Source organism: Betta splendens, chromosome 16, assembly GCF_900634795.4.
Source record: "Betta splendens chromosome 16, fBetSpl5.4, whole genome shotgun sequence".
Classification (NCBI taxonomy): domain Eukaryota; kingdom Metazoa; phylum Chordata; class Actinopteri; order Anabantiformes; family Osphronemidae; genus Betta; species Betta splendens.
The window spans coordinates 18837948-18909710 of NC_040896.2; the positions used below are offsets into that span (position 1 = coordinate 18837948).

At 49.4% G+C, this 71763-nt stretch overlaps 2 protein-coding genes across 3 annotated transcripts; one reads left to right on the forward strand and one right to left on the reverse strand.

Annotated features, from left to right (window-relative positions):
• Positions 1 to 8485: 8485 nt before the first annotated feature.
• Positions 8486 to 12597, reverse strand: LOC114843129 (prostaglandin reductase 3-like). The gene is made up of 2 exons (XM_029129380.2): positions 11835 to 12597; positions 8486 to 9638 (listed from the first exon to the last, which is right to left on the reverse strand). Exons 1-2 carry the CDS (start codon positions 12101 to 12103, stop codon positions 8708 to 8710), a joined length of 1200 nt encoding a protein of 399 aa, XP_028985213.1. The 5' UTR covers positions 12104 to 12597; the 3' UTR covers positions 8486 to 8707.
• LOC114843128 (teashirt homolog 1-like) lies at positions 11480 to 45280 on the forward strand. Of its 2 annotated transcripts, none has more exons than XM_029129379.3 (3): positions 11480 to 11680; positions 13738 to 14337; positions 40421 to 45280. In XM_029129379.3, exons 2-3 carry the CDS (start codon positions 14298 to 14300, stop codon positions 43936 to 43938), a joined length of 3558 nt encoding a protein of 1185 aa, XP_028985212.1. In that variant the 5' UTR covers positions 11480 to 11680; positions 13738 to 14297; the 3' UTR covers positions 43939 to 45280. The 2 variants fall into 2 exon arrangements, with proteins under 2 accessions (XP_028985212.1, XP_028985210.1); XM_029129377.3 differs by lacking the exon at positions 11480 to 11680 and adding an exon at positions 12653 to 13524.
• The last annotated feature ends 26483 nt before the right edge of the window (positions 45281 to 71763 follow it).

The window sequence follows — 71763 nt, forward strand, 5'->3', positions numbered from 1 at the left end:
TGTGTGTGTGGTGATGAGACCCTGTCTCTGACACGATGCTGCTCTGTTAAGGTCAAGCCCTACAGAATGTCAGGGATGATGACACGCACTGAAAGGTTTCATCTAATCCCTCCATTTCACCCCCCCCCCCCATTCCGCCTCTGACACCGCCCCCACCTCCATCTCTGGCCCCTCGCGTTCACCACGCGAGACAGAGACGGGCCGGCCTTCACCTGCGGCGGCTCCTGATGGGGGCGTTTGTCTGCGTGTGCTGCGTGAAGTCGTGCCGGGCGGCGAGCGGAGCCGGGCCAGCGTCTGCAGGGTCGGTCCGGTGTCCAGACGCCGCTGTCACCGCCGAACTACTGTCAGTGGACGGAAGCTTTGACACAATAAAGTCCTGGACCTAGAACTTGCAAACAGCTCTGCCGTGTGTGAGGCTACACAATAAGAGCCTGAAAGAAGCCACTGCTGATGTTGTGTAATTGAATTCACCCCCATATCTGATCCCTTAGTATCTGTTTGTATTATGATTGTTACATTTGCCTTCATGGGAAACGCCTCTCGTCAGTCCTCGGTTGCATGTGAAAGCAAATCTAATGCTGTTATTCCTAAATAGCGTCAAATGAATTCAATTAGGTTGCCATGAAAAAGAAGGTTATTTACACCTTATGAGATTACCTGGACTTAATTTCCTGCGGTTTTAAATAATTGACAAACAGCATGTGCGTACTTAACTAAGCCCCATATTATGCGCACAGTTGAACATGTCATCAGTTAGTCTTAATGCTTTTTACTCCTACCTTTTCCCTCATTTTTCCCTCTTTCCCTCGCTCGGCTGCTCCGTAGTTAACACTTATTAAATTAGCAGTCATCCAGTGATCAAACAACAGCCCCTTTTCCGCGGAGCCGCCTGAATGACGGCGGAGGTCTCCTCGGCATCTGGCGACATGCCTTGTTTGGTGCAGATAAGCGCCGAAGCCTCGGTAATTAGGATATTACAATTCCCGGCAAAACATTTTTCCCGAAAGCTGCAGTTTGGATTCCGGATTTGAGGCCCGGGAAGAAGAGAAACAACGGCGGGATCAAGACGCTGGGCTCCCCCTGCACCTTCTCCCACTGTCATTTATCCTCTCACCTCTGTGGATTGGGTCTCGATCGGCGGCGGGTTGACGGATACGCGGAGGGCTGAGGGAAAGGGGGGAATGAAGGATTATATAAAGAAGAAGCAGCACTTGATGGTAACTGGTTGAGATTAGCGCCTTAGGGGTACAGCAGTGGCTGTGATTTTGATACTGCGCCCCCAGCTAAACGCTGAAGGCCGCCTCGCCTAGAGGAGTCTGCCTTCACCCACAGGCAGTCAAAGATTGTTTTTTTTTACCGGCATCTCCTCCTCCTCCTCCTCCTCCTCCACCCCACAGACACCTGTCATCTCCAATGTCAAAACTCCGCACAGAAAGGAAGAGACAACACAAAGAATAAACAAAAGAAACATGCTTTTTTAAAGGCACACTCTGCATACAGATATTTGAGGGCGAGGGCCAGGCTTCACCTGCAGCAGCGTGAGCCAAACAGGCTGCGAGTCCCGACAAACGGGGCCTCTGCTCGCTGCTTATTTATTTCCCATAACCCTTGTTCGCTCGTAGGTGGGGTTCATTTTTCACAAAGGTAGATCGTGTGACGTCAGACGTTCGCTTCGAGATTTTATGAATGAGATAAATCACAGGCATCAAATAATAAATGTCAACCTGTCTGAAAGTCTTTATATATGTATTATTATTGGCAACAAAACATCTAAATGTGCTCATATCAACAGAACATTTGAGGCTAAATTGAAGTAATGAGCAGCAGCTGATGATGTATCATTATTTGGTCTGTGTGATAAATTAAGAAAAAGGTCACCAGACATCATCACTTTAACAAGACCACTGGGGATGCTCCAATTAGCATCCGACTGAATTATCGGAACAAATGACAGAGAGATGAGCCGGTGGTCAGAACAAGACTCACAATGAACTAGTTTCTGTGTGGATTTCACTTTTCTCTTTGTTAAGATGAATAGAATTGCGAACGTGAACTTACCTGGAAACAATGAGAACCAGGCGTCGGTCCCGCGTCGACGACGTGACGCCGGCAGCTCTGCCGGACGCCGCTGTCGCAGCCAATGGGGGGCAGAGGACACAGCAATGGCCGCCGCCGCCGCTTACGCCGGCAAAGACGCGGCCGGTTCTCGTCTGCCTCCATTTGAATTCCCTCTGTTTGTTTGTTTGTCGACCTTGCCGTCCGTGTCACCTGACCTTCCTCCGTCCAGGACGCTGAGGAGAGAGGAGCAAACACAAACAAGCAAACAATGACATTTCTGTACAGAGAAGTCACAACCCCCCCCCCCACTGCCCCCTCCCACACACACACACACACACACACACACACACACACACACACACACACACAACAAACCTAAGACAAATTTTTTCAGGAACACGAGACCGTCCGAGACTGTTCCCCCTCACGGCTGTTGCCAAGGAAGTGTCGCCGTGACAACTTCAGCGACTGCGGCGCGATGGGTGACCCTTGGGGTGGTGGGGACGAGGAGGTGGAGGGGGACGGGGGAGAGGCGGCGCTGAGTCCCCCACCCACCCCGGATCCTGACAGATGTCACATACCTCCTCCATGGGCACCTTCTGTTTCCTGTTCACCTTTCTCCATCCTGCAGCGTTAGGGCTCCTGTCGCAGCCTCATCAGAGCGGGCACACACACACACACACACACACGCACGCACGCACGCACGCACAAACACACAAACACACGCACGCACGCACGCACACACGCACGCACACACACACGCACGCACGCACACACGCACACACACGTTCAACTTTTACTTTAAAGACATCTTTAACAGCCCGAGTGTGTTACATCACACCAAATCTCGCCGCTTTTATTAAAAGCCCAACATTAGTTTCCCGCATCATCTCGCTCTCCGTCATCTGTTTGCGCTGACTTTATTTATTTGGTTGCCTAAATAATTTCGGCTCCAGACAAATGTACATTCTGTGCTCTCCCTGGCATCCACTTCGCCTTCTCCGAGGATGTTGCCTGTTATTTACCAAAGGCTTCTCTGCGAGAACAGTTGGTGTTTTAGTCTAAGCACACCCCACTCAAAACCTGTTTGCACAGATTTTCCCCATCATCCTTCAGACTATGGTTTGACAGAAACACTTCAACAAAATGAGATTCTGCCTCGTTACATTGTCTTATACTGTTATATCAAAAGTGTCACCAGCCCACTCCGTGCATAACAAGTCCAACAAACCAAAAGGCCTGATGATATTAGATTTCCATAAACCTTCTGCCGGCTGCCTCCACAGACGCGCCGTGCGGCGTCCGCCCAGAACGCTCTCCTGGATGGAAATGCGCGGGCTAAATCTGATCATGGCGCTAGATAACGTTCACTTCTCACTCCCGGAAACACAGACTGGGGTTGGACACGGAGGGGATCCTGTGACTAACCCATCAATCACGCTGACGCCGTGCCCCAGTGATGGATATTCTAATTTCCCTTTTATATACAGGTGCGCAGGACGGATGGGTGACGATTAATGGACGGGCAAAACAAAGCGGGACGCGGCCCGGCCCGCGGCGCTCGGCTGCAGCGCTCCGTGTTGTCGACGCGATGCTTTCACGTTCGGGGACTCGGTTTCCACATAAACACGTGAGGGCGACGCGACGCGGTGAGGGGGAACAAAGGTGTTGCTAACACAACAATTGTCTTCCCTCCTGGGGGACTCACAACAGGCACCGCAGTCACTTCTGTGACAACCCTGGTCCCTCGACACCCTCACCTCGCCTCGTCTTCACGCCGGCGGTTTCTCACTTTGTCACCGCTCTCACCACAATAATTATACCTTAACTCTCACCCCACCTCTGTCTGCCGGGGCTGTAATTTATTTAAAAACATCACCCTCCTCGGGCCAATGCCGACGTGGCGCGCTTATCTGTCAAACTCTTCAAAGTCGGAGTCGTGCCAAAACATCCTTTTGATGGAATCTTCTGACGTATCGGCGCTGCGGGCTCGTAGCTCTCAAGTTGCCTCCTCAACAGTCTCTCATCCTCTTCTCTCGGAGTACAACTTCATTTCTCTTCTCATCTCGGCCTCTTGAGCAAACACCTCTTTCATATTCCGTCTTCTGTTTAGCCATGTTCGTGCACCAACACACCATCCCCAATGTCAAATCACTGAACAGCACTAACGACCACAATGTAGGTTCCCAACAGTATAGCAAGAAGGACACGAGTCCTTTCTTTTCAGCAGACACACTGAGACTGCGTTTTCACTGAATAATAAATACATTGCATTCATTTCGGGCTGTCATCTGATTTACCGAGGCTATTTAAGCTCGCTACAGTCGTTCTGCTGGACATCAGTTCTAGGCTATTTCCCCGGTGGTTACCGGGTTCCTCACTCCACGCCTGACATTGAACGTGGGCTTTTCATAAACCATCCAGCACCGGAGACCGTTCCTGCAACTCAACCATCCAGCCTCAGATCTCTCTCTTCCGCCCCTCCGTCCTTTAGCTCACTTTATCTCTCGCTCTGCGTCCCTCCCTCCCCCGTCTGAAGCTGTCCTCCCAGCCATCTGTCATGCGATGTTTATGGGCCCTTTTGCTTTTGTGTCCTGATGACCACTGTCACAGAGAGCCAGCCATTACCGATGCGCGCTGATGAACGATGGTGCCCAGACGCATTGCTGACACCCCTGTGTCCTTGGCCACAGAGACGCTGCCTTGCTGCCCGGCTCAGGCCAGTAAAGAATGAGGACGGGGGGGGACCTGGGGGAGCTGGACTGAGGACCTGTCCGTCATCCCACCGACAGGATGCTCATATTTCCGTCCCCTCCCTCCCCTTTCCTCCCTCTTCTCTTTATCCAGCCAATGGAAATATGGTGCTGGTCAGCATGGCCGTAGCGATGATATTGTCATTAATCCTTCAGCGAACAGTGCCCTTGCCTTTTCACCTGAATATATGTCTACATCAGAAAAGACACAGTGACGAACGCGCTCTCCTCTCCAGAGGCCACAGACACAACAGGGTTCACGCAGGCGAAAGGAGACCATGAATGTCGTTGGGCATGATTTGAAAAGATGATTTTAACCGTGCGTAATAAAACACACACGCTAATTTACCAAGAGGTTTTTCACTGCTAATGGTTTTTGACTGACTTGAGGAGAAAAAGAAACAGGCATTATTTCCAGAAAAAAAAGCTACGAGACGAACAACAATCCTTTCACAATAAAGCAACATAATGTGAACAATCTGGCGGACAAAATAAAAATCTCATTTAATCAGCGAGGCCTCCCCTCCTCTTGTGTCCCCCCTCCCTCCCCTCTTCTCTGTCTCCACGAACGTCTTTACTGGCCGGTGAAGCCGCTGATGAATTCTTAAGCAGATCACACTGATAATTGTATTTCATAACTGTCAGTTGTGCGAAGGCTGCCAGTGTGCCCAGGAGCTATTTGTGTCTCAGTATGTCCTCCACCCCCCCTCCTCCACTCTGTCCAACCTCCCAATCACCAGGGATGTGCTTACTGTCTCTGGCCCTGAATTACTCAATCAGGAGGACGCATTTACGGATGACACCTTTATTACAATTAATCAGGGAAACTTGATTAAGAAAGTTATTCCTCCCATTCATTGAGACTTACACAAGTGGCGCTGCTGCATATTGTAATTTATGTCCCACTGAGCTCTGGCGCTGCTGATCGACAGAAACGCCGACAGATTGCCCGCCGTACTGAGGCGCGCGCGGACGTTCGGGCGCGGCGTGCGCGTGAAACCCCAGCGCACTGCCACAACACACGCACGCACACACACAAACAAATGCATCCTCCTATCATTCTGTCATGCACCACTCAGGTTTCGCAAAGAGTTTAATAAATGACTTTAATTGGCTGTAGAGATGCGCTCGCTAAAGGAGACTGTTGTATCCCCCTTTCTTCCTGTCACACACACACACACACACACACACACACACACACACACACACACACACACACACACACACACACACACACACACACACACACTAGGTTTCCTGAATGAAGCCATCTCTCTACCTTTACTCACAGTTCCTGGGTCTGCTGTGGCTAATTAGTTGAGTGGGGTTTTAGGTTTGGTAATTAGGCAGAGGTAGCAGTGACGGAGGCTCGGGGAGCTGGGGAGTTGAGGGGGTCTGACTGACTTGCAGAGAAAGAGACCGGACTGTCTGGATCCTGGCAGCAGCGAGCAGCCAGCCAGTGTACCTCAGGCGCCTGGAGGTAGACTAGCATCCACACGATGAGGGTGATGTCTTTGTTACGTGCCACATGTTCCACAGAGGAGAGCCTGTGGAAACGGGGGTTTAGTGGGACGTGCCGTCGTCTGAAATCTGACACGTGCTATAAAGGAATCCAATTTCCAGCGCGCATCCCGTGCAATCAGCGGTGCTCGTTATAATCTGCGCTCTGTATTTACTGTAAGTCGTCCTCATTTAAACTTAGTTTACCCTCCATTACTTCTATGTACATAAGTGCTTAAATGTAGCTGGTGTTAATGGCCCTTTCTGGGAAGCGGCGCTACTGCAGCTCTTGACTAAACTTAGAGAGACACTTGACACAATTCTGTAAATGAACAAATGTTTTCACAGTATCGCCATAAGTCTGCGGATGCTTCTTTAGAGGAGCGCCTCTGCCTTTAATGTCTTGTTTACGCTCCGCGGCTCCAGGTTGCTTCAATACGTTGCCAGTTAGCAGCCGCCGACTGCAACACAATCCAATTAAATAAGAGTGTTGTCTCTCCAGGTTCCTGTGTTCTCTAATTGGGGCTGTGACTGCTCACTAATCAGCGGAGGTACAGGTAGGCCCTGGAGGACGCGCAGACGAGGCCTCTCCTGTTAATTGAAGAGATGCTAAAGCCCGGCCTCCTCCGCGCACCCGCTGGATTCACCCAAACAGCCGCGTGCGTCTGCACCTTTCGCACCTTTTCGCCCGGACGGCGTGTCGGAGCTTGCTTCGGTCCCAGCGCCCGAGCGTTGCGGAGCTGATTGCAACGATTTAACGATCCCCCGTTTGTTCCGCTGGTCAGATAAACTCCCAGCGTTTCTCATGGGTCGCACCCACTTTAATTATAGTCTTAAGGCAAAGTCTCTCATTCAGAACCCTCTCGTACTGAGAGAAATAAAGCCTCGTGGATCAAAAACGGCATCGGGCACGAGACACGTTGGATCATGTGCCTGTAAGATAATAAACCTGACTAAAACTAATAGGTGTGATCGCAAATGTGCAAACAGTAAGTAAAAGTGTGTTTGACCTGTTGTGATGAGCAGTAAAGGAAGAGGAACTGAAATACATCAGCAACTGGGAACAAACGACCCAGAGATTTAACATAGTTAATATTCATATTTTGTAGCCAACAGTGACAACTTCTACATTTATAATTTAAATAAACACGTGGTTTTATATAAATGACCTGAAAAACAGATCTATCACCTAAATTGAAAAACCGTCCATGTGGACGCGTGAGCTGCAGACTTGGGCGCTGTGCATCTGAAAGCGCCTTGGCCTGGTGTGTTTTTGATTTCCTGCACCGTCTGGTGGAGGTAGCAGCTTTGCATGCTGGGGTCACACCTGTAATGTATTTCACACTGGGTTATATTTTGAGTGGCCACCTGGATGAGGAAATAACATGTTCACAGTGCATGAACGCTCCAGCTCTCCCTGCCAGGTAGGAACAGGTGTTTGTTTTAGATGACAGGCAGCACATGAATCCAACGTGGACGCCGCTCGCGTTCATTTCTTGCTTTTAGCGAAGTAGGTTAATTCGGTCTGAGCGAACTGCGAGATCTGACAAAAGTTTTGAGGTAGCGAAGCTTTGGAAGTTGCACTAAAAACACATCTTCCACCCCCTGCTCAATGATAATCTTTCATGTCTTACGTTCCGATTACTTGCTGTGCGGCTAAACTTCCTAAAGTATGTTGCACCGCTTTGTTTCTGGCTTCCAAAACCAAATTAAATACAAAAAAATGGAAATGAAAAAATATGTCAGAGGGCATTCCACAACGCATTCACTAGGAGGAGTTTTTTTTCCACTCGTGGTGGGGAAAAGTAATGGCATTTTCTAGTCCAACTCCTGGTTAGCTGGACTAATTTTTTTTTTTTATTATGTGCAGCTTCGGGGCATGTGAATGAAAAGATTGATTGTGCGAATGCTGTTTCTGTCAGCCACAAACAGGCAATGAAATACCAAGCACACCTGGAGCAGTGCTCACTTTTGACAGGCACATACCAGTGTAAGCCTCTATTAGAAAAACAATGAAGTCTATCATAAAACATTTATGGTAGATAAAGTGCCCGAGAGCGCTAAAAGCAAGCACAACATGGCAGCGGGTCCAGCGGTACTTCAGAAGTGGACCAGGAGCTGCACATCAGAAAATACTGTCAAATACTTTGTAGGTGGAAAGAAATAGAACAGGCTCAAGTCTCTGTTTTAATATCAACATTTGTGCAACATCACCGTTAACCAAGAGTGTTTTTGTTATTTAATTTAAATCATTGCATTTGTCTTTAGTTTCCAAAGGCACCAAATGGTTATTGGCTTTATTATGGTTACAAAACTAAAGAATCACAGCTCATCACAGTTATGAATGATTAAAGTGCTCCTCTGATTTTCCTGTGACACATCGACAGTCAGTCCCATCACAGTTTGCTGTTGCTAACAGATGGCGGTGCCACCTCCACCACCACCTTGCCCAGGTTCTTTCCAGCATACATGTAGTCCACAGCCCGGAAGATTGACTCCAAGCCTACAAACCTTCCCTCCTGGGCCAGATCCCCACAATCCACCTCACACACCAGCTTCCCCTCAGCGAACATTTGCATCATGCTGCCCACGGCCTCCTTGTAGTCGCTGAGAAAATGGGGCAGGAAGAAACCCCGGATGCTGGCTGACCTCTGGAGCAGCTTGACCGGCAGGGTTGCAGCTCTGAGGGGTGGGATCCCTGAAGCGGTCTGGTACCCGGAGATGAAGCCAATCACGATCAGGCGGCCCTTATCGGCCAAGCTGTTGAGCGCCAGCTCGAAGACACCGCCCCCCACCGACTCGTACACCACGTCTAAGCCTCGCGGGTACTCCCTCCTCAGCGTCTTGGCCAGGTCCTCCGCGCGGTAGTTAATGGGCCTGTCGCAGCCGAGGGACTTGAGGAACCCGGCCTTCTCGTCGGACGAGCAGGTCCCGACCACGTGGCAGCCGGCCCGCTTGGCGAGCTGCACGGCGAACTGGCCGGTTCCGCCCGCGGCGGCCGTCACCAGGACCGTCTCGCCCTCGGCCAGGTCGCCCAGCCGCTTCAGGGCGATGTGGGCGGTGGCGCCGCTGAGCAGCAGGGCGAGGAACTCGGGCCGGGCAGCGGGGACGGGCACGCTCTCCTTGGCCGGCACCACGGTGTACTCGGCAAACGCCCCGCTCCCGAAGTAGGCCACGGCGTCCCCCACGGTGTACCGGGAGCTGGCGCTGAGGCCGAGGCCGACCACCTCTCCGACACCCTCGAAACCCGCGTCAAAGGGGGGCTTCACCGAAGGGTCGTACCGGCCTGCTGAGTAATTAATATCAGAGGCGTTGATTCCCACAAAACTGAAACACACACAAAAAAGGACAGAACCTGCAGATCAAAGGCGAGAAAATAAAAAGGATTAAATGCATAAATAAGAATCACTAATGACTCCAACGCGGTTCCTTAGTGTAAAGGCTCATTTCCTGAATTCCTGCCTGAAGGTCAAGACTTGGGCTTCCTCCCGTAGACACGTCTGTACGGGGCGCAGGCACGGTTTGTTTTGGCAATAATTCCCATTCTGCCGCCGAGGAGAGCGGTCCTGCACTGACAGGAAAGGCTTGTATCGCGGAAAACACGGCGTGATGTCATGATTCATTGTCTTCAGAGACACCCACAACAAACTGCGCTTTTTCTAAAAACACACGGATCGTCGCCTCTTGCCTCAACACGAGCAGACGACGGGGCTGTTTTCATCTCGCTTTGGTAACATATTGGAAACAAATACGTGAGAGAGGAACGCATAAATAAATCATTTACTGTCGTTGAGAGTGGCGTGCGTGCTGCGCCTCATTACTGGGCACGTCACATGTGTACTTTGAGCCTGTGGATAATGCCTGCGTAGCTTTGAGCGGGGTCACGTTAACGACAAATACACAGTCTGACTCTTTAACATCTAAGTCTCCTCAAACACATATTAAGTTGTCATCAAAAGGTAAAAATATTTTAACAGTTTGAAATGTAGAGAAAGTGGCATCAGATAGATTTTAATGATTTGCTTCTGGGTGTTTTTTTATTAAATTAAGAGACTATAGATTTTGGACGGAGAAGTGCTCACACAGTTTGACGCCACCTCAGATCACACACACACACACACACACACACACACACACACACACACACACACACACACACACACACACACACACACACACACACACACACACTATGGGACTGTTTATTTTGTGTTCAAAGTGGATTGAACGCGATGCCGAAGCGCTCTCAGGGATCTTGGCTTTTAAGGATTAAGCTGTGTGTGAGAAAAGCTCTGCTTCAATGATGTCATCAATAAATTATCTATAAGAAGGAAAAAAAAAGCCTTCCCATTTCACTCCTTTTGCTGCAGCCAGCGATTTTTTCAATTACAAATTTCTCACTCTGAGATTTCTCATTTAACACATTGACGTTTTAAAATTTCATTAAGCTCACACTAAAGCTGTGCAAAATGGGATAAGTGCCTCTCAGTTTGCTCACACAATCCCCCACAAACAGAAATATTTATTTTGCCCGCTAGTTTTAACATGTTCCCACCAGTTCCCATGACTGTGACGCCTCAGCCAAAGGTCTTAGTTCACCAGCAGCTGATCCCTGCCTTGCCTCAATAAGGTCCTAATATAATGTTTTACACCGGGCTGGTTGATGGAAAACTGCATTTTACTGGCAGTAAATACCACAATAAAGCCCGAGGTGCATTTGCGTAAGGCTAATTTAACATTTAAGATCAGATCAGGCCCATAAAGAGCCAGTAATGTAGTATTAAATCAAAATTAGGCTAAGTTATTACCTCCAGCTGGAATCACAAACAGAACCACAAATCATATTTTCACACTGTTCATTTCTATAAACGAACCAGATTAATTCATTATCGTCGTCACTCAGACACCATCAGGTGCAGCTCTGGCTTCAGGTGTCTTTACTCCAACCGTAAACACACACACACACACACACACACACACACACACACACACACACACACACACACACACACACACACACACACACACACACTCCTCGCTTGTGTTGTTGTGAATGAAAGAAACGACGCCGCACTCCCCGCGTCCTGTAACACCGCATCTGCTTCTCCATCTCCATCATCCGCGCCTCTTGATGCCACTCGGAGCCCCCCCACCCTGACTTTGTTTGCAGGTTGGTGACGTAGAGAGAGACGGGAGGACAGAGAGAGGGAGAGTGGAAAAGGAGGGGAGGGGGGGGTGGATGCTGAGATGGATTGATAGACAAATGCAGAGAGGGCGGAACTTGGAATTACAGTACTGCGTTTATTCCTCGCGTATTTTGCCATCTTGTAATGATGATGATCGCAGGTGCTGGACATGAGTAAACCGAGGTAAGCGGAGACCTTTTTACAACTTCTCAACAATATAGTGGCGGATCGACAGCCCACTACGATGCATACACACATTTTCGAGCTCCACTGACATATTAGCGGCGCTTGGAGTAAACAGTATGTTTATGTTCACGTTTCAAAAGCAACAACTTACCGGTTTCTCACGAGCAAGTCCGCGTCTCCAGGTGTCGGAACCGCAACGGTCTGCACCGACACCGCCTCTCTGAAATTCGGACTAAGCTTATTTACCACGAGCTTTTTCATGCTGCTCGCTATGGAGGACCCTTTAAAATCCATGAAGTGCGCCGAGTAGGACATGTCTACGATGAAGCGTCGCGCGACGCCGCCACGAACTCCACAAAGTGCGCCGCCGACGCTCGAAATCGTCCTCGCGCCGCTTCTCGCCGACAGGAGGCTGGACATGGCTCCGAAATGTGGCAAAGTTCGCGGGCTGCTAAACGTGGGATAGTGGCGGCAATGAGCTCGACTGCCATTAGCCTGCGCTAGAGGCTTTCCCTCCGCGCGCGCGCGCACGCCGCGGTGCAGGCCGGAGCGGGAAGAGCCGGGTCAAACGCGCGTTTGAGCCGCAATAAATGCCGCGATGCTTTTGAGCACGACTCTAAAAAAAACACCAACAACATAAAAACCACGCACCGGGTTTTTTTTTATAATTAAAACACTGCAGCGGCGCAGTTGTAAGTAGCACAGCGGCGCCTCAGACTTGTCGTCGGGAGTCCCTCCCCTTCCCGGACACAGCACTCACTTCCTAGTAAGGTGGAACAAATCAATCCCCATCCCCTAACGTGTCCTCAGCCCTTTTCCCTCCGCTCGAACAATACACACTCCGACGGAGCTCCTCAAACGCGCAGAAATCCCAAATCCGACCTCAGATCGCTATGCGTAAACGCGCTGGCAGTCAATTCACCCCCCCCCCCCCCCCCCCTCTCTTTTTTTATTCGGAGAGCTCTGTTGCAGAAACGTGTTTGTGCCCGCACGAAGGCTACACCTGTAACCGAAGCGTGTGTCGGCGACGTGTGAAAGTGTCTTGTTTGCATTCCATTGTGATTGCATGTTTCCTTTAGCATAGGCATCATCCGCCGTCGCCCCCTATTCAACAATGTCACACTATTACTACGCGCCGGACCGCCGAGCCCTCGTCCCAACCCCCGGTGGGAGCCGAACCCTCGCTCGTGTCATGTCAGTGCCCCCTTTCACGAGCTAAAGATAACGTCTAACATGGAACGACCCCCGCGCTCCATTGATACTTGTTGTGGTTCGTGGAGCACCGTGCTCGCATAAGTTCGCTTTCGGTTCGTCCCTCGATAAGTTCGAGAAGGATCCGTTCCTTTGTGGACGGTTCGGGGTTTTTGTTTGTGAAGCAAAAGGGAGACGGCGAGAGAGAGAGAGAGAGAGAGAGAGAGGGGAAAACAAGACAATTAAAAAGATTGACAGGTAGGCTCCTCTGTCAGGGGTGACGCTTGTGGAGAGGGGAGGAGTAAAAATGTAGCAGGAAAAGCCACTCGATGCGTCTGTCTATCAGTTGAGACTGTCTGAAACAGCTTCTGGATCCACCGCGTTTCCATTTTTTTTCTCTTTTGGAAGAGCTCGGATCGGTCCCTGGAGTTTCCCCCCCTCTTTTCCGCCTTTTAAAAAGAGACAAATATTATAGTCCGCGCCGATCTGATCTGTTGTTGGCGGAGCTTGGATGCGCCTGCGTCTTGTTTGTTTCCCCTCTCTCTCAAGTGATATCCTCTCCACCGCATCAACCACCCCTCCAAAAAACCCGACTCTGCCCAAGATGCTGTGAGAGGAGCGGTGGAAATCATTTCCGCGAGTCTGAAAACGTAAGTAGGGGGAGAGAGAGAGAGAGAGAGCCCGCTCGTCCCGTTTATTTTTTCAATGGGAGAAAAATCGGGGAAGCAGGGGAGGGAGGGAAAAGTCTTCGCCGGACTAGTGAGGCTGGATCCGGGCTGAGGTGGCGTGGTGGTGACGGGACTGACATTAACCCATCTAATGCCTGTCTGTGTTTTCCTTTCTCTTCCCCGTCTCTTTTTCAGGTTTCTGGCGAAAGAAGAACAGGGAACACGAGGATACGCTACTTATCAGAGCTGAGCGCTGCGCTCACACGGGACTTATTTGTTTGGTCACCGCCCGACTTTATTTATTTTTTTTTTTAGTTTTGATGCGCGTAAAAGGCGCAGCGAACTGTCGTCCCCCTCCGAGCAGCGCTGGAGATTAGGGGGATTTTCTTTTTTTTTTCTTCCAGTGGGAGTGAACTGCAAAGTTGGGTTTCAAGGTGCCCGCTTCGGCGTCTTTTTCGCCCGGCCGCGCGAGAGATGAAGGAAGATGATCTCTGACGGACGCGGAGGTGTCTGGAGCTGCTCGAACGTCTTCGTAAAATCTGAGCTCGTTCTCGCCGAAGCCGACCCCGCTATTAAGCCCGTTTGAAAAGAAACCTGACATTTTTTTTTCTTGTGTAGCTCCGATATCGAACAAACAAACAAACAAAAAAACAACAACTCTGCCCCCCAAAAAACGGGATGGTTTTTCAAAACTGACAGACATTTATTTCTTTGTAATTCCTGCATGAGAAGCACCGTGGAGCGTGACGGTCACTATGCCGAGGAGAAAGCAGCAAGAGCCGCGGCGATCAGCAGGTATAACCCGCCCCTCCATTACAACCATTTCTCACCCTTGTAACAAACACATTTTTATTTACAAATGCCAAGTGAAAATGTCGCCGTTCACATCACAGTGAGTAGTTGTGCTGCCTCGTTTTAGAACTCTATTTACATGAAAATGACTTTGTTATTAACTCAGCGCGGAACTCACCTCCTGACCCACAGTTGTCTTAAAATGTGTCCAGTTGCGCAAATGACGCACACAACTGCGCAATGGCACTTTGTTTTTTGTTTTTTTTTTCTAAAAATTATCCTTATTTGCCAGGAAAGTTCTCCTAAGTGTGGTGAGATAAACTAAATGGCATGTTATGGGGGATAAAAGAGAGCGTTTGAGGTTCAAGAGTGAGTAATGATGAATAATTGACTGGGATAGAAGGGGGAGAAAACTGGTGAGAGGCGCTTTTTTCCCTTTCTTTCAGTTTTATTAGAGGATTGCCATTCTTGATTTGATGCGTGATTGATCGCCTGTCAGGTGGCAGTCTTTGATCTGTTCATCCCTGATAAACATCAATAAACGCCTCCATGAAGACAGACACGCCTCTGGAAGGGCCAGCCGCTGAGACGCACAACCGTCCTGTTGTCTCAACCTGCAATGAAAAAGTGCAAGAGCAAAGTTGCGATTTGTGTTGGAGGGGGGTGAAAAAATCAACTCGTTTTTATTTTAAGTGACTGCACTAAAAGCAGATGAAAGGGCGGCGTGGATGTTGAAATAGCTCACGGCCAAAATCAGTGCAAAACAGTTTTTCAATTCAGATGTTTGAGTGTCTGTGCTGAGGAATTGCACTTTCCCACCCAGGCTCGCCCCACGTCCCCTGTACGAATCAGTCCAACTGTGACATCAATTTCCACCGCTGGAGGTGGGGGGTAGAATATTTACTATGTGACCAACTGATATAACCAAGTGCTGGCGGAGCACCGACAAGGTTGACTTCTAGTGGTTCGGATTTGGACTCCCCCTTTTCTCCCTCTCGTCTCCCTGCAGCCTTTAAACAAATGTAAATGAGTGACAGGGGTTTCTACCTCTGTGCTAATGAGGCCGAGCCTTTGAAGTTAGGCATTAACAACTGGAGTGAACAAAAGACAGTTACAGAATTTTAAAGAGATTTTGAAATATGAGGTGCAAAGCGGGTCGAACAGGAGGGCCAGCCGTCGAAGACTTTGAACTCAGCGGGTTTTATCATTTAAGGCAGGGAGCTGGTGATGGTGGTGGTGGTGGTGGTGGTGAGGAGGAGGGGGATGAGACCGAGTGTAGGATGGAGAACGTTCAACCGGTGCTCGCCGGCGTCTTCATCCTCTTCGCTCTTTCCCTAGCGAAGCCCCGCTCGCGCTGCTCGCTGCCCACGCTGAGGAGCCGGGGGTCCGACTCGGACGCGGGGCCTCGCTCCGCGTAGCTCCCGAAGCCCCTTCCCCAAAAGGGTCCTTGGGGAAGGGGCCCGTCACAGCGGGCGCAGGGCAGCTTCCCTCACGCTCCTGCCTGCGGACGGAGGCATGCAAACATGACATCACCGTGACCCAGTCCCTCCCCTCTCTCACCGCACACACACACACACACACACACACACACACACACACACACACACACACACACACACACACACACACACACACACACATTGATCCATTGACTGCCATGCTCTTCATGGCTTGTAATGGTCAATCACCGCTTGGCAGAGCCCGTGTTTTCCATTCTTCCATCAGCGCGATGGCCGGTCAGACACCGTGTGCCCTCCACTCCAAACTCCCAGTAACGACGAGCAGCTAACACACAGGCCCGAACGCATTCGCGCGCTAGGCGAGCCTGACGCGCCGCTGGGAGCTGGTACTGACCTGTGGCTTCTCCTCTGTGCTGCTGCTGCTGCTGCTGCTGCTCAGAGGAGGAATCCTCACGTTGGGCCCGAGCATGAAAATCAGCAGTCAGACCATTAGAACAACAGTAGCAGACGTGTTCCCACAAGTTTCTATTTCATTCGGTGCTTCTTTCTTTCTTTTGAGGCTATTATTTGTTTTGTTAAGCTGCATTCAAACCTCCAGAGCCCAAATCCTTCATAGAACATCCACCGTTCTAATTGCAGATTTAAACAATCATTCGTAAACATGTTACAGATGTGTGGTAACTTCATAGGCAACAGCTAAAATGTTGCGGTCCTTATATTTTTAAAAATGCACATTGTCTTAAACTTTAAATATTTAATTTTTGCAGTTAAAATTGCAGTTTCATAGCCACAAATTATTTTAAGACATTTCTTTCACACTAAATAATGCATGGTGCAGTGTAAATAAATATTTAAGCGCGTGTGTTTGAGCAAAGGGGATTTACTCCACTTCAAACTTATTTAGATCATTCACACACAGGAATTTACATGCGATGGGCAGAAACTTTAAAAAAGCAGCCCGATGAAGTGTGTGTGTGTGTGTGTGTGTGTGTGTGTGTGTGTGTGTGTGTGTGCGTGTGTGTGTGTGCGTGTGTGGTTGTGTTTCCTCCGGCCTGTGTCGTTTCACTCGTAGCCTCACCTTCCCATGAAAGGGCCCGGTGTGAAGGTGACCACGGAGCGAAGGCAGGGACAATTAGCGGGAGTGACGGCGTCTTTCATGCCGCGGGCTCCGATGGCTTTTACGGGAAGAAGGCGACGGGGAGGAGCAGATAAGATAGTCGCTCGCACTTCTCGCGGAGCACCTCGGTTAATTACCAGAAAAGAAAGTGTGAGCGCGCGCGCGCCGAGAGGGTGGGGTTAGGGTTGCTTCCCGTTGGCTTCATTAGAGAGAGCCCTAATTATCTGTGGAGCTGATGGATTTGTGACAGGCCCTAACGATTAATGCTGACAAATTCAGTAAGGTGTCAAGTCCGCAGCTGCCTTGATGTAATCAAGTTGATATTATACAGTCCCCATAGCCCCTAGTGCAGCACCAACTCAATTTGCCTGCGCAGGTGACAAATGGACTTTGCTACCTGACTAATCACGTCAGGAGACAATGCCAGTTAATGACCTCGGTGAGCCCCCGCTGCCCCCCCCCCCCTTCACACACACACACACACACACACACACACACACACACACACACACACACACACACACACACACCACCCTGCAACCTTTTCTCCTCCTCGTTGGATTTTTCAGCCACCAAATTCCTGTTCCCACACACTTTCAGTTGTATCGTTTTAATATGAGAGTCCCCCCCCCCCCCCCCCCCCCCCCCCCACACACACACCTCCCCCAACAGTTGATTTATTTGTGTTCTTCTTAATGACGTGGCACAGGCCCGCTTTAACGCCGCGACGCATGAGCACCGGCAGGAATCATTTCAACGCGCCGGCGCTGCGTTAAAGTTTTTACACTTGTGCACGTGTTACGGCCCTGCCCGTAAATCTCCACCACATCACAACGCCGCCTGGCCGCGCTCCGGCCGCGGCCGCCTCACCGAAGGCCTCCGGTTTATTCTGAGCCGGAGAATCGCAGTGCCCAGGGATTAATGATTTTACATGCCCGAGGTAGCTAAGATTACACAGCGACCTTTGTGCTCTTACTTGCTGATGCTGTTATGTGATATTCTCCCCTTGAAATAATCAGCATGCTGAGATTTACGTGCCCCCCCTCCTGCCCCAGCGTCCTGAGGAGTACAACTCTGTGTAGCCTCTAGGTGTGTGTGTGTTTTTTCGCCCTTTACGTTGCCAGATTTGAGTAAAACCCTCCTTCTTGAAAATTAGAGCAGCCTCGTTTTGATGAAAAGTTGATTGTCGGCCTGAAAGTTGGAGCGGCTTCTGACTTCAGACGCCCTGAAGACGCCGCAGCTACTGAGAAATGAGACGTTTACGTCAGAATTTTCAATGAAAAACAGGGTGTGCGTGCGTGTTTATGTGTGACTAATACGGAGAAGGGCAGGCGAAACGGGCGCGCGTGCGTTTGTAGCTCGGCCGGCGCTGGCTGGTGTTAGTTTTCGCGGAATGAATAACTTGAACGAGCGTAACGGTAACCCTGTCATGTTAGTCATCCTCCTTAGCGTCCTCCATCCGAAGACGGGCCCCTCCGCTTCCCCGCGGGAGCACGGGAACGGGCCCCGGCAGCAGCTCCTGACTGTCACACGCGTCAGACGGAGCAGAAACGCGTATTGATCGGCCGCGGCCCGCTTCGCCCCCCGCTGCCCCTCCCCTGAGTTCTGCTGTATGCTCCCTTTAGCTGTGTGTGTCCGGCGCTGGAGGTTACGCTAATTGGAGCGGCCGCGTCGTTAGCAGGTGACTCCGATCGGCCTCCGTCGCTCCGGCGCCGTCCCCCGAAACTAAGAGTCGGATTTACATGAGATTTGAGCCAGTCAAAGGTCAAACGTGCCCTCGGTTCATGATGTGTTCATTATTCTAAAACAGTTTTTCAAAGTAATAGAATCAGACTGATGGTAAAAGCATGTGTGGCGATTTTCCTGCTCTCGTAGATTAGGAAGTGTTTCACAGTGCAGCATTAATGCCCGTCCCTGTCTTTGGAGCTCTCTTTCCTTCAGATTCCTTTCTGGGGCATCGGGAACAAAGGTTGCCCTCGGGGCGCACCGCTACCATCACCAGCAGTGTGCTACCCTCGCTGCACTTTAAACACACACACACACACACACACACACACACACACACACACACACACACACACACACACACACACACACACACACAAACAGCGTCAACCATAAACACAGACAGGCCCACTGACAGACAGACCGGCTCACACACACCTACACCTAATGCTTAAGTGCAGCCAGCGTGTCTCCGTGGGAGGTCATAATGGAGGTGGCTTAGTATGATGGGAAATCATATCATTAAAGCAGCCAGATGTGCTTTGTTGCCTGCCTTGCAGCACATAAAAACAGCAGCAAGTCATGGGATCCAAAAAAGAAAAAATCCAAGTCTGAGAAAATCAAGTCTGAAACAGATAGAAAGCAGCCCTCTGGGACTGGGCTGACAAGCAGTCTTACTCCTGACTGCCATAGAAAAACAATTTTTCCCCAAATAAAGAATTTTTGTTCTCATTTTTCAACGTTGCAGCAGCATAACAAACTCGTTCTTTTAACTTTGGTGTAATTCGGATTGGACGCAAGGCTTTGATAAACGCTGTGCTGTTGCTTTTGTCAACCCTTTTGTTAAGTGTGCTTAATTACTATGTAATATTTGTGTTGTGCTGAGTAATTACGTTTGGTTCAGGTTCCACAGTGGGGATGTAAAGTTAAAAGCTGCCTAATGAAAAATCTGTTGATATGTTGTGTTTTCTGCTTTTGCTCCGGCGTAATTTAACACATGAGGAAGATAAGAGGGGAAGCATTGAACATAAGTAGTCATACAAGATTTAAGGCGTGAGAATTGACATCTCAAATTTTCTTAAGTAAAATATTACATTTGCAGAGGGTAAATTTGCTCTCTTGATCAGTGCCGTGCCTCCTCGAGAGGCTACGGGAAAAGCTGCTAGAGCCAAATTTAACATGTTACCACTATCAATAAAAGATGAGCAATTACAGAATATTTTGTCTAATAAGTATTTGAATTCCTCGGCGCAGGGAGGAAAAAAAAAAACATGTAGCTTACCCCCTCATTACATCAGTTAGCAGGGGGAGTGAGAAGCAGCTCTTTGATGCCAACAAACAAACAAGACAAACGAGATGGGCCCACTACAGAAGAGCAAAAGCCCTGTCTGGGGACACCCAGGCCCGCACACTCGTCTTCTTCTCTGCCCCCCCCCCCCCCCTCCCATCTCTTTCCCATACCTCTCATCTCTCCTCTCATTTCTCGGCACACCCTCCCTCTGTATTTCTTGCTCTTTTTCCCTTCTCCGGCGTGTTTCTCATCTCGCATCCCCCTCTTTTCGGCACTTTTTTTTTTTTTTTTTTTGCCACTCAAACGCGAAAGAGAAAAGGAGAGCGAAGGGGCGGGATCGCGTGGCGGAGGGAAGGCGGCGGATGACGGGGTGAAGGGAAAGAAACTTCTCAGTCAAAGTTAAAATTAGAAGAGTTTAACGCTGCATCTTTGTTTTTATCTTTTTTAAAAAATTTTGCCAAGTGAATCATCTGAACATGGGTCGAATGAAAGAGAGGTGTTTTGCCCGTGCTCACGCTGTCAGTACATTAACTGGGTCGACTGGAAATAAGAAGCAGTGTTTAGTGGGACGGCGCTGGTGGGTGGCACGGGGAGCGGCGGAGGGCTGGTGGGCAGCTTTTAGGACCGGTATTAGTGCTGACAGATGAACGGGACCATAGACAAATTCTCCGGCAACAGCTGTGACCAGCGCCATTATCCTGACAGGTGTCAATTAAGAATTACTGCCCGGCCGGCCGAATGCCCCCCCCACCCCCTGATTTGTACACACACACGCCACTTCGAGCCCCCCCCCCCCCCTCCCGTCCAGCTGTCGGCATGCGAGAGAAATAACACTTTACCCTTGTCAGTGCTGTCACAGGCCCTGCAGCCCCGGTCCGGTTCTGATCGATAGCTGGTATCAGGCGTCACGGTGGCGTGGACGTCGGGGGGCGTGTCCTCGTTCGCCCGGCTGCCGCCGTAGCAACGTGACGTCGTTCTCCCAGTCGACCGTACAAGCCCCACGATGTGATGAAGCTTTGGTTTTGATTTGAACTATCACGATGCTGTTATGTGTGCGCGTGTGCGCGTGTGCGTGTGTGCGTATGGGTTTCTATATGATGCAACCCCGTTTGTGTGCTTTCCGCCTGGGCGCACAGTGAGCGGTGTGTTTTGCAAAGCGCCTGCTGCAGGCTAGCCTAACTGCTGGTTCCCTTGATGTTCCGCGGCTCGCCCTGTTGGCTAATACAGGGCCGCTTTTATTTCACATTGTAAAGTGGGGAGACGAGGTCAATGAGTGGGAAAATGAACAGTTGCCATTGCCCGTCTTGAAGGCTCCCTTCCAGTGAACCCGCTGGCTGATGAACACATTTCGGGATCAGCAGTCGGGCTTCTGGCTTCACAGTGGGGAGAAAAACGGGGAAACTTAGCCGGCGTGTGTGTTCTCCTTTTTCCATATTTCCTCGGGTTTATGGCATTTCAATCAGCGCTGCGACTACACTTCAATTTCCCTTTAATTGTCGAGCGTTGCGTGGATGACTGGACCAAAAGTGGCGAGTTTGTACGGAGCAAAGGAGGAAAGTTCAAGGCCGGATCTCGGGCTGCAACGCGGCGCTCGCTCTAATTACACGCCTCCAATTTGCGTTCGATTCATTCTAAAGGTATTATGTGTTCGCGAGCCGCGCTGTTGACACTGCGTGGTTATTGCCTGGCTCCGGCAATAAACGCTGGCTTCGGCGCCAATGCAGAATAAACACGAGAGGCTTCGGTTGCTAGAACGAGGAAGCAAAAACAGCAACGCGAAAAAAGCAACACGAGAGCGAGCGCAGACGGCTCCCCAGGAATACACAGATGGATTTGCATGTTCACTTGGGAGTTACAGTTTTGGATTTCCTCCCTAGAAATCATTTGCCACAGAAAATAACCGGGGAAGATAATATCAGTGTTATTTCGCTGCTTCTGCTTTATTTGCATATCTCTTGTTTTAAATAAGGCAACCCCTCGGAGTGAAATGCTGCCTTCTTTTCTGAGCGCCGTTCTGCATCTCCTCGCTTTTTTTCCCCTTCTGCTTCTTCTTCTTCTTCTTCTTCTTCTTTCCACCTCACGAACCTCTCTCGCTCTCCTCGTTTCATTCCGTTCTCTCTTCAGGCCTTGCTTCCTCTCCTCTGTCTGGCGCTGGCATTATACCGCTACGAGCGATTATCAAACCTGAGAATATTTTCCATCCCCATGCAAATCACCCACCGTGCTCTCTTATCATCCCCTGCATTTCCCCTCCACCCCGAACGCCTGTGTGTAATCAAAGTAAACGGCAGCTCAAGCTAAAAGGAAAACGTTCTTTGTGGAGATGGATGGAGGGATTAAATATTAACCGGATGCGGCTGACTTAAGGCGAGTGTTTTACATAGCTGCTCCTGCCACGGATGCCGCGCATTGATCCCCTCACCCTGGCGCCTTTGCTTGTTTGCCCGTTAATTTTTCACCTTCAAGTCGCTGGCCAGGCCTTTAGAGCGGAGGAGGAGGAACGGGGAGGCCATTGGACGCCCCCCTCCCCCTTTTCCCATGCTTTACCAGGAGCAGGTGAGATGGATGATAGCAATTTGAAATTTTGTTTGTGCGTGTGATCATGGAGATTGTTCTTTAGTATTACCACGGTGTAACGGTTCCAGTGATTAATTGAGGTGAGGGCTACGCTTGGATTGGGAGCGGAGGAATCTGGGGAAATAGGGGCTTGCAGGTCCTCCACCTTCCTCCACTCTGGATTTGTGAATGTGGTGTTTATCAGCCGACCTTGGAATCCCAGGCCGCCGCCTTCCTACACACACACACACACACACACACACACACACACACACACACACACACACACACACACACACACACACACACACACACACACACACACACACACACTCCCAGGATCCTGCCTCCACACACTGCCCCCTTGTCATATCACTTCCCTCATTTCCTCATGCCTCTTTCTTCTTCTCCCCCTGCTGTGATTAAAGAGAAGATCAAACTGCTCAGACCCAACTCTGGCCAAAAAAAAGGGAGACTAAACAAAAACAGAATGGCTACAGTGGATCCAGTATGTAGATGGACGTTAGCTGTAGGAATGTTCTTCCAGTGGCAGCGGTGCAGTGTGTTGTCAATGTGTTTGTTGTCTGGCAATATCCTGTGGGTCACAGAAGCTGCTTGTTAACTGGGGGAGCTCATACCAGCGGTGGTTCACAACCCCCTCACCACACACACACACACACACACACACACACACACACACACACACACACACACACACACACACACACACACAGCTGTTGTGTCGATGCCATTGTAAAGGCCCTGTGGCTCCTATAAATGCATTGTTGGCCCTGCAGTCGTCTGACGTGGCCACCGCTCGTCACTCCCTAATGATGCATTGTCCCCCTCACTCCCTCACCTCGAGCGCGCACATCGTGGCCAGAGCACACATGAGACGGGGTCGTGGGCAGGTCATGACCCCCAGGTGGCCGCCGGTCCGGCCCGTCGCTGCCCCCCCCCCCACCCCTCGTGTTTGCTTGCTCTCTTCCTCTCTCTCCTCCTCAGCTGACTCCATATTCCGTTTGGGGTTCAAACAGATTTGGTCCTTTTACAGCAGATATAGTGTTTCTGCGCTGGAAGGTGTAGATAGCTCATATTTATAGTCCTGCATGGTATTAATTTAACAATTTTCATGCCACCAAAAATTCCAAGTATGTGTGTTTTAACCGGAATTACATGATACTAAAATGCTCTAAGCCAATAAGCCAATAATAATAGCAATGATAGTAACACTAAAAATATTGTTGCCTTGTTGTTTAATCCAATCCAAATGCTGCATTACTATTAAACGTGGTTAAAATAGCTTCCCTTGGACAACACTGTAGCATTACCTGTCACAATAAATGTGTCATATCAGTCATGTCAGAGCTATGGTATAAAGTCTTCTTTTAATAAATCAGTGTTGGCAACAGAATGTTTTAATATGTCTCCCTTAGTGTTTTATTCCTCCTTTGTTTTTTTGGATCCTCACCAACTCCTCCTCCTTTTTCACGCTGGTTTCCCTTTTTTCTCTCCTCCCTGTGTCTTTCTGTGTCTCCTTTTTGCTCTCCTTTAGTCAAAGTAGCCCTGGTCCCCATAGCAACACACAGTGAACTCTTACTCATTAGTGTGCATGCAGTCCTGCTGAATGGCCTGAATCCTGTTCTTCATTCCTCTTGATTTCATACCAACGCATCCATCACTCCATCGGGATTTTTTATTTTTTTTACCTGAGCAGTCAGAGCGAGCGATGTTTGGACTTTAGCTCGAGACCCAAACAGCGCGGTTGTCTCGTAGCGGCGGGCGAAGCGTGTTTCAGTGTGAGGTCACATGAAGATAGAGAGGCGACAATGGGAACCGTCCACTCCGTCATGCCTGACTCACACTCCGTTTTTTTAATACATTTTTTTTATTTTGTGTGTGTGTGTGTGTGTGTGTGTGTGTGTGTGTGTGTGTGGGTGGGGTGGGGGGGTTAAATCTCCAGAGCGCTGATAACAGGTCAGTCGTTGAGAGAGAGAGAGAGAGAGAGAGAGAGAGAGACTGAACGAGGGAGGGGGGGTGGGGGGTAGATTGAGGGAGAGAAAGAACCAGGATATGATTAGAGAGTAAGAAAGTGTGTATGCATAAGGGAAAAAAAGGCAGAGAGAGACTAGTCTTCTCTGTGCTGGCTCAACCAATGCGTGGGCGGCGCATGGAGTGGAGGGGTCAATGGGATGCCGTGATAGGCTAATCTGCCAGGAAGGGAGGGTTAGGGCAGGCCTCACGGGAGCAGCTCATTGGTTACACTCATTTGCCCTGTGAAATAAAATCTCATTGCGTCTTTGTTTTCTGAATTTTTTTTTTTTTTTTTTTTTTGCACCTCTTGAAGATTGATCATGTGGCCGCTTGCTCCGCTATCTCCTCACCGTTGTGAATATGTAACTGGCTTCGCCCGCGTACGTGTGTGTGGCATACTTTTCTTAGTTCATCCCAGTTCCTGTGGGAGAATGTGTATGTGCAATGTTTCCAGAGCGCCGTGTGCTCGTCCTCCAGTCAGACACATGGATGACAGATGACCCAGTGGGAGACACCAGCCATCCTGCCCAACCGGAATATGCTCTACACCCCCCCCACCCACCCCACCTGCCCCGCTTTGCCTACTAAAAAGTGCATACTTTGTTTACTTCCTCGGCTCTTATCCATAAATCCTGGATCCGCCTCCGATGCGGCGTTGCCCCCTTTTCCTCGGGTTACCGCTTTGTGCGCGATCATAATAGCTGTGTCACTGCGAGTGTGTGTGCGGGAAAACAAACCAGCCACAACCTGGCTGCATGCGAGCCTGTCTGTCGCTGTCAGGAGAGAGAGAGAGAGAGAGAGAGAGAGAGAGAGCGAGCGAGGGGAGGGGAGGGGGGGCGTGGGTGAGGCGGGGGGAGCCTACTGTACCAGAGGAAACCTAAATCCTCATATAAAAAGGCCGTGCACTCAGCCCGGGCCGAGGGAGGGAGGGCGGGAGAAAGAAGGGTGCGAGAGAGGAAGGCGGAAACGGGAGGAGTGAGAGAGAGCGAGGGAGAGAGAGAGAGAGAGAGAGAGAGAAGGGAAAAAAGTTGATTTCCTTTTTCAGCAGAGCCATACATCACAGGGCCTCCCAGCTGCAGTGTCACAAGCTGACAGAATGACATGTGTCATTTATCAAAGAGGCCAGGCGGGGGCCTTGGGAAACGTGCACCACAAAGCCTAAGAGAGTTCATTCCAACGCTCAACCCTCTCTCCCTCCCTCTCTCCCTCCCTCCCTCATCTCCTCTCCTTTAGACCGCCCCCACTGTTCACTCTCCTCCTCGTTTTCTCTCCTCTGCCCCCCCCCCCCCGCCTCCCTCCACTTCTCCACCCTCTCCAGTCACACTGCTCGGTGCCAGAAGCGGGCCGCGTACCGCTTCCTCCCTTCCCCGCGCTCGCACGCCGCCGCGTGTCTTTGTTTGCGCGTGGTCGCTCCTGTTGCACCTTTAAACCAAAGGCAGCGTGACCTCCGCAGGAATGGACGGAGGAGCACCCAGAGTACAGTTCCCTCAGTGCTCCCGCCTCTTAGACACGAGCGTTCGCCCCGGTGAAGTTTTGCTTTGCTGCAGTCTCACCTCACCTTCGCCGCTTTGTAAACTGACATCACTGTGTGTTGCGTTGCTCCAGGGCTGATCTGGTTTAAGTCAGCCCTTATCCTTCATCTGTGTGATTGTTATTATTGAAGCCTCGCTGCAGCGGAGCTGTTAGCACTCCCTCCATAATATTCTTTACATACTTTGCTGTCATTTTTATTCATTTTATCTCCCAGCGGTCTGGAAACGTTTACACACGCGCGCACACGCCGTAACTTCTGCCGCGGCGTTGTTTGACAGAGGAGTTACGGCCCTCGCGGCCGCTCAGGCCCCGGTTAGAAGGCCCGCGGGGGGTCACGGCACCGCGCGCTCGGGGCCCATTTAAGTACATGTTGCGTCGCGGCGGAGCTCGTGTCAGTTACAATAGCACGCTGTGTCAGTCCGGTCGTGGCGCGTCTGCCTGCAACTTCTGTGTTAATGCCTTGGCTCGCCGCGTGCATTTAATGCCCGGCTTCCTCTCATCCATCATCAGCTCACCTTTCATCCCAGGCTCCCATCCACCCCCATCATCCGCTCCCGCTATAGGGTTAACTCCATCCAGAATGGCTAAACTGTCACACCTGGGTCCTCGCTGATAGTCTGATAGCTTTTTACCTGTTGACATGTTTGCGTGATGTCTTATTTTGTAGACGATGTCATGCTCTAGCTGACGTGCATCTGAAATATGATTAGGTAAAATTAGCATGGATTTATTAGCAAGCTATAATTACATCAATTGCATCGTTGTGGAACAAGATTCCATTTAGAGCCAGTTTTGTAGAATGAATTATAATATATTGCAGGTAAATATTTTGACGATGTATGTAAATATTTCTAAGGACAACATGTGCATACGCTTTAATTCAGCTCACAGACCCAACGTTTTTCAAAACCCAGTCTCTTACGTTTGTATTTTTGGTATTTTCTGACACGAGGCTGGACTTGTTTGAGTTTGGATTAAACTCTCCGCTTAATAATTAAGATTTCCAAGTCGGGGCAGCGCGAGGCATCGAGGAGGCAGAGCGGGAGAGAGAGAGAGAGAGCGAGTTGGGGGGCGAGAAGAGAGAAGGAAGATGTGTGGGAGAGCTCCCGACAGGATAATGTTTCCCCGCTTTGTCTGTGGGAGTCAAAAGATGAGGTACATCATTAAGAGGAATATTTGGTGGCGGTGTCACCGAGGGGTGACCCTTCGCTGAGGTCACGGATAGTTCACCCTCTACCCCCCCACACAGCCCACTGAGTACTGGCCCCTCCTATAGCTACGTGTCCACTGTTCCTGTCATTCACACAGAGGCTCTTCTGAAATCTTACGTCTTAACTGAATGCAACTAAGTTTGGTTGTAATGAAATAAATACATAACGATATAATCCCGGTCAAACAGCTGTGCTGTGGTTCTGTAGAGTATCGTGGCGGCGTTGGGCTCACGCCGGCCTTCTGTCATGTGGATTCATCAGCGTTTATATGGAAATCAAGGCGGAGACCGATAAAGAGAAGCAGATAAACTGAGCACACGGTTCTGTTAATTAATGCCCTCTGGTCCAATCTGGTCCCTTAGTTTTTTACCTCCCCTCCCTCTGTGTGTGTGTGTGTGTGTGTGTGTGTGTGTGTGTGTGTGTGTGTGTGTGTGTGTGTGTGTGTGTGTGTGTGTGTGTGTGTGTGTGTGTGTGTGTGTGTGTGTTATCAGGGAGGACTGAGCCCTTTCATTCGTCTTCTTAAGCCTCATTTCTTTTTTGCAACTCGATGTGAAGTGACAGACGTCACTCCGTCCCGCCATCAGCACCCATGTGCAACGTGGCGCCGCGCGCCCTCTCCTCCACCAGGAGGGTCAGGCGGGCGCCCCACCCCCGCCCGAGCGCCACCATCAGCATTACAGAAGATGGATGTGTCTTTAAAGCAGAGATTGATTGTGGATATCAGAGTTATGGCGCCATTCATCACAGCCGATATTATTCAGACGAGTGGGATTGAACAAGGAGGTGGAACTCCTGAGCCCATGGGTGGGTTCTGGGGGTGGCAGCAGCACGGGGGGGGGGGTAATAGATTGTAGATGAGAGTACGTGTGCTTATCCTTGTGTACTTGCTTGTACCTGCATAAGTCGTCCTCACTTGGGAATTCTGGCATGTGTTTGCATCTGGTTGTTTCTCGTCTTCATTCTTGTCAGTGTGTGTGTGTGTGTGTGTGTGTGTGTGTGTGTGTGTGTGTGTGTGTGTGTGTGTGTGTGAGAGTGCACGTGTGCGCGCGCGTGTGTGTGCGGAGCTGTCTGCATTGATCTCCAGTGATGTGATCCTCCTTCAGAGTCTATTCTCATCAGACTGATTTACGGCTTCATTAGGATCCTTGCGCTGCCTCCCCTTCTTTTTGTCTCTCGCCGGGTCAATCTGGAGGACGCACACAAACACACACAAGCACGTTGTGGAGGCAGCGCCGCGACTGGAGGACTTTTTCATCCCGACACCTCGTGTAGTTTGTTTCTGGTTCTGTTTGTCATCTTTATGAATAATCTCTTATTATTCATCAAGGCTTAGCGCCTCATTGTGCCCCGAGAGCTGGAGTGCCGTGGCGTTTTTTGGAGGTGCTTCCCTGCCCCCAGGCAGCCCCACTCGGCTGAAAGGAGCCCTCATTGTGTGTGTCGTCTTTTATGGCGCTGTCTGAAAGAGAGAGGGATGCTCTCCAGTCGGCATTCAAATGCACGTGGTAAAGCAGCCAGCAGAGCAGGACAAACACCACAGGTTGTAAACGCTTTGAAAAGGAGTGTGTGTGCGTGCGAGTGTGTTAAGACGCGTGAGTGTGTGTGTGTGTGTGTGTGCGTGCGTGAATGCGTTTGACTGAAAGGTTTTCAGTCTCTTTACCTCCACTTCTTCTCTGCCGACACAGTTCACCACTTACTTTGCTCCTTTTTCTTCCTGCCCACCTGTCTTCTGTAGTTGCCTGAAATGACTTTCCTCCTTCCTCTACTAGGGAAAAGAACCTCAAAAAAGTTTCCAAACCTCCCCCACCAACCCCGCGCCATTATCAGGAGTCAAGTCATGCAGAAATGTAAAAAATAAGAAGGTAATCACACTTTGTGCTGGCGCTTTTGTCGTCAGCCTGTGATGGAAATGGGTCTAAATATGAGATTAGAACCTGCCGGTGACTGATGCTATTAGGCAGATATGCCATAGACTTTACTATCTCCCATGAAGGATTAGCGCAAATTATACTGGGAGACAGGCTTGATTTCTCCTCTGCCTGGCTGGATGTGGGCATTTGAGGCACTCTAAGTTGACAGCGTCTGTCTCTGCTTAGTTCTCTGAGACAGGTTGTGTGACAGCTGATGCCAGGCGAGGGCTTAAAAAGTGTGTATGTGTGGGTGTCTATTTGTGTGTTGGACGGTGCTCGGTCTGCATGGGTGTGTGTGTGTGCGTGTGTGTGAGCAGGAGAGTTATAAACTGACAGGCGAGTGTGTTTGAATGTGATTGTGCGTCAATGATGTTTTTTTTTCTTCCTGAAAACAGGTTCTCTTTGACTAAGGTGACAATTGGGAAAAGGCTAATTTTAAGCTTGGTAGCATCCTCTTTAATTCTACACACTCTTATCTGGTGTTATTTTAAATAATTAAACTGTCTGCAACACTGTCCAGGTGAAGCGGTTTCTTTGGGCTATGAATAAGTAAGAAAGCTGCGCCAACGAACGACCAGGTGCTGGATTTCACCGTTTCAAATCCATTTATAGCAACGCTGATAAAAACAAAACCCAGATAACGGAATGGGAAAGTTTCTCCTCGTATCCAAAGCCCGACTTTGCCTCCGCGGTGACTGTAGGCCGACGGCATCCATCATGCAGTGAGTAATCTCCTGTTGTTTGAACTGTGATGTCGATGTTGACTGGAGGAAGGTGGTCGAGCGCTGCGTTCACCTCTGAGGAATGTTTACAGGGAACACGCTGTTTCCGCCTCGCCGTCTCCTCATGGAGCTCTGATTTAGGATGGGTCGTGCTCTTTAGTGTTGGGTATTAACTCCCCGGCCCCCCTGCTGAGTCTGAATGCTGGCTTCACGATGACAATGACACAAGAACCGCCGTTGCTGCTGTAAAGATGTCGTTAATGCTGCGACACTACGTGTGGCTCAGCGGCTGGTTTCTGCCTGAGACTGCGTCACTAAGGAAACACAACTCAACCCCCTGGAAATTTGAGCCAACTGACCAAACCCCAACACAGAGTCCTTTCCCCGCGCCGAATGCCTGAGCGATGAAGCAGATGAGCCTTTCTCATGGCTTTTGTTGTTACTGTGACCTTATTTCACAGGGCGCTCGCCAGTCACTTACCAGCACCAAACATTTTGTTTGTTTCTAATGAATGAGTGACACATTTACCAGCTGGCGCTCTGTCTTTTCCCTGACTCCGCCTTCCCACCCATCATCCCCTTCTCTCCTCTTTGCTCTTCCTTAGTTGCTGAGCTATGATGCACAGCTGCGCTTTGCCCTGTCAGCAGAACTGGAACAGGTCAAAGTGTATAGTAACTCAGAAAGGGGTTGCTGTAACGTTAGACCGATGTGCTGTGCGCTTCTCGCTGGATGGCGTCCAGACACGGGCGTCCATCTCTGATACGATGCAGGTGGAAAGTCTACCCGACTTCAGGAGGTGAATACAAGTGTAGCAGTATTTTTTATTATAGGTGGCTGACCATAAAATGCTCCTCAGAGAAGTGGGGGGGGGATTAACTCACCAACTTAAGTGTGTAAATCCTGCAGTGAAACCTGCATTCTGTCATAGAGCCGCTGAATCTGGACGAGAACCTCAGTTTGGCTTTCAGGAAACTTTTAGAATCGCGTGAAGGCGTGTCCCTGCCTGACACAATCTGTTTTGCTAATACAGAGCTAATACAATGCTCCAAATCAGTCTCATCTTCTCCCCGACCGGATTTGACTGATCAGTCCGAGGCCCAGTTTGCTGCTGCCGGCCCGGGACGCGCTGTTCGTTCCTCTATTTATTTCCACGGCCCGCGCATTCTCCCCATATAAAGACAGTCCACGTCCAACTGTGTCACTGCGTGATGGATTGGATAGTCTCCTTTAAAGAGGGGGATGGTGTAAAAAGAAAGAAGGAAGGGAAGAACGAGAGAGAGGGAGAGTAAGCAGGGTGGTGTGGTGCAGCAGTGAAGGACATGGCAGCTTAGTGCTGGCCAAAAAGACTGTGCTGAACACCTGCTCCTGTCTCCAACGCCCCTTCAACCTCCTCATTACCTGTCAATCTATCACAAGGCAGCCAGATCAAATGTCTGCAGCAGCCAGGACTCGCACAGGGAGGGAGCTAGGGAGGAGGGAGGGGGCGAGCGAGCACCGAAGAGAGAGGAGAGAGAGAGAGAGAGAGACAGATTGCATGTCTGGGAGAGCAGAAAATGAAGGGGAAGTGAGCGGAGCAGCTGCGTGTGCATATCGGAGATCTGTTGATAATTCCAAGTAAACTTTGTTCGGAGCTGAATTATTTAAAACTTCTGGAAGTAGTTTGTCATTCGGCCGCGTTTGGAAAACGTGGAATGCAGACGACGCGGCAATCGCTTTGTGTGAACGTGTTTAAAAAGATCACAATGCAACTGCAACCCAGCACTGATCCCTCAGACTGTGAATGTGATTTGGTTTTCAGGTCCGTACGGCAGCTTTTACACCCACTGCCACACGGCATTTGGCTTGTGATTGGTGTAAAAGCGGTGGGTCTGTGACAGGCGAGCTGCTCTGTAAGGGGGCGGGGCTTATGGTTTTAGATCGCAGCGACAATGCTGCCAACGTGAGTTTTCACGCATGCACGTATATATAACATGCAGATTAATTTCAGTTCTAGCGTGTATGAATTGTGCATATGAGTGTGTGTATATACACTTAAAAGTGTGTGTGCGTGTGTGTGTGTGCGCACTGTGCTTTAAAAAGCAGATGAATTTAAGCTCATCAAGGTGCATTAGAGCACACACAACCCGTTCCAGTCCTTTTTCTGATCCCTTTCAGTTCCTGCTCTCTCTCTCTTTCTCTCTCTCTCGCTTTCTTTCCCACTCTTTCGCAAGCTGCCTCACCCCTCTCTCTCTCCTTTAGTCTGTGAGCTGTGGTGATTTACGGTAATTATCCATCGTTGGGTCATCTATCAGGCCGGCCGTTGCTAGGCGATGGAAGCAGCTGCTGCTGGCTGTTGTCTTGTCAGGGACAGTGCATTCGCGCGTGTGCGTCCGCGCTCGTGTGCGTTTTTGTGTGCGTTTCCTGGGATTCGGGCAGGGCTCGCGTTTCGTGTGTGTTTACCGGCGTGGCGTGCGTGCGGGTTCCATCCTGAAGTGGTCCATCTTGATGTAGGGATTTAAAAGCACAGGTGGAAAGAAGAAAGGAGGAAGCTCCATCTATGGACGAAGGGAAGGATTAAGGGAGGAAGGGAGGGAATGGGTGAGGGAGGGGTCAGAGGTTGAAAGAGGCCAGGTGGAAGTGGAGTGTGTGTCTATGCGTTGGGGGGTGTGGACAGCTTAAAAGGCACAGGTGTGTGTGTGTGTGTGTGTGTGTGTGTGTGTGTGTGTGTGTGTGTGTGTGTGTGTGTGTGTGTGTGTGTGTGTGTGTGTGTGTGTGTGTGTCAGACAGACAGGCGAACTGTATGATAAATTTATCCAGACAGATGGAAGTTGGGTGGAGGAAGCCGGACCTTGGGAAGCAATTTTAGTGGCTGTGAAAATTACAATATGAGTGTGTGTGTGTATGTGTGTGTGTGTGTGGAGGGAGGAGTGTGGGCGTCTATTTTCTATTGGCAGGTGATGGTCCCACAGATGGGTGCTGGCTTAAATCCCCGTTGAGCAGCCTATTTTTCTTCATTTTGCTGCTCTAATCCACCGTAACCCATTGTGTTGACGCCGTTTCAGATTTCATGATGTCCGCACTCTAATTATGTTCCAGCGCTTCTTAAACACACATACACACGCGAAAGGTCAACTCCACTTTCATATACAAGCTTAAACAGGGAACCCGGAAACCTGGACTTGGACATTTAAAATTGTTGACGATGATGTTTGTGTTGTTTTGGTTGCGTCGTCTTCGTGTTTTCACCTGTGGGCACATCTGCACCGAGCCTCTGGACGCGAGCCGCACATGCGACGCACGTGAGCCGCGCCGACTGCAAATACGAGCCCCACTCCCGACTCTCCATACCGGGCTAATTAGCGCAGTTAGCATTTGTCATTACGTTTAGGGGTGAAGATTAGGAACACCTCTCAATTAATCTGCAATCAGCCTGTTTGTTAATTAGCTAACCTGTTCTAAGTGGCCTTCAGGGCTCTTGTGTAATTAGCTGAGCTGCTGGGAAGCAGGTCTGTGTGTTGACATTGACCTAAAGCGCACACACGCACACAGCACACACACACACACTGAGGCACACACGCATGTATATACTGTACACGACACACTGTTCAGTCATGGATACCCAGAATCCCCAGCTTCCTATAAATTACGCACTTTCCAGTAACAAAAGCCTGATGCAGATCTGCACAGAGACTTCCTCGCATTCTTTATTAATAGTTGCACGCGAGTCGCGCTCGTCCAAACCCACGTGTTTGTACATTGTCATGCTTACAGTGACGCGCTGGTTATTTCTCCCTTCATTTTACAGCAAACCTGCATCCCGCAGTAACATTCTTAGAAAATGCAGGAGGGGAGGGGGGGGGGGTGCATACTGTACGTACGTACAGTCGTCTGAACATTTCATCCTTTTCAAGTGCAACAACATCCGCACCAAAATGAACAGCTTCTCCATTGCTGTGTCGAAGCACTTTTTTCCTTGCTCACTTCAAAGCCATTTGTTTACTCTGCTGCCTCCTGACATTGTCTGTGGTAATTAAAGGAGCGCACTGAAATTTATGGTTTAATTATACAGGCCTTGTTATGCAGAGAAGACCAGGATGGGCTGATATGCTCAATAAAAATAAATAAATTCCATACGGGTTTATTGAAGACGCTTTTGCACGGAGGGTGCGATCGTTTGAGCCACTCAGGTGTGTGTGTGTGTCTGTGTGTGTGTGTTTGTATGGGTATTTGCATACACGTGTGTGTTTGTTTCGGCGCTGCCTTGCAGGACGGCAGCAGCTCAGTGCGCAGTGTGAGTGGGTGAGAATGAAATTTAAAAAACAAAGCCAGATGAAATGCAATCGATTGGTGCTGGTTCACTGTATCGATCTCCCAGCATGTTAAAGCCTGCTGTACTCCATGAAGAACACTCAGTAAGTGTGGGCTCAACCCCCACTCCCCCCATTTCCCCTCCCACCCCCCAACCCCCCTCATCTCCGCTCTCTTCGTCTCCTTCGCCAACTAACACATGGATATACTGTAAATGTCTCATTGTGTTGTTACTGCATGCGCTTGTGAAAAAGCAGAGGCGACCGTGCTTGCAGCCTTGGTGTGTGTGTGAGTGTGTGTGTGTGTTTTGGTTTTGTGCATGCACGGTAATGGAGAGTGATCTTGGCTGTGGCCCACAAGCTGCTTCTCTGAACTGATCTTTGAGTCGGGTATAAATAGCGCTCGCTCTATAAATAAAACAGCAGCACCTTTCGCACTCGGTCTCTCTCACACACACACACACACACACACACACACACACACACACACACACACACACACACACACACACACACACACACACACACACACACACGCACACACGCATTCAAACCTGCCCACACGCCTCCTGGATCTTATACCTGCCCATACACAAGCATATGCACAAATACACCTACATACTGGAAGCTCTGCGTCGTTCTGAGGAGAATGGCTGCACCAGCTTAGTGACCGCTACCTGTCTGACCTCTGACCCCTGGTCCCCTACTGGTCAGATTCCCCATTCCATCTACATGGATGTAATGGAAATATAGACAATTAGCAGCTATAAACAGCAGCTTTTGTTTGCCACAAACAAACAAAGGGTTCAGCTTTTTTAGAGCGACAGACTAAAATTCGTATTTAATGAAGTGCAGGTGGAGCGAAGCAGACTATTTTACATGCTGCTACAGACCTACTGTAACAGTAACTGACCTAAAGTGTGTGCTCGAGGTCCTCGAGCACAAACTACCACGGCGGAGCACAGTTATCCCACCGAATATCTGCCAATAACACGGAATTTCACCGCCTAATTCTGTTTGCGCAGCACTTATTCACATTCACACCACTTTCTGCGTCACTCCATTATGTGTTTGAAGAACAACATGTCCCATCCGCCGCTGTCTGCTGAGCTCAACTCAGGCTAGAAGTGTTTTGAAATGGGGTGGAGAGTGAGGGGGGGGAGATAAATTGGTACAGCGAGCTGGAATGCTGCAGCAGTTATTTAAGGCCTGTAGGTGCTGCTTAGGCCATATGCTCCCATTATTCCGCTTGGGAGGGGCCCATGTGGGCGTGTGAGCACGGCTGAAGGGAGGAGGAGGCGACAGAGGGGGGGGGGGGACTGGAAGGAGAAAGGTAGGAATTATTTTAAGGAGAGCTCCCCTATCAAGCAGGCTTGAGGAATTTTAGGAACGGGACACCGGGAGAAGCCTGAGATGAGATGAGAACGAATTATAGCTTCTGAGGCAAATGATCGTCTTCACCTTCAATATCCGGCTCTTTCCCCGTTGTCTTTGCATAATTCATCTCGTCAAATTTTGAGGCGTGACAGAGTATAATTCATGAATTCCTGAACCTGAACTTCGCAGGTTGATAGCTTCTCTTACTATGTTAGGGCTTCTCACTCATACTCATTTCACGGCGCGCTCCTGATGTGACGTCTGTTTGTCTTATTTTGTAAGGCTCTTCCGCGATGTCGGCATTTTAACAGTAAACTTTGCCTATTTCCAAACCTTTATCTCCAAACTTTATTTTGGCGACTGTAATGGGATTCCATGAACCCTTTTTTTCCTGCAGAAAGCTTAATATTCATCCGTGAGGTCCACATACAGCTTTGTTGCCGCCCCCCTCCACCCCCCATTCCTCTTCTCCCAATCTGTAGTCTCTTGTCAGACCGAGGCCCGTGTTCCTGATCATGGCATTGCTTTCATGTTAGCCGCTTCACGGGAAGCACATCCCAACATTCCCTGTGACACGCCGGCAGCAGCATTACCATAATTGGCTTTTCTACATGACGGGACAGAGGAAATAATAATGTCATTTTATTTACAGCCCTCTTGTCCCGGTCCGAGAGCTGTGCCCCCCCCCCCCCCCCCCCCCCCCCCCCCCCCCCCCCCCCCCCCCCTTTCCTCGCCACCGCTCCCTTTCTACTCTCTACACATGCACAGACATCCACCCCCCTCCTCGCTCCATCTCATCTGCCTTCCGCCGCCTCTCTCCCCGCGCAGGGCGCGAGCCTCGTTCTGCCACGGCGTGTAGGTCAAGCGATGGCTTTTTGATCAGCTGCTGTCCAAAGCCATCAGGGCTGAGAGGCACGTAATGGAGAGCGGGGTGACAAACAGAATCTGGGGAAGGAATAAGACTGCCAGTTTCCTATTAGGGCCCGGCCTAAACGGCCCCTGCAACCCGCCGCCCACCCCTCCCCGCCGTTTCTGCCGCCAACCCTCTCCTGCACTGTCTAAATCACATGAGTGAAGGGGCCTGTGATTGGACATTAGTGCCGCAAATGACTGCCGTGATTGCCCCCTCTTCCCAAACTCACATCAAATAAATAAAGAAATGTGTGTAAATAAATAGAAGGAGGGGTGTTGGAGAAATGGGGCAGGTGGTGGTGAGGGGAGGCTGACTGGTTTCATCCCCTTATTTTGCCTCTCTCTCTCTCTCTCTCTCTCTCTCTCTCTCTCTCTCTCTCTCTCTCTCTCTCTCTCTCTCTCTCTCCCTCACTCTCATTTCATCGCCTTTCTGCCTTTTTTATCTGGTTTGTTTGGCTTTGACAGCGGCCAAATGGTGAAGCTCCACAAGCCTGACAGAGAGTTTTATTGATTTAACAACCAGCAGACTCTCAGCAAAGAAAAGGGAGAAAGGCAAAAAAAAAAAAAGTGTAGGGTGGAGAAAGATAACAAAGTTTTGAAAAAAAACAAAAAAAGAGTGATATGTTTCTGCTTTAGCGCTCGCCAAAACGCTGACGCGTCCGCCGGTTGTATTTCATTTGGTATCATTTGCAAAAATCAGATCCCAGTCCGAGTCGAGCTGTGTGGCGAGGCGGGGTGTTTTACAGATGATCCGCGCTCGGGTCGGTCCCGTCGTCCCATCGCGGGGGCCCAGCGTCGCGTGGAGGCGGGATCCGGGGCGTTCCGTTCGCCGCAGGCTCCTCGTCAGTGAAACAGCTCGTCGCGCCGTCGGCTCCGCAGACGCTCGGCTCCGCTCCGCATTCGGGGGGGGGGGGGACGTGATCACCCAATCTGCATAGCGTCCTTTGATCTTTACATATCAGGCGCTAATCAGAATGGAGGGTCCTTCACGGGTGCTTTATTTTGGGTAGTAGTCTAGGAAGTGTCTCGTTCGAATAAGAATAATGATACGAGAGCGTCGAGCTCTGTTGGAGCTTTTGGAATAAGGGTCTGTAGCCTGAAAGTCTATTTGGTTGCCTGAGACGTGCAAACCGCTCTACAGCTCCATAGGTGTATATGTCAGTCCATTTGAGCCTTATGAATCTTTAAAGCTGCTTTTTATAACAGCCTACCGGGCTACTACAAACCCTTTTTAGCACTTGACCTGCTTCGTACTCCTTTGTATTAAGCGCATGTGCAGCCACAGCGGATGCTAATTCCGGGCTCCCCGGGCGCGTGTCGCCGGCGATGCGATGCGGCGCGGCCGCCGGTGGGCTTGATCGCTGCCGCTCCTGACAGTGAGTGTGCGGCGCGGGCCCGGCCACGCCGCCGCCTGTCTCCTTGATGGCGGCGCGTCCCCGAGCAAAAGTGACAGGCGCTTTGGCGCCCGCGCAGATGGCCCTGCTCACAGCCATCACCCGCTCTGCACGGCAAACCGCCGGGGACGGCCCCTCGCGCCTCCTCCTCCTCCTCCGCGGCTGGTGCCGGTGCTGGTGCCGGTGCCGTGAGCCCGGCCTCATCTGCTCGCCCGTCACAATTACGCGGCTGCACGTCGCCGTGATCGGACGCCTAGCGTTGATTTGCAGCGGATGGAGAGATCATCAGCAATACGTTTGTGGTTCGCGAAGCCCTCCGGTTGCTGCCTGTGATTCTTTTTTTTACAGATGTCGGTCTCTGCCAGTCTTTTGTCTGTGTGCTTTCGATATCTCCCTCTTTGTTGTTTCCATGACAACGTGGCAGGACGGTCATTGATTGACAGGGATCGTCAAAGGGTTCCCTGGCGACCTGCTCGTCGCTCTGAGCCCCTCCCTGCCGCAGCCCGTGTTTTGTCACTCACCCAGGGATATTTCTGATCTGCTGCTTCTCATTCCTGCTGCCTCTGTGTGTCTGCGCGTGCACTCAGCACCGCCAACTATTGGGGTTCAGCCATCCTTCTGGCTGCAGCCAGCGTGGGTGACTCACGTAGGTAATTCCTACTGTATGTTTGCGCCGTCCGTGTGGGCTTGTGCAGGATGAATAGCCGCCCCGCACGGCGATTTGTATATTGAATTGCTTATATTTACTGATAGCTTCCTGCTCGGAGAGCGGGCTCGCGGAGGCAAAGGCGCAGTAACAGGAGACACTCTGCAGATGTGTTGTAGAGAGTACAGCGCATAATGCTAATCTGCTGTGTTAGGGATTTTCAGGAGTTTTAGAAACTGTCTCAGTCTCAGTCTGTCAGTGGGATTGAAGCGCAGCCAGGTTCTCCTGTAGTGCTCTCATTTCACTGAAATCCTGTCAGGCGTTAGGGGAGTGTGTTGCTCATTTAGAGGAGGGTGTATCAGTAGCACACGGTGAACTCAGACTTATAGGCAATCCTATGGTCTGTGGCTCCGGCGCTGCACTTCAGGAGCGAACACGCATGTGCACCCGGGTGCATAAAGTACACAGGCATGTGAAGGTGAGCGTGCAGGCGAACACGGGCACTTTACCGAGGCACTTACACACACACACACACACACACACACACACACACACACACACACACACACACACACACACACACACACACCATCACGCAGTCACAGTTGATGCTGCAGCTGCTCACCTCCCCCACCTCCTCCACCCATCTTCTCTCAGGCAGCAGTAAATGGTGCCAGTGTATATATATCAGGTATTATGTCCACTTAGATTATGATATGACAGGTTAGCGTGCCGTTTGAAGCTGACAGCACATCTGTTTCATCAGGAGAGACTGATACTGGCATCTAGGACACACATCTCACCATGCAGGAAGGAGATAAAGGAAGAAGCTAGGGGGCCGTCTTTCCTGTCTGCCTCCCTCCCTCACCCTCTCTTCTCCCTCTCCCTCTTCTTCCTCCCTTTTTTCTCCAACACGTCTCCCCGCCCACCAAACCAGCCGCCTCCTGCTCACTTTTTTCTTTCTCCTGCTCACTTGTTCTTCCCTAACCACCTCCTGTCTTCCCTATTTACTGATGCTTGCTGTGTCTCTCCCAGCATGTGCACATACACACACACACACACACACACACACACACACAATCACACACACACACACACACACACACACACACACACACACACACACACACACACACACACACGCCTTTGCCTCTTTTTACAGTTCTTTTTCTCCACACCTCAATCTTTGACTGTGGATGGACAGTGTCTATGACATTTTGGATCACGAGGAAGCAGCAGATTTGGCACAAACTGTCCAATCCTGCCTCGGGATTGTTCTCGCGACGCGGTGGCCCTCTCAATCAGAATACTTCCTTTGTTTTCCATTAGCTTACATGAAAACGACCTTGGCGTCGTAAAAGCTGTCTTATCTCCAAATTTAGGTTTTGCCTGAATCTACCGTCTGATCGCTTGCGTAAACTGAACATGTGCGGAGGTGAACTTCACAAATAGAAAGAGAGAAGGGGGGAGTTGAACATGCAAGCATGCAGCTGGCTAACAAGGCCAAACAGTCAGTCATTTCCTGGGAAACACGAGGCTTGTGCAGAGGAATAGGGAGTTGGGAAGCAAAAGGACAACTGTCAGAAGCTCAGTGATTTATTTTTCCCTTGGAGGCTTTTTTCACCACTGGCTTTCAGAACCAGATGTGTGTAAAAAAACACACAAACTCATGCATGCATGCATACTTATACGTACACACACACATACTGGACGAGAATAAAAGCCTTCATTTGCCGTCATTGAATATGCTTCCCATGTTATTTTGACAGGGGTCCTGTTAGTGTGCTGTAAATCTTTAATTTCACTGAGCTGACCTCTTTTTTTCTGTTCCTTCTCTGTTTTTTGTCTTCTCTCTCTGTCTCTCTTATCTCCCTTCCCTCTCTCTCTCTCTCTCTCTCTCTCTCTGTGCTCCAGCGTACATGCCCGAGGATGAGCTCAAGGCAGACACTCATGATGAGGAAGAACACCTGCAGGATGACGGCCTATCATTAGACGGCCAAGACAACGAGTTTCTTTGCAACGAGGAAGAGGAGGACGTGGACGGAGGTCAGCCGCCCAGCTACAGGGACTCTCCGCTCAGCAACGGCACCAACCCTGACGCTGGATACGGGTCTCCACTCAGCGATGCCAGCGACCGACTTGCAGATTTCAAGAGCACCTCTTCCAGGGATGGTCAGGAGAGGGAGGGCACCGCGTTGCCCTTCCGCCCCAACAACGGCCTCTCCTTCCAGGACAGCCTGGCGCAGATGAAAGCCGTCTATGCAAACCTCATCTCAGACGCCTCTTGGTCCAGCATCACAATGGACATCATGAAAGCTAAGCCTGCTGCGGCGGGCGGTATCAACAGTACTCTCAGCACCACGGAGACTGCGCCTACCGCCTCCGTCTCGACGACTACAACCACCGTGAAGAGCAGTGGGGTCAGCATGGCTAACAATCACCACAACGGCAGGGGCTCTAGCACCACTGTCAACCACACGGGCAACGGAAGTGGTAATACTAATGGCACAGCAGCCAGCTCCGTAAGCAGCCACAATGCAACCAGCAGCAGTGGGAGCAGCAGTGGTGGGGCCAGTAATGGTAGCGGTGTGGCCTATGACTGGCACCAGGCAGCGCTTGCCAAAACCCTTCAACAGACCCCCTATCACCTTTTACCAGAGCCTAGCCTCTTCAGCACAGTCCAGCTCTACCGGCAGAACAACAAGCTGTACGGCTCTGTGTTCACTGGCGCGAGCAAGTTTCGATGCAAAGACTGTAGCGCTGCCTACGACACGCTGGTCGGCTTGACGGTCCACATGAATGAGACCGGCCACTACCGGGATGACAACAAGGACAAAGAGGAGGATCAGGGGAAGCGCTGGTCCAAACCGCGCAAGCGGTCCCTGATGGAGATGGAAGGGAAAGAGGACGCGCAGAAGGTGCTGAAGTGCATGTACTGTGGCCACTCATTTGAGTCCTTGCAAGATCTCAGCGTTCATATGATCAAGACCAAGCATTACCAGAAAGTGCCTCTTAAAGAACCAGTGCCAGCCTTGGCCACTAAACTGGTGCCCACTTCGGCTAAAAAGCGAGCGATCCAAGATGCTATAGTGTCGCCGTGTTCCCCAGACTCTATCCATGCTGTTAGTGGTGGTGGGAGCGTGTCTCTCGGTGACGTTGGCAAAGATGCAAAATCCACAGCTAACCCCTATGTAACGCCCAACAACCGCTACGGCTACCAGAACGGTGCCAGCTACACATGGCAGTTTGAAGCTCGCAAGGCCCAGATCCTGAAATGCATGGAGTGCGGGAGCTCTCATGACACACTGCAGCAGCTGACGGCCCACATGATGGTTACAGGCCACTTTTTGAAGGTCACAAATTCTGCTTCCAAAAAGGGCAAACAGCTGGTCTTTGATCCAGTTGTGGAGGAGAAGATTCAGTCTATCCCACTACCACCAACCACCACAAGGCTCCCCGTTCCCAGTAACATTAAATCCCAGCCGGTGTCCCCTGCCCTCTCCTCTGGCTCAGAGGAGAAGAGGGACGGCACCGAGGATGAAAAGGTTGACAGTGGCGAGCCAGTGGAGAAGAAAATCAAAGAGGAGAAAGACGACTCAGGTGAGAAATCCGACACTGATACCACATCGTACAAATACCTTAGAGAAGAAGATCTGGAGGAGACACCCAAAGAGGGTTTAGATATTCTTAAATCCCTAGAGAACACGGTATCCAGTGCCATCAGTAAAGCTCAAACAGGCACGCCAACGTGGGGGGGCTACCCTAGCATCCATGCGGCCTACCAGTTGCAGGGTGCCATGAAAAGCTCCACCACTGTTCTGCCCCCAACCGTCCAGAGTGTCCAGATGCAGCCTATGTTCAACAGCGGGATACGGGGCCTGGTGAGTGACCCCAACTCAGTCATCCACTCGCCTCGGAGCCCTTCCTCCCCCACGCCTCTCAGGAGCAACGTCACTGCCATGGAGGAGCTAGTGGAGAAAGTGACAGGCAAAGCTGCCACCGTTAAGAAGGAGAAGGAGGAGAAGATGCTGAGTCTGGAACGATGCCGGCCCCCGTCGTTAGTCAAATCCCCATCTCCTGCACTGAGGGAGCAACTGTCGTCGCCAAATGACCTCTCCGTAGGCAAAGCAGCTGGGCTGAGAAGCAGCAGCCCGGGCAGCGTGGACTCGGAGCTCGTCTGCAAGAAGGAGCCCAAGGAGAGCCTAGTAGACGGCCACAGCAATCACTCAAAGAATGGCTCCGAAACATGCCAGTCCCCGGTCACTAATGGGAACAGCCTCGGCATCATCACCGATCACTCACCGGAAAGTCCTTTCATCAACCCTCTCAGCGCTCTCCAGTCAATCATGAACACACACCTGGGCAAAGCCTCAAAACCAGTAAGCCCAGCTGCAGATCCGCTATCTATGCTCTACAAAATAAGCAACAGCATGATGGACAAGCCGGCGTTCAACCCCAGTCCTCAGGGCAAGCCGGCCGAGCCCATCAATCACTATCCGTTATATGAAATGAATGACCAACCCATAGACTTGAGTAAGAATAAGGCCTCGGCTAACAGCAACAATAACAGCAGCGGTGTGCTCCTCACCAGTAATAATGTAAATGGTAACAAGCCGCTGGTCTCCCTGCCCGACGCAGTCTCCTCCCCTTTGAGGGAGAACGCTCTGATGGACATCTCCGACATGGTGAAGAACCTCACCGGAAGACTTACGCCCAAATCCTCGACTCCGTCCTCCGTCTCGGAGAAGTCGGACGCTGACGGCAGCGCGTTCGAGGACGCCCTGGAGGACCTCTCCCCAGTGCAGAAGCGGAAAGGGAGGCAGTCCAACTGGAACCCCCAGCACCTCCTCATCCTCCAGGCGCAGTTTGCTTCCAGCCTGAGGGAGACCCCAGAGGGCCGATACGCCATGACCGACCTGGGGCCCCAGGAAAGGGTCCACATCTGTAAGTTCACAGGCCTCTCCATGACCACCATATCCCACTGGCTGGCTAACGTCAAGTACCAGCTGAGACGGACTGGAGGCACCAAGTTTCTCAAGAACATGGACTCCTGCCAGCCCGTGTTCCTGTGCGGTGATTGTGCCTCCCAGTTCAGGACTCCCTCCTCCTACATCAGCCACCTGGAGTCTCACCTGGGTTTCAGCTTGAAGGACCTGTCCAAACTGTCAGCTGAGCACCTACGGGAGCAGCAGGCTGCCTCAAAGGTGATCACAGACAAAATGACATTCAGCAACCCTCTGTCAGCCTTGACCACACAGGAGGACGACACGGGCTCCGTGTACCAGTGCAGACTTTGCAATCGGACATTCGTCAGCAAACACGCAGTCAAACTGCACCTCAGCAAGACCCACGGGAAGTCTCCAGAGGACCACCTGGTGTTTGTCACGGCTCTGGAGAAACTGGAGAAGCTAGACAAGATGGAGAAGGTTTAAGCGGGGTCTCGAGCTGAGGTTAGAGACTGACAGCTGTGGAACTGACTAGAATTTCATTGCACTAAAATGACATTATTCACAGTTACTGCACTGGGCCGAACTGAGCCTCCAGAAAAAAAAATCAGTCTTATTATTTTTCGTTGTGATAACTGCCTGACTGGACCATGTCTTTTCATGTTGATTTGTTTGTTTCTTTTTTGTTTTGCCAAGCTTTTTTACACTTATTTTGTAATATATTTATATGCTATTTGTCTGATCTGTGCATGTATTTTAGTGAATCAAGGTTAAATACACGATTTTAATCTTTTCATGGCAAAAATACAACTACTGCTTCAACGGTAAAAGTGGCGAGTGGGAAGAAATGGTGGAAGTGAAAGCTGTATAATACTTGATATGAAGAAGGTGGAAATTAAATGTATACACCAAAAGAATGAGAGAATCTCCTGAAAGACTGAAGTAGCACCTTAGACAGTTTGAGTTTTGAATTTGTAAAGAGAACATGTTTTGAAATATCTTGCATTTGTCAAATTTAGATTGATTTAAAGAAAAAAAAAAGAAAGAAAAATCAAGGAAAATCATTCCCCCACTCCTTCTTTGGGTTCCTGTCACTGCATTGTTTTTGATGATGAATGGCCTGCTCATAAATCCGTCAGTGTATTAGAAAAAAAAAGAGATCACACGAAGATTTGGGAAAAACTGAAAAAATGCTGCTGCTTCTGGTTCGGAATCAATCAGTGAAAGAGGAATGACCATCAGTATGCAAGTTTGCTCCGAGAGTAGAAAAAGAAAAAAACTTTCCTTGTTGTGAAGTATCACCTTATAGCTATTTTCCAGTTGTATGGTTTGTTACAACTTTCTCTTTCTAAATTGTGTCGCTTTATTCAACTGTAAAGAGAAACAGTTTGTTACATGTAAATGATTAGCAGTGAAACGTCAGTACTCCATGAGACATATCCTACCATTTCAAACAGCTCAGCATTCTTTGTATCTTAAGGTGTGTGCATTCTCTAACTTTTATATTGTCATTTTATATACAAAAGTGCTAAAAAATAAAAACAGATGGTGTATATAGATATATGCTGTAGAGCTACAAAAATGTCCTTTTTTAAAGAAAATACAAATTTAGCTTCTTTGGCTTGGTTTACAGAAATGATTTTAATTATACTTGCATCCAATTTGATGCATGAAATGGTGTGGAAAATAAATAAGCGATGCACAATGACTATACATTTCAATGTTTTATCGATAATATTGTAAAAAAAAAACAACTTTTTAGCACCGATTAGTTTCTTTCATTTCTTTCTGAATTGTACAATAAACCCCAAAGCAGTTGTTAACAGTCTTACATTTGTGGTTGTGTGTTCATTTGTCACGGTGGTTCGCCGAACTCCACATAAAACTCGCATCTGTAGCATTTGCTTTATGGCCAATTAAAGCAGGTCATACCCGTATCTAATCCTAACCCAGGGTAATGGGATTTCAGCTTTGCTGCAGCGTTGACGTTGGAAATTTCCTGCTCTCCCTTTGTTTTGTCTTCTGTAACGGGCCGACTTTCATGGTTGCGGAATGTTAAGAGAAAAGGCAAAAGCCACTGGTGTCATACGTATAACTGATGACTGAGCCGCATCATGCCACCAATGATTATTCTAATGATGAAGATGACGGGGATGATAAGCCTGTGAGGCTGCCTATTGTGCTGTACGAAACCCATGCTAGGCTTGTGACTGGCCTTCGGAGGCCCCGCTCTGAAAGAATCAGTGTTGTATTAATGACGGCACTGTACTTTCGCCTGTCTTCTTGGAACAAACTCAGATGGGCGCTTGATATAGTCTGACCACGTTGAACCGACCAGTAATTAACACAGATGTTTCAGATGATGTACGAGCAGAAACACAGAAACAGCAAAACCGATCAGATGCTCGTTCGCTGTGCACTAAGATGACTTATGAGGGCGGAGCCTAAACCTCTCTTTACACCTACTGTGCAGCATCTGTAACGTAACTGTATCATATTTGCAGAATATCGGCTCTTTAGCGCTTAATGGCTGAACTCTGTTTGATTCCCAGGGCGTGATTGTCTATTGTCAAATATGATGATAAAAACCCCTGTCATTTTCATTTCCACTTCCCTGACGTTTGTTTCCATCTCGTCTGCTGTAGATGAATGTTTTCACGGCGCGTGACAGACGATTTCTGCACTTAATCAAACAGCTTTTAATCATCAGCTGCTTTTGTTGCACTTTGGCTTCAGCTTCTTACAACGTGTGCTTGTCTTTGTCTTGTGTTCTGGTGCCTTGTTTATTCTCTACCTTGAATCCAACGCCTGCCGTGCTCTAAAGTGGAGCTGAAAATGAATTATTATGTAAAATGACCTCCAGATGACCTCCATTTGTGGGGTTTCTTCTCCAGGCAGCCCCGCAGGTAAAACTTCAGGAATTTGATCTTTCATCTCTCCCGCATGTCTCCAGCTTCTGATAGAGTACTTACAGTACCAGCCTTTGTATGGATGAAGCCATGCTGCAGTGTTATGACTTCCATTCCTCACGCTCACAACATGTCTCGTGTCAGCTGAGTCAGTCACACGCACACACACACACACACACACACACACACACACACACACACACACACACACACACACACACACACACTCCCTCGGCTGCATTAGTGTCTTTGTGCAATTACACACCTCCTCGATCTGGCTGCACTTCGCTGTGTTGATACATGGATTCAGTGACAAAGGAAACACAGGCAGAGGGCAGATTAGCGCGGCTGAAGATGCAGCGTCCTCGGAAAGGGGGCTGCTGGAGTTGGGTTATAAAACAAACACGGCAGATAAACAAGCGACATTCGCAGGAGATAGTGTTCCCTGCACACCGGAAATAAAAAACACCTTGTAGGTTTAATACCCCACAGCTAAACCTGTAATTTTGCTGTGCCGTCAGATAGCTGCTGAGCCGATAGAGACTCCTTCCTGCTTTGTTAGAGATCAGCGCGCTGTTTCCTGTGCGTATTCTATGTAAATTACATGCGATAATCGCCACGCACGGCACAATGCTGGTTCCCGTGGCGCGAGCGGAAACCGAGGGTAGATAAACGCAGGCTGGGCCCATTTGCATAGCCTTTGTGTCTCGGGCGCTGCTGAACGTGAGCTCTGAGGATTGGTAGGGATTTCCTCAAGGTTTTGTATAAGTAAACGCCTGCTTCCTCTCAGGGCTGGGGCCATTATGTACAGCAGGCAGAGGTGGGTGTAGACAGAGGGCACAAACGGAATAACAAAATTACCTGGGCTGGTGGGAACGCGTGGAGGGAGCGTTAACCCCCGCAAGCGTGGATCCAGCAGGAGCAGGTGGACTCTCTATTAAACCTAATGCTCCAACGTACTGTTTACTGTGTGAAGGACGCGACAGCGAGGCGACGCTCTGCGGTCGCGGCCACAAGGAGGTGAAGGAGAGTGAGTGAGTTTGGGGCTCGATCGCCCCCTTTCCACCTTAAATGCAGGTATGCGTTAGAGGCGCCCTCACCTGTGGTTCTGTGTCACGGCTTTTGTTAGGCTCCACGCGGGGCGTGGCCGCTGCTCCTGCTCCTATGTGATAGCGGCGCCACGATCGCGCAAACACAAAGGCTTCCGCTGAGGATGCCGACGCTCGCCTGCCATCTGTAAAACCGCCCAACTTCCGATGTATGCTTTAATACCCTCTCGAAATACCCCACGCCAAACAAACAGTGTCTGACGGAGAATCAGCAAACAAAGCGGCAACGACTGAGAGCCTCCGCGCCGGATCAGGAACCAAAGTCGGAGGAATCTGCGGCTCCCGATAAAACGCCTCATTGTGGCAACTGCGTTGAGGGAGAAGTCATCAGTATGCACGTTCTGCACAGGATACCTGCCTCGCGCTATTGTTGGGACGATTTAAGTCAGTCTGTGGACTCTACTCAATTATGTTGCTCAGCCTATTGATGGAGAATGTGCAGGATCTGTGTCAAAGCTCACTGACTCAAACAGGTTCTGTACAGTAGCACAGCGGGTCCTGCACTGTGAGCTCAGCCTTGAATCCCAAGATAAGTGACCACGTCTCCCCCTTTCTCTCAGAAGGGCCTGGACACGTCCCACTCATGGACAACTCTATTTCAATGCATTTGAACTAATAAAGTACTTTACCACCTTTTTAGCCATGGTGATTACGGTCATTACTCTCGCACACGCTTTAATTACTGTACCTGTTTTCTTTCTGACAGCATCTGGCTGCCACTGATTCCCGACGTATTAAACACACAAGAAAAAGCAAACCTCCGGTCCCCACAGTGTGATTCATGCTGTAGAGTGCGGCTCAACTCCGCCGGCGTCGCTGGCCGTGTGTTTGTGCTCCTCTGATGGACACGCGGCAGTCTGTCATCAGGGTGGGTTTATTTTGCGGTGGGAGGGTTGGATGTGACAGAGTTGTCTTTGGAGAGTGATGGAGTTTGACAGTGGCAGGCTAACGGATGCGGGAGATCATCGGCGTCTGCCGGGCCTTTAGTTATGATGCCGGAGCGGCTGGGAACTGCAGGTGTGTGTCGCCGGGCGCTTCATCCATCACAGGCCCGGACAAAACACAAAGCAAAGAGGGGATGAAATGTTTCCTCTATCCGGGTGAGTGAAGGATCTATTGTAATCTATCTTTTCACGCCTCCTGTTTCTGGAACCAGAGGAGACGGCCATGTTTGTTTTGCTGTTTGAATGGGTTTCCTGGTGTCTTTGGCTTCCATTAGTCATGCACCCCATCTAAGATACAGATACATGCACCGGATCTGTTTATTTGTGTCGACACATCCTGTTGCTAGCTGTCTGTCCATAACTATAATAAAAACCCATACTGTATTTGACAGTATGTTTCTTATTATCAAGTGTGTGTGCGTGTGATTCAGTCACTGACCTCTCAGGATTTTCTTCCCTTTTTTGAATATGAGAACCACCACATCCCTGTCGCTTCTATTTCAAATCAAAAAGGTCAACATAGAAAATGTCTCAAAACCAATTTGTGTTTCAAAAAGACCCTTGAGAAATAGCTTGTGCTGTGTTTGATATGCACAAAGACACTTATCCCTTATCTATCTTTTCAGAGAGAAATGGAGTGAGATAGAGGGTGAAGTGCTCCAGGAATCAGTGCTGCCTCCGTGAGATATGATGCTGCTTGATTTTGATCATTGACATTTGCTTTTTCATGCATCCCGAAAAACAAGGCCTCCCTTCCATTAAGGAATTATTCAAATGACCTTCAACAGTGCATGTTTTCCTACAGTTTTGTTGTGGGAATATGAGAACACATACTGACATCTCAATTACTTATGCAAGGCTCAGAGTAGGCCCAGTGGATGCAATCACCGTGTGTGCAATCCTCAGTCACTCCGAATCACAGAGGCTCCTGGACAGACACACATAATTCAGACAAGTCAGACAGGATTTGCATACAAAGACTAAAAACACAAAAAAGAGGGCATAAATAAAAAATGCACCATCTTGAGCCGGACGAGAAGGTAGAGGTTTGAGGGGGGGAAGGGGGGAGGGGAGGTGGGTAAATCATTTTAAAAAGGTCTTACGTGTCATGTTCTGTATGTAGAAGGGTTCGACCAATATACACAGCTGATCCTGGCTGTTGGCATTTTAGCTTAATGTTTTTTACCTTTGAAAAAGTGCTTTGTTGTACAATTCATTGATTAGAATGTTACTCCACACAAACTTTGTTATTGATATTAAGAATTATTATCTCTTCATATGCAGCATTTTCAGTTTCCCACTCTGGGGAAAAAGCGTAAGAATGCAGACGTTAAAAGTAGTTAATGACACATTTTACTGACCTTTAAATTTGTCCATCTTTATTCCTTTAAATCCAGTTTTCCCCTCCTTCCACCCTCTCTGGAGGTGACACGCTGGCTGGCTGTCTCGTTGTCATGTGATGGGTGGGGTGGGGGAGTTGGGGGGGGGGGGGGGGGGGGGGGGTGCAACGGGTGAAGGGGTAGAAGGGCTGGGCAAAAAGACGGGGCGGGGTGGGGGCGGGGGGCGGTGGGGTTGCAGGGAGGCTAACCCGGCGTCACGTCATTAGCGTTGCACGGCGGAGATGCAGGGGCACCCTGACACATGTCACGGACAGCCAGCCAAGAGCCCACGTATGAAGCTGACACGCCGCGCATAATTTATCCCGTGACACGATCTGCATGCCGAGTTGTTGATCTGTTGTGTTTGGTTTGGACATGGGTACTCTGGCAGGGGAGACGAGGGGGGGTTATTATGCAGGTGGGGGTGGGCAGGAGAGAGGAGAGCGAGAGAGGGCGAAGAGGTGGCAGGGTGTGTGTGTGTGTGTGTGTGTGTGTGTGTGTGTGTGTGTGTGTGTGTGTGTGTGTGTGTGTGTATGTGTGTGTGTGTGTGTGTGTGCGCGCTTTGGGGGGGGGGGTGCCTGGTGTAGCACACGGTGAAGGGGCGACACATTTGTCATGTCCACTGAGAAGCAACATATACATAAACAAGTGCATTCAAATTCCCTAATGTAGACACGGAGTCTCCCCCGCACACGCTTTGGTGATGTGTGTGTTGAGTCACAGTGGAATCACAGCTCTAATCTTGTTGCCGAATACATCTGTTCATGAGTGAAAATGACTAATATTGTTAAAATTACCTCAGACGTGATTGTTTTCTGATCGCTTGACACCGCGTCTTATCGGCCTCGCATAAGGTCTGGGGACAAACGTGTGTTTTTGTATGTGTGTGTGTGTGTGTGCTTTTTTCCGCTTGTGCTCAATGTATCATTAAATCATCTTTAACATGAAGTCAGATTGTTGTTACCTTTTATTTGTGTTTTGCCGTGTGTCTTATCAGTGATCACCTCCTCCTGCCCCTCTCCTTGCCGGGCTCGTTTACATGAATTATGCATATGACCAGTCTCGTTAGAGGAGCCCCTCCCTCGTCGCACTTCTAATCCCTGCTGTTGCCACGGTAACCAGATTAGACATGACTGCGAGGTACATTACGGGCCCTCGGGGCCTTTTTCTGGACAGGCCTCATCCAGGGCCGGCTTGGCGGTGGATCTGGAGGTCCTACAGGCCTGTAGGTCACCTGTCCACTGACATTACTGTACTGATGACGGTAGTTGATGGGGAATATTAATTTCAGTTCTGCTCTGTCTGTTGCTATGGGCCCTGAGGGCTAGCTAGAAATAACAGCACGGGCAAAGGATGAAAAAAATGAATTAGAATGTGTTGTCACGGGATCTTGCACCACTAGGAGGTTATTGTGTCCTGTCCTGCATCTAATATATTTTTTTGGAAAGAAAAACTTAACAAAGTTACATTTAAACATTTAAAATAGATTATTAAGCAGCATTATTTTTGTTGTTCTCCTAACTTTAACCTTTTCTTTTGTTCATTTCATCTGGAGCCGACCTCCAGGACACTGATGGTAGTTTCCCTGAACTCGGCCAATCAATACGTTTTTACTTTAAGTAAATCAAATCTGGTGACATGCGGATATTTCCATTGAGGCACGGGGCCTTCTTTTCATCAGTCAGAGCTTTTATAGAGAGTTTTAGTGGCCTGTAAATGTTCTTTCCAAGACTTACACGAAACAATGTCCTCCCAGAGGATTTGGACCTCGGGGGCATGTGTGCCACATTTATTCCCTTTACTTTTCAGATCTGCAGTTTGTTTGTTTGGAAACTGCTTGCCTGCATTACACACAGCCGGCTCATTCACCGCTCCCCTGTGAGCGCCCATTCACATCGGTTCAAGTCGTTGCAGGGCTTTGTTAGACGTTTCTTGATTATCAACAGAGCCCTTTTTGTTTCGGGGGGGGGGGGGGGGGGGGGGGGTTAAACAACCACCCGGCAGAAAGCTGCCATTGTTAATTATTACTCCGTGTGTTAACCATAAATGATAATCGGTGGGCGAATAGCTCGATTTGTTTCTCTTTGGTTTTCCACTCGAGGTAATATCCGACCCATGGACCGCCGCTGTCTCCAATTTTAAACGCAAAAGTCACAGCGAGGGGAAAAAAAAATGCCGCGCGCCGCCATTGTTGGCGGCCTGCGCGCAAACCGTCCCGTTGTTATTTCGAGCTTGTTAATTTCACAGCGCCGGCTGGAGCTGTCCGTCTGTTTATTAAAGGTTAACAGCCTCCGCGCGCGAAGCGTGCGCTCCTCGGAGCTTCCGGCGCGCGCGGTGGCTGGTCTCTGACGCGTCTCAAAAAGTTTGTTTTTTTCCGCCGTGATGAAAGAATCAGCGCCGGGGTTCTGTCACAGCGCGTCTGGTATAAATAAACATAAACCCGAGCTGACGCTGAGAAAGGAATTAAAGCAGACTGATGGGGAGTAATAGAAATATAGAATAATGAATAATTGTCATTTGTTTAGGTGGTGGTGTTTTAAGGATCGCCGGTCTGCAGGACGTGAAGGCTGTGGGTTGTAGCTGCTCCGTGGTGACGTAGGCGTCCACGTTCTCTGAGCGGAGACTTAAAAGGCCGCCTGTAACTTCACCACCATCATTGCATTTCTCTCATTGTGTGTGAGTCTAATGTACGGCATGTGTTTCCAATCGCCGTATTAGGCCGTTTTGGACAAAGCCGGGCGTTTTGCTGCGCTGAGCCAAAGCCGCCCTCCCCGCGCCGCTGCACAGCGGTGGGTTCAGAGTCGTTAAGCATTTAATGCTTTTTTTGGCCTGTTTGCTCCAAAACAAAAGGGGAAACGCTGAGGCTGAAGAAAGACGCGTTTGCCAAAAAACCCGCCCCACGGAACCGCGTGATGTGTCCGCTCAGGACGCGCGGCGGAGAACGGCTGGAGGCCACAAGTCCTTCCACGCAGCCGGATTCCGACCCCCCCCCCCGTGGCACTTGTTGACAGCGCGAGATCCGCTGGATGCGTTCGCCTCGTGAGACGGGGCCGAACACGACGAAGGTCCCGCCGTCGGTGGGTTCCGATGTGCCGCAGTCAAACTAACGGACCCCGTGGCGATGTGATCTGCGAACACCCTACGAGTCACTGCCGGCGTTTTAATTCGCCGCAGCAATTTGCAAACGTACGAGAAGAGGACTTTTTTAAGAGAACTTGTTGCCATGGTGACTTTTCTTGCCCCGCGCACTCTGAGAATTCTGCTTCCTGTTCCTGAACCGTGGATGGAAGTGACACCACGCGACTGCGTTACCAACACATTTTCTCGGCGACTAGCCCCACCCAGCTCCCAACATCCGCCACCCAGTCCCCCAGCCGCCTCCCACCCCACCCCACCCCACCCCTCCCCTCCACCTCACCACCCTGCTTCTCCTTTGTTAAGCCAAGCTCGCAGTGCCATAGACACAGATGAAGGCGTGGAGAAAACACATGCCAAAAAGGCCCCCCTGCCACTCTCACTCTTGCACAGCGACAATGATAGGCTGTCATCACACAGCGATCAGCACTGTCACCCACAACATTGTCGTGCACGGATACACACACACACACACACACACACACACACACACACACACACACACACACACACACACACACACGCGCGACACAAACATGTGTATACACAGGCGCACACGCACACACATACACAGGACCCACGGCTGTGAAAATCCGCACCAGCCTCGACAACACTGACAACCAAGTCACTGCTGTCACTTCAGTTATTTTTACACTGGGGCCTGACAACACATCAAAAATCGCTCTCGCTATGGGAACAACATGAGACCACTGCATCAAGCCCATTAGACGCCACGTGTCACATCAAATATCTAATTATCTGCTATTCAATATTCCCAATTAAGTTAGAGATGTTCACTATGCACGTTCACACAATAATTTACCACGCTGGTGTCTGCTGACTGAGTTGATGGGAGCGGTCGGGCTGTAAAAAAAAAAACAAAAAAACAAAAAAGCCCCACGCAGCTGCATTGCTGGTCTGGTGACAGTGAGGAGCTGAGGTGGATCCCGGGGAGAGTGATCGCTCGCTGTGGCGCCGTCCTGTTCTCTGCAGCCGGGATCTGACCACAAACAAGGAGCGCGTTCTCCCCCCGTTATCGCGGGGTCTGCTTTTTTTATCCGGCTCAGCCGCGGCGCGGGAGGAGTTAACTTTTTTGGCCCTGGCTGCTGTCAGCGAGCAGAAGGCAGCCATGCGACGGGTCTGACTGGCGGCCGACGGCGGCGAGGCGAGATCAGTGGCGGGGCTGCGCGATGGATGCCATCTTGGCCGGCTTGTGATGTGCAGTTTGTCGCCCGGGTTTCGCGAGGAAGGAGAGCCTTGAAAATGCTGCTGGCTGTCACTCACAGGGAGAAATGTGGTGCGGTTCCAAGAGAGCCCTTCACCAAATACCTTTCTGTTTGCTAACTGCGCCTCTCGCAGCCACTAGGACATGATACGGCGCCGAAGTGGTAGATACTTGATTCGGCTGACTGAGCCGTCACAACTCCTAATCAGCGCATGTATCCATATATTTGTTGGCTTATTGAAGTAAAAACATCATTTTAGGGTCAATCGACCGTGAACATTCAGATTTCAGAGTAGCAAGGAACCAAAAGCACCAAGAGCCGAGTTCTCCCACTTCACGGTGTAGAGGCTGAGTCATATTTTCGTTTTGCACCTGTCAACAAGGACAGTGTGCTTGGCCACAAAACGTTGGACTCATGGACGATCTGGGAAGAAAAAAATAGATTTTTAAACAAGCGATCTCTGTTGTGTGTGTTGTGTGTAACAAATTAACAAACACCTGGTGCAAAACCTGCAAATCATGATCAGAAGCCACCGAGCATTGAGTTAAAATACTGGGTTTGTCCTGAATGGAGCCTGCAAGTGTCCATGTAAAACCACCAGTCAAACGGCTTCATGCACCTCAGGGAGAACAACCCCCCCCACACACACACACACACACACACCCCCGACTCCGTCACCCACATTTTTCCCCATTAGCCCCTTGTTTGCCGTGACAGAGTGGGATTAAACACAGTGTAAAATGTTGCACTCGTGAGCGGCTCCCTTTTTAAATTTAGTGACAAAGCAGGCAAATTAAGCCTTTGCCCCATGCAGCTTTGCGCTCGCCCCCCCCCCCTCCCCTGACTCCCTCCCCCGCTAGTATGTTTGTAGCCCGAAGCGAGGATCGCTGCCTCATCGCAGACAGTCGGAGGAGAACAGTGGGGTCAGCTCTGCCTGCAGGCACGGGGGCGGGGGGAAGAGGAGGGGGGGGGGGGCACCGGAGCCGCGCAGCAGCCGCTCATTTCAACCCTCAGCCAACACGTGCAGAGGAACAGAGGCCCCGGCTGCGTCTGCTGACCAGGAAGTAACGCAATAACATCAGCAAACCCGAGCACAGGAATTAGGACGAGATCAGCGGCTGGAAAAATAACAGAGGTTACGTCGCTATTAACCTGAAATGGGATGTGAGACGACGCCGATGACGCTCGCAACGTTTCCGCTAACACACGAAGCGGCGCTCGTTTCGGGGCCGCGCGCGTCGCACCGCCGCCAGTGGCCCACGCGCACACGACGCGTTCCAGTGTCACGTGCTATTACCTTCGCGCAACCTTCGCGCCATCCTTAACAGAGTAACAAGCGGTTTGCAGCGTAACGTCAAATGTCGTCACATGCAACAAAAAAAAAACGGAAACAAAAAATTAAAAAATAGATATATTTATGTCTTTTATGCTTCATATCTGATAAATAAACAAAACAAATGGTGGTACAGTAAGATGCATTCATGCTGTACAACAGCTACAACTATATCAAGAAGCCATTTAAGGTAAATTAATAGTAAATGATGCTTGATGAAGCTCCTGGTGGTGGTTCTGTGGTTCACACTTACCAGGCGGTGACACAATTGTTCATTCTCCCTTTGCAATACTTATTTCTGGTTCTAATGTTTCAGTATCGTTCGTCTGGTGGCTACAGGAACCAGACGAAGGGCACATCTATATGACTTTGGTCCTTAATGAGGCCTGTTCTGTCTTTTTTTTTAAAGCGAGACAGGGTCTTTATCAGATGCGCTCTCCCTGGGGATTGTCACCCTTTGCAGAGTACGTTTCCACGTAAGAGATTTCCTTGACACAAAGGCATCTCTCGTCTATCTGCGAAGCTTCTTGAAGTGTTTATCCACCAGAACTGACAGAGAGCTGACTTTAATTAGCACCGTCTCCCTTTCCGCCACCCCCCCCCCCCCCCCCCCCCCCCCCCCCCCACCCGGCTCTCCACCGCCGCCCCCCTCCCCCCAAAGCCTCGTCAAATTGCATAACTTCGAAGTGAACTGTATATTAGGCTTTACTCACTGATGTTTTTGAAGGACCGGTTCAGAGAGAGGGAGAGCGAGAGCCGGCTGCGCTCCTCATTTATGGCACATAATTAAAACTAAATGACAATTCCACTCTGCTATTTAATTAACCACTTTAGATAAAGCAAACACACACATACGGTATGGTACAGACACGGACGCACACACACACACACACACACACCAAAGCATTGCACAGAAGCAGGTCACACCCCCCAAGTCTTATTAAACCCCATAAAATTTCAATCTGGGCTTTAGTGACTTTGATAATATTCAGAAGGAAAGGCCGCCCCTCCCTCGGTGCTTTTCTTAGAGGGGGAATGTCAGTCAACTTGACACCTTGTAAATACTTATTCAAGCTCCTGCCTCAGCTGTTCCCCCCTCTGCCCAATCATTTGTGAGTTTTCTCAGTGTTAATGATGAAGGGTTTAATTCATCATAACAGTATTCGCACAACCTCTAATTAGCAGCAACACTCGTACAACAATGCCAGCGTTATCTCCTCATGCAAATGAGCTCTCAGTCTTTTGCATTTGCTAATTTCATGAAACGGCAGGGCGATAACTACGCAGCCCGTGCTAATCTTCCCCGCGTTTAACCCTGGTTTTCTTTTTAATCCACCATCCATAAACAAACAAACAACAAACAATAATCCTATTATCGGCTTGATGATTCTTTTTCTTTTGACTCTTTTTTTTTTCATTTTGCATTAATTTAATCTCAATTCTCGGCAGAGGGAACGTTGACAGACGTGTCCCGTCGCTATATGTTCAGACTTCTACTGGAGATGAGCTTAGTGAACTCATCAATACAAGTCCCCTGATGGAGCTCAGCTGATAACATCCATATAATATCATGTCACCGGAAACAAATGGGTAATTATTTTCCATGTTGTGACTTATACCACTGTGGAGTCGGGAGCAAAATGGATGAAATTCAATTAGCACCAAACGGAGGTGTATTAAGACTCGTGCACTGTTGCTATTTTGTCAGATGAAAGTACATCCTTCCCCTCTCGTTGTTGTGCGGCACGTTTGTGTAGGAGTGACGGTGGGTGGTGGGGGTCTGGCTTGTTATGGCCCCGGGTTCACTAACCTTGTCCATATTGACAGCTCCTGCTATTAGGGGCCACAGCTGTGAAGGATCCCTGTGGTTAGATTAGTGAGAGATGAATGCTGCGCGCCGCCCTCTTGCCGATTGCTGGCTCTACCTGTTGGCACCGTGCGAGAACGTATCGGGCGTCGTCTCATTTGCAGCTCCGCCGTCATCACGCATGGCTGTTCGCCTTCTAATTCAGACATTCAAATGTACTTAGAATCACAGTGTGATCGTTTTAGACAGACATGAAAAGATCCACTACGACAAACCCTAATTGCTCTAATCTTCGGCGGCGGAGGATCATGGGTAGCGTGCCGTTTGGATTTGCGCAAAACCTGAATTGTCTTTTTGCAAATGAAGTTCAAATAATGGCACTGTTTGTTTGTGTTGTGAGTTCATTCTATGGAACTTTGACAGCATGCAGAAGACTTCATCGTTTCCTATGTAATAATTTATTCACATCTTACTGTCAATGACACGCTCGCCTTTATTAGTAACACTTTTCACATTACCTGTTGAGGCAAGGCCTTGAGATAATATGTCACAGCACTTGTGTGTCTGCATAACTGGGTCAGACTAGACAATTACAGGGCTTTAGGGTGCGAGTGTCGAGGGTGAGATGTTAAGGAGGGAGGAGGGGGTGGGTGGGGGGGGCGGAGCAGGGTATCTAATGCATTGGGTTTGTGTTGATACGGGTCCTGGTGACATCCTCTTTCCTCTTTCTGAGCCCACCAGCCATTCCCTTAAAGATGTAATGACATCTCATAATTAGCATAATGTCCCAACTTGTCTGCTGCTTTAAGCTGTCACACTGTATTTGTCTGAGCTTGGACAATTACAGCAGTGTGTGTGTGTGTGTGTGTGTGTGTGTGTGTGTGTGTGTGTGTGTGTGTGTAGGGGAAAAGTAGGGGGGGGCTTTAATGGGGCCAAATAGACACTCACATGATTGGCCACATCCCACTGATTGTTACTCACAATGGAAGTGTAATGCACTGTTGATAACATGAGACCTGACAATGGGCCGTATCTGCTGTATCTGCTGCGAGGACGCTTTGTTGCTTCTACATGCACAGATGCTGCACGTAGTCTGGAGTCAAACTGCCAGTTTTAATCATTTTTGACATTTGAAATGATAACACACGGTCTAGTCGGTCAGTGTTAAATTAGATTCAAATCTGATTTGATTTAATATTTACTGCATAATGAAGTAATAGTAAGACGTAGGTGCAGTGCAGATTACAGTAGTTACAGTAATAACTGTGATATTACCTCGTTAGGCGTATTCCACGCATGAGGAACACATTTGAAACCACACACAAGTTTGTTAAATATAATAGTACTTTGTGCCTCTGTTCAGCTCCTTTGTTGGTCACACAATGTTGACAAGAACAAGGCACAGCTCGCTTTTATTTGCTTCCATCACCCAAACTGTGCGTTCCGAACACCACTGCAGCATCTGTGTAATAGCACAGCCATTTAATAATGTCTAATAAATGTAATAACGGAGATATATCCCACACTGTCATGTTTATACGGGGACACAAGCTGCTTGTCAAGAAGCTAAATAAACCTGCATCTAAAGTGTCAGACGCTGAATCCGCTCTATTCATCAGACTTGCTTTAATCCATCTCCATATGATTCCTGGCCTCTCCGCTATACATCCAAGCCTCAGCAGCCTTATATATAATGTATCTGAACAGAAAAGAAATGGAGGTGACAGAGTCAGTAGTTACTATGATCAAATATCATAGCTGGAGGCTAACTGGGCATCAGGGCCCACTGACAGACACAATCCACAGGGAACGGAGGGATAGAAGGGGAGAGAGAGAGAGAGAGAGAGAGAGAGAGAGAGAGAGAGAGAGAGAGAGAGAGAGAGAGAGAGAGAGGATGTCTGGAGCGTAAGGTAAAGGATGGCTGTGTGGAGGTATAAATCACCATTGCTGAGGCTAATCTCTCAGGGTCTCTGGCAGGATAAATACTTTGCTTATAGATCCAACACGCCTCACTCTCCGTCACTCATTGGGCACGCTCAGTAGGCACAAGGCCTCCCTGGGCACGGTGCTGGTTTTCCCCCTTAAATCATCCCTCATTCCCATCTTTCTTAACTCCCTCCTTTCAACGGCGAGAGGCTGAGAGACTTGCTGGGTGACTGGAAGAGGGATGAGAGACGCCTCCGTCTCATTTCTCTTTATTTCCTCAAGATTCCTCGCATTGGAACAAAAAAGCCCCTATAATCTCAGTGAACCAATTAGTTTCATATCGGATCTTGCTGAATTTCCTTCGAATCAAAGAAAAATAAAACAGAGGCGGGATGATTCCTCACACGGTTTCACCTGTCAGCATCCCAGAAACAGCACGGTAACAGTTCTCCAAGACTCTCGTCTTTGTGTCCAGGTGACACACGTTTCACCAGAGACACTTTGTGCAACGGACCAATCATTCAGCATTTCTCCCTCTCTCAACTTTTCCTGCGCACCGCTGGTGACACTGAAATAAAATTAGCCCCACTCCATTGTTTCTCAAGCGACTGGGGGCATTTTCTCATTCCCAGGACCGTTCGCTTCATTGTTCCAGACCTCACATTTTGCATTTGCATGTCCGCAGTTTCACCCCGCTCGTCGCTGCGACGCATCCTCTCCCTCCGCCGCCTCGCCTTCCCCTTCCTCCCCTCCTGTCTCCCATCCCTCCCTTGCTCCCTCTCTCGGTAATCTGGCCCTGTCTGCAACAGTGGAGGTGCTGCCTGATTGAAACAAACGGCTGCTGATTGCTGATCAGCCAGCTGTAAAGCCTGGCAAGGATATGAGTTAATGAAAAAATGGACCTGATTTGAGAGGCACGGAGCGTCGCTCACCCTGCTAGCCCCGCTGTCCCCCGCTGTTACCCTCCATCCCTCCGTTCCTCCCTCGTCTTCCTCCCATCACCCCTCACCACCTCGCCCTGTCTGCCCATCATTGTCAGCTATGCTTACTGGGGGAGCCGGCAAAACAGGGAGCGATGTAAAGGCTAGTTAACGGAGCTGCCGTGTTGCTTTCAAGAGTCTATTTTTGTGTCTGTATGCGTCGGTTACCTCTGTTTTATTAAGTAGGTGACAAAGCGTCACTAAAGCATATTTGTTTTTTATGGTTAGTTGAAGAAATTCACAATTCCTCACAATTCACTAATTAGCCGTATCGTAGTAAAAATGCAGTATCTGATATGAATCATATCGCTTTAGCATCCAACAAGTGATTTTCTGTAATAAAAGCACAAAGGGTGCTATAATAGTACACAAAGGGAGATTTGTGCACATAATGGTCCACTTAGGCCACGACGAACATCTCGTGTTTGTTTTTGCACATTTTGATCACCCCCCCCCCCCCCCCCCCCCCCCCCCCCCCCCCACCACCACCACCACCACTACGTTGATGCATACAAAAGGCACAAAGTAACACACTCTGACCCACTCATCTTGTAGGGTCAGCACTAAAGTGGGCAATAATTGCCAGTGGCAACTCATTAGAATTGGTGATTTGGTGAAAGTAAAGTGGAAAAATAAAAGAAAACACACAAATAAATGTGAGAACACACACACGTGCTGGCTGGTGCACGCACACGCACACGCACACACACACACACACACACACACACACACACACACACACACACACACACACACACATACACACACACACACACACATCTGCAATGCCAAGACGATAAATTAAAATCTTCATGACCCTGTGTACACAAAATTAGCCACGGGGCCAACAGACCTGCATTAGAGCAGTGCATAGTAACAGAGAGGAACTCTAATTGGGGGTCATTATTTAAGCTGAGAGAGGGAAAAAGCTGAAGACTCTCATTTTCACTCCTATTTCTCCTTCTTTCATTTGACAGGCGCAGTAAATTAAGAAAGTGGTGATATTTAATACCTTTTAACCTCCCAGAGACAGTTTTCTGATCAATTACTAGAGCAGGCTGTAATTGTTAGCCTGGATAATGATTCCACATGTGAGAGAGCAGTGCTAAGATGAAGCCCTGAGTGCAATTACCTTAAACCCCTCAAGTCGACCGGTGTCTGGAGAGGACGTTATAGAAAGGGAGCCTTAGTAAGACAGTGCAGAGGGAGGCTGCCACAGGAGAACAGTGGAAATCATGTGCTTGGAAACTGAGGGATAAACACAAAATCGTACCCATGACCCCTGATTATGTTTCTGACAGGTGAAAAACCAAATAAAAGTGATAAATAAATAATTAAGGAATTAATGAGAGTTGCAGGTGTACCTAATAAAGTGGCTCTAAAGCAGGCACCGCTTCTGTGTGTGTGTTGCTCCCGTGCTCGTTGGCACACGGCTACGTGTTAATGTGTCCACCGGTATCTATGTTTGCATATGTCCAACTTCTAGACGTGGCAGAATGACACGCTTCCACGGGAAGCCTCCGTGGGCGTTCTCTGGCTGCTGAACGGCAATTTAAGCTCAAATCAGCGCCCGCGAAGCCGCGCGGCTCGACGGGCCCCCGAACGCTACACGAGTCCCCCTTTTATTGTAGCTGCGCTACCGTTTCGCACACCCACAGCAGTCGCTGTGCGTTTTGGTGTGTGCTTTGCTGGTGACCTAAGACGGGGTGTTAGCGCTGGCATTAGCCCGTATCTGCGCCGCGCGTTCCCTTCGCTGAGCTGCACCCGACGCGGCGTCTCGGCCTTGGAATGCAGCGCGCTGTTGAATATTCATGGTAAACAGGAACGGAGAGGTGCCAGAATGTCCCACTCGACTGGGATCCTCGCAGCTACAGGGGCACGTCTGAATTAAAAGTTAGCCTTTTTTTTTTTTTTTTTTTTAATCTAAATATTTGTCGTTGATGTAATTCTTCTATCAACAGAAGGTTGAAGTTTATTTTAGTAAAAGCGCATTTGCTTTCATCACAAAAAGGCTGCTTTAAATGCACATAATGAAATGTATGTTCCACAACAGAAGGGGTTTGAAATGGAGCTCAGAGGTCACAATATATTTTTCTCAGTTCATGAAGTGCAATAACACAAACGAGCCACTGCTTTACAGCCCTCCCAAAGCCTTAATTTGTTACTTTCCACCCTTGAACTGCTCCGCTGTTTTGCATAAAGTGCAAGACGTACCAGGGGACGTTTGGGGAGGGAATGTGAACAAATAGTGAAATTTCAAACAAACACAACGCTTGATTTCTTCAAATATTGAACAGTTGGTGGTGTTATCTGGCTCGGTGACCCAGCGCTCACAGCAGGCAGAGCGGAGTGGCATGGCCTGACCTCCTGTCTGCAGTGAGGCTGGCTGGAGGCTGAGGAACGCTGAGAGAGAGGGAGGGAGCGGGCGAGCGGAGACGGGCAGAAAAGGACGAGGGCAAATAAAATACCAGACGCCGGCGCAAGAAACACACACAAAACTAAACTAGCGTGAACCTGCTGCCACCCGCCCCTCCCCCAACATCAAATATGTTAAGGCCATCTGCTTTTTTACACGGGTAAACAACAATGCGCTGTCAATACCAACAGGGCCGGGCGGGCGGGCGGGCGCGCTCGTTTAATGCGGAACGAAAGTAAATAACGGCGCTCGAAGGAGCTGTAAGTTTTGAGGGGGGAATTCAAAGGTCTGCGTTTGCTCGTTAGCGGCGAAGCTAACGCATCTACAGCGTGTGGTCTCCATGCACACACGTAGATGCAGTGCAATTCTCAGTGGCAGGAGTGGAGACGTGTTACACGGGTCACGCAGCAAACGCACCCTTTCCAGCAGCACAGCAGCTCTTGGATGCTGTCATTTTTCAATCTCACCTCAGAGATTCAATGTGTCACCAAATGCACGGTGGACATGAAAGTAGCAGCAAACACGTCGCTTTATGCAATGTAACATATGCAGGTGATGTTACATTACAGAACAAAGTCCAGTTTAGAAATTTTGAATCTGAATCTTTGAAATGACATCTATGGTATATATTGTGACTACACCCCAAAAGGTGTCATATGGTGCATTTACTGTATAATAAATGCATTATTTTTTATACCGGACAAATAATGCTACTAAATTTGTTTAGTCCAATTTCTTTGTCTGTCCTGATTGTTTCTAATAAAATTAGATTTTGTTGTTTAATACATTTTTATAGGTTTGAATTTATGGTGAATTTGGTTGAAATGACTTTTGTTTGGCGAATACGTTGCTGAATATCTCTTAAATCATTTAGAACATTCTAGATATAAAACATTATGAGACCCACACTGCAAAGTTTCTCTGGCATAATTACAAGCCATCAGAAAATTCCATTACATTCGACATCAAATGCCTCATAAAACATTAAACTGGGGGCATTTTTGCAGCGCTGTGCTGATTAGAGCCGACGCCTTACGAGCAGAACTCAAAGTGGTTGAGAACACAAAAAAAAAAAAAAAAAAAAGCCGTGCCAGTTGCAGGTTGGCTGAGGAGCCGGGTGACGTCGCGCTACAAGTCAGGGAACGATGCTTAACATTCAGCAGAGTTAAGTCCCTCGACTCGTCCCTCTTCATAATAGAAACAGACAAGGGTGATTTACCTTCACAGCCACTCGGATGATCCGCACAGCAGATGTTTTACACTTTCTGACCATTTATTTGTGGAGCGGGAAGGGAGGAGAACCTGGGAGGGGGTGTAATTAGGATTTATGGAGTGAATCTGCAGAGTTGCAAAGGCGACTGATGATCCCTCCTATAAGAAGTGTCTTTGTCTGCTATGTGAGGGATAACGGGCAGCGCCGTGTTGACAAGGGCAAGGACAAGGAGCCGGATGCTTCGACATCGCTCACCGGGTCCCTCAAGCGTTGAGCACAGATGAAGGCGCAGGTCTGCGGCTGCGGCCGCGCGAGAAAACGTTGGCGTCGAGGTAGAACGGGGCGACACACACACACACACACACACACACACACACACACAAACACACCATGCACTGTGTCGTCTGATGTCCCCTGGCCCCGATGGCCCCTCTTGAGGCGGTGGCGCTTTGAGTCCAGCTCAAACACTCCACACTGGACGTCTTATGGAAATGCGCCGCAGTACGTTTGTTTTGAGGATCTCATTTCGGGGGCCAAGTTGCATGGCATCACGCGAGCGCGACCCCGGAGGACCCCCGCTAAAGTCGTCTAATGGGGAGCGGACCAGATGACTCGCATTTGTATTGTGCCTCCTCTCCTGGCCTTTTGCCTGACGCTCGCCAGCGGTCATTAAAGTGGTTATTTACAGTAAACAGCGCTGTAATGCTGTCACAACCTCTCCCCTGTCCGTCCGCGGAGCCGAGGCCGGCGTGCGGTGGGAAGAGGAGCGAGAGTTAAATGGATATTGAAGCGACGCTATCTGGATTTCTTTCTCGGCTTTTTCTTTTTTTTTTTTGTCTGCCGATGGATGTGGAGCAGGGTTTGTTTGTCTAAATGTTAGCACTTTGGAAGAGCTCCACAGCTGTGGGCCCCTAGATCGCGTTGGAGGTTTCACTGCGCACACAGACACACACACACACACACGCGCACACACACACTCCCGGCTCACTCACACCCTGACAGGCAGCCATGTTGGGCTGGCAGCTCAACAACACAAAGCTTTTATCTGTCAGTGGTCAAGCCTGACTGAACCCCCGCTACATTATAGGCACTCACACACACACACGCACACACACACATGCACACGCACTTTGAAAAAGTGCCATTTCTATTTTTTTTCCTCTTTAAAACCTGGCTCAAATCAGCTCTTTTCCGGAAATTAGCCATCTGTGCTGCCCGTGAGTGACAGAATGTTCATATCAATCCTTCCAGGAGATGATGAGCACCCCGTCTGCACAGACACCACCCACACACACACCCACAATGACACACACACACGCGCGCGCGAGTGCATTTCCAGGAGCAAGTCATTTGTGGATTTGTTTCCACTATGGATAATGGTATGAAGTGAACCCTCCCTTTGAAACAAATTCATTTGGTTCTGATCCCATGGCCGCTCATTCAAACAAAGTAGTGCACATTCACCAACAATGTGACCACATGCCACATGAAACGGAGAAACACACAAGCACACTTCCAAGATTCCTGCAGGACAAAGATGGCTCGTAGCTAATGAATCTTAGTTAAAACCATTAGATTGAAAGATGAGGGCTGTCCGAAAGCGCCTTCCTGTGTATATGCTCCTATCTCTCTATCTTCCTTCCCCTCTGTCTCCTGTTTTTTTTTTACGCTTGAATTTCGACGAATGGCTTTCATCAGCAAAGCGCATCTCATTAGCGGCGATGATGCGCCGTATGTTGATCATCATCATCTGTGAGTGGCCTGATGAGCGATGAATGTCAGCCGTAATGGAGGCGCCGCCGCCGCCGCGTCCCCGTAAACCCACCGCGCCACGCGCCCGCGCTAATTATTCCGCATGGCGCCGTTAGCGGCACCAGGAGGAGCAGACGAGGAGACGGCGATCATAATGAACCATGTCAGGTGCATCGGTTCACGAAACGCAAGCTGCATCTCCACGTCTGACATAATGTGGAAACAGCCTCACTGATGGTATTATTCTATGATCAATACAGCCAACACCGATCCTGCGAAAGGTTATTTGATGGAACTTTGATGGAAGTGGCTTGTTTGGTCTATTGCAGCAGAAATAGTCAAAAGCTCCCATTTTATTTTGCTTATGCCCATAGACTGAGCAGAACACGCAGGCCATGAATTGCTATCGTCTAATCATGCATCACAGGTGCTTTTCCTCACAGGTGACAGAAGGATGGAACGTGGCATGACTTTTTTTTCCCCTCCCTTCGTTTGAGGGCGTTTGTTTTCGTGATATCGCACCTCATGCTAACTTGCAAATTATTGAGAGCCGGGGTAACAATAGCAGACGACTCTTTTGTCCTCGCACCACTCCTGTCGCGGCTGCTGATGCTGTGATTCTCCTCAAATCCAGTTTTGGCCGCGGCACAAATGAGACAAGCGAGAGAAAACACCGTCTGGAAAATACCCCCAAGGTTCCAGCCCTTGAACCAGTGGTCAGTCTGGAAGCTGTGGGGGATTTTGGCCGAAACGGCGCTCATTGTTCAGCAAGTTCAGTGTGTGTTTTACATCCTGCCTTAAATTCTGTTCCTCGCCTTTTGCAAACATTGTATGACAAAAAGTCTGTAGGTATGTGCACATGTGAAGAAAGAAAGAAAGAAAGAAAGAAAGAAAGAAAGAAAGAAAGAAAGAAAGAAAGAAAGAAAGAAAGAAAGAAAGAAAGAAAGAAAGAAAGAAAGAAAGAAAGAAAGAAAGAAAGAAAGAAAGAAAGAAAGAAAGAAAGAAAGAAAGAAAGAAAGAAGAACTGTGGTGTAGCTACGCTCCAGTTTGGAGAGATTTATGAGTGGACCAAACCAAAGAGTGTAAGAATGTATACTCAGAGAGAGTTTGGGAGGAGAGATTTACGATCCGCCGTTTGGGTCATAATTCAAAGTTCATGCTCACATATATCACATTTTGAATCACATAGATTATGAGAGACAACAGATTTATCATTTGCACAGGTAGCACATGTGCAGGCTCCGAAAAGGCGGAGAAAAGCAAAAACAACGCCAAACACAAACTCCTGCACCAGGGCTTTTTCTTAATGCGCTTCCCCCGAATACCACAAACCTGGCAACCTGGTAAATTAGAACTGGACACCGCCTTGATCTACTGCATGCGAGCAGCGCGACACAATATGCTTAATCAAACTGTGTTTCCTTGACCCTATTAGCAGCTGGCGATTAGCAAAGCTCGCGGTCAGTCTATTCTGATGCACAGTTCACATTAGAGGCGTAGTAAAACAAAAATAGAAAGCATCCGCGTGTCACCCAGTGCAGCCGAGGCTCCTTTACCAGTCTATCTGGATGTAAACTTTACTTTTCTCTTCCCTATGATTTACTGTTTGGAGCGCGCTGAATGTTTCATGCGCCACAGAGGCCACTCCGCCGAAAACCATTCGGCTCTGAACACACAAGCTCCATCTATTTCGGTTCCTGTTTGTTAAATATTAACCACACATTCCTGCTGTCTCATCTGCTGTGTGTAGGTGAGCGCGTGTGTGTATCCGGGAGATAGAGATAGCGCCCAACCTTTCTATTTGTGTCCGTGAGTGGACTGTGTGTTACGCTATATGTGTGTCTGTGGCTGTGGGACTGCTTCGCCAACCAGCCAGAGATACTGGGAGTGGGATTCATCCTGCGAAAACTCCAAAGGGATCTCCAGGAAAGAAATGATAGAGTACACGGTTTGAAGCGCCCTTTGTTTTGCCTGCTCCGTGTGACTGGTTCGAAGGGTGAGCCTCACTCCAATGATGAAAAAGGCCGCGCGCCGGCGTTTATGTTGCACTTCTGGAGTCTATACTTGACTCAGGTGGGAGAAGACAGAGTCCCCGATTCCATGATGCAACGTTACTTTTTTGCCTGAACCCTCTCGCTGGCCTGTGTGAGACAATTAATGAGAGTGTTTTGTTTTCTGGAGGCTCAGTTCTTGTAAAAGTCAGCGTGATGAAGCTCTTGTTTTTTATCTTGACCTTGTTGGAGCCTCCATCACCCTTCCAAATTAATATTCAAAAGCCCTTAATTAAAAACCCGCCACCCGTCCTCCTCTGGAGCTGGATAAACAAATCTGGGGCTGTGTTTGTTCCCTTCTGGCCCATCCTATACTCTGTTTTAATGATTCCACTTCAACCTCAGAAGGAAAAAAAAAAGCGGCAAGATGGCACGATGCAGCAGAAAGTGACATAAAAAGATGAAGACACGACATAGCTGGGGGTGAGTGAGGAGAGGAGCGGCGGTAGCAATAGGGGGGTGTACTGTATCTTAGAGTACTGGTTAATTACAAAAAGCATTAATGTTTTATTAACCCCTTATCAGTAATTAATCATGGGTCTTTGATGTAAAGTTCAGCTTACAAAAGCACCAGGAAAAAAAACTCTCATCCATATTAGCCCATTAAGCCGGCTGCTATGGACCAGTCTTGCTAACTGCAGAGTGCAGGACAGCCTCCGCAGGCATTAAAGCATTTGTTTTGACAGCGCTGTTTGTTTTCTACTCCCAGAAGCCATTGCAGTGCACCTCCAACTCCCACTAGTCTCTCGCCAAAAGAGCCAGTTTGCATTTCAAATATGATGGAGCTATTGCATATCGTGCACAAAAATTCCACCTTCTCCACATTGTTCATCGGGAGCCGCGTGTGGAACGCGTTATACCTGAGTGCAAGATGAAATTAGATTGTTTTTTTTTTCTATTTTTTTTATCCTAATGCATTGTTGAATTATGACTCACACTGTTTTAGCGTTGTCTAGTCTGGCATCCTGATCCACATCCTGGAGCAACATGACCTGCACCAGAAAGTGGTCGGACAGAATATAATAACAAGTTAACACGATATAAGAACGTAAATATTCCAGAGAGCAACTTTAAAATTAAGCTGGATTTAAATTTATACGCTGGGACATGCTTTTGTACTGGATTTGTTTATTTAGTTATGTTTCACTATGCAATTCAAGCAGAGGATACACATCTACTCATTTGCATAAGGAGTTCAACTTTACACTGATTACTGTACTGGCCCCACTGGCCACTGGTTTTGAGTATTGACCGTCTGAGTTTGTGTGTGGACTTTGCATGTTCTCCCTGCACCATCCGGCCAAAGACGTGCCGTCGGGTTAATTGACCCGCAAACCCTTACCAGGATAAAGCAGTGAGTGAGTGAGTGAGTATGTGAGTGAGTGAGTGACTGAGTGAGGTCAGTGGTGATATATATCAGAGGAATCAACTAATTGGGGAAAGTAAGCTCCTACAGACGATGACTGTAGTCTTAAGTTCATGTAAAAGTGCTGTATTCCTCACGCACGTCTGCTAATATTATACAACCCTGTTTGTTTAGCCCTTCATTAACCTTTGGCCTTAAATGCTAAGTGAAAGCCCCATTTCCGCCTCATTGAACCAGATTGTTTTTGTTTTGAAACATTCAGTCTTAAACTGGGAATTCTGTTGAAGCAAGCTGCTTATTGCATAGGCTCTTTTTTTTAATTTCCTCCCCTTGACATCTAAATGATGCTGATGGCATAAAGCGCCTGGCATCGTGACACGGGTCCGTCGGAGCCACTGAGAGGAAGGTGACGGTAGCCTTTCACCTCTCCCCCCACCCCCTTTTGTCTCTGAGGGTGCGGCCGGGGTTGATCCAGGGGTCGGGGGGTGAAAGAGAGGCCAGCTGGACCATGAGTGGGTGATCATGCGGTCAGCGGACCCCACCAACACCGGCGTGTGCGTGTGGGGTGTCTGTGGGAGTGGGAGCGTCCGAGCGCTGCTTGGGGTCAGAGTCGGGTCGGGCGTCCTCCGCGCGCCGAGGCCGGGGGTCGAGTGGCGGTCACGGTGGCGCGCTTTGAGGAACGTCTCTGCCGGGTGGTTTCCGTGGCACCGGTCATCGTCCCCCCATCGTTGGTGGAGCAGCGCGCGCTCCAACAGCACCAGCCGAAACAGGCGCCATCGCTGTGGTTTCCCTCCCACGTCCGACTCTCTCCGCGTTCCCCGCTCCGCACCAGCACGACAAGACACTGGAGGCCATGTTACCGTTGTTGACGCTTTTGTTGTTATTGTTCCTGCCCGTGTTGATTAAATTAGGAAATCCTTTAAGTCGGCAGAAAAGAGGGGCGCGTTGTTTTATTATTAAAGAGGAAACAGACACCCGGGCGAACGTTGTGCCGGTTAATGAGAAGTACAGCGGAGCGCTTCAGGACGTGGGGATTTCAATAACATGGCAGAGCACTACACCAGCACCCAGCAGCACCCCGCCCCGCCCCACCCCACCCCCCGTCAGCAGGATAATACACACGCCCCCCTCCCTCCGTCTGCCTGCTCCTTCCTTGTTTTCCTAGCTGGCAGAGTCGACTGTAGGTGCTGTCTCACAGACAAATGTAGTAGAACAGCCTTCAGGTTCTCGTGTTGTTTTCTCCGTTTTCTACAGATTTCACACAGACTGTAAAGGGGAAAAAACTTAAACAATGTGGAACGTATACAAATATTGGTACTTTGCTTACTAATATTATGTGCCAGTGTTTGGGTCTATTAATCATCAGTCGTATTTGTTACCTTCAGAACTTCTTATGACTTTTTATTTTTCCCTGGCGCTTCGTGACCTGAGCTTTTGATAATAGAAGCGTTACATCACACATATATGGGTCAAGTTTTCAGCCTTTGAATTGTCGGCCTACAAGAGGTTTTTTCTACCAACTTCACGTCCAACCACAGCGTGAACCCCGTGACTTTTCCTTGCTTTTCACTGTCTCACAGATTGCAGTGTAGGTGGCTGCCGTTCTATGGCCAAGGTCAGGTTCAGTTGATGTATTTTATGCATGTGTGGACGTATGGGAGTGTTGTTGGCGTCTGCCGGCGTGAGCGTGTGTGTTGCATCTGGTCGCAGTGTGTGCGGCTGCATCTGCTGCTTGTGTCAGACTGCGACTTTAACAGACACGCTGCAACTGCATCCCCTCCTACACGACTGCTGTTTCCCCATACAGGCGTGTGTGTGTGTGTGTGCGTGTGTGAACGACAGCACATAATGTTTACATGCACACAGTGTGAGTCTTTGACCAGCCGGGGTGGTGAACAGATAGCAGTCACAGAAGCATGCTGTCGATCCCTCATTGTGTTTAATCAGAGGACGGAACATGTGCTGTTCCAGCTGTCCGTCAAACGTGGACTTGCATTACCCATTATGCTCAGTTTTAATAGTAAAACCTTATTTCTACGGACTGTTTATTGCATTCAGCTTCTGAGGAATATAGAATTATACACCACATGCAGCTGAGGGTCTGAAACAAGATGAGGCCAGGTTAGATTTCCGCTGTGTTTTATACATTTGCTTTGTGCTGATTACAGAAACAAGACGTAGACTAACACTTTAATTAGAAGCTTGTGTTACCTTTGTAACAGCTGAGGAAGTGAAGCTGAGCTAACTGGTTTCCGCAGCCAACCGGAGACACATGTGAGAGCGGTATCAACCTTCTTATCCGACTCTGCCACTATTTCCAAAGTGAAACCCCAGCTACCCGTGGTTAAGAGAGTGAGGGCTATTTAAAGGAGCAGAGACAAAAGGCCAGAGCAGCTATGTGTAAATGACTCCAGACTTTAGCAGCTAATGTTTGCCTTTCACTTTCTTCCAACACCACGCTTCCTCATTCCTGAGCGAGGTTATCTTGGATGCGCGGTGCCAAAGGTCAGACAGGAGTCCTCTGCGTGACCCCGGACCCTGCCGTGACCGACTGACCCCAGATTCATCAGGCCAGTGTTACTGCTCAGTTCACAGGGGTCATCCACTGTTCAAAGGCACACGGCGCCTCCAGCCGCCATCCACACCATCCAATATACCTAGAAGCGATCCGGTCTCCACGGGAACGAGCGAGGAGCGATGCGAGTGGTATGAAAGCGCAGGAAAACACACACGGCCACGTCGTGTCCATGCCAACATTTAAAGCA

Bases quoted from the DNA above. Each gene is read 5' to 3' on its own strand.
- LOC114843128 (XM_029129379.3), top strand. From the start codon at position 14,298: ATGCCGAGGAGAAAGCAGCAAGAGCCGCGGCGATCAGCAG. The intron at 14,338-40,420 runs GTATAACCCGCC...TCTGTGCTCCAG, and splicing joins AGAGCCGCGGCGATCAGCAG to CGTACATGCCCGAGGATGAG.
- LOC114843129 (XM_029129380.2), bottom strand. From the start codon at position 12,103: ATGTCCAGCCTCCTGTCGGCGAGAAGCGGCGCGAGGACGATTTCGAGC. The intron at 9,639-11,834 runs GTAAGTTGTTGC...TGTGTGTTTCAG, and splicing joins GACTTGCTCGTGAGAAACCG to TTTTGTGGGAATCAACGCCT.